Raw genomic sequence first — 72,089 nt, 5'->3', positions numbered from 1 at the left:
AATAAGTACGTATACTATATGCCAAGGGACTGTGTTATACTTAAGTACGTACACTATATACTAAGAGACTGTGTTAGGCATAGTGAGTACACTATATACTAAGGGAATGTGTTAGACATAATAAGCGATAATGTCTTCCTCCACCTCCCCCTGTTCCTAAGGCCATTATAAGTCCCCCTTCCTCCCATCCCAATCCCCCACACCCCTCATTGTCCTCCTCCCCCGCATCCCATTATTGTCCTCTTCCCCACCCCATCATTGCCCTCTTCACCACCTCCATCATTTTCTTCTCCCCCACCACTATCTTTGCTTTCTCCCCCACCACTCCCATCATTGCACATTCCACCACCTCCATCATTTCCTCCTCCTCCGCCATCCCCATTATTGCCGTTTCCACCACCACCATCATTGCATTCTCCTGCTCCACCCACATCATCATTTCTTTCTCCCCCACCATCCCATCATTGCCCTTTCTACCACCTCCATCATGGCCTTGTGGGGAGGTTGACCTGACAGAGGCACTGAGAAGAGAAAAGGGTGCCATATTGAGAGTGACCATTAGAGGGCAGTGGGGAGCTTGTAAAGGGTAGTTATATAACTGCCATGAGAGAGGTTATGTAACTGCCAGAGGTCGAGGTCACTCTCATTGGTCAGAGGTGACTGTCAGGTGACAGTGGGCGGGGCTACCTAGCCTGTGAGTATAAAGACTGAGGTAAGCTTCTAGAAGCTTCAGTCAGCCAGGGGAGCTCACTAGTAAGGAGGTCTGTTGCTCAGTGGAGAGCCCTCAGAGAGCACCAGACAGTAGAGACTGTTATGAGTTCATTTTCCCTTCACCATTGAGGTCTGATGAACTCCCTCTTCTGGTGAAGGAAGGTAGTGTGGCTGATTACCAAGCACCTGAGCTGGGAGAGGATGACTGGGCGACGGGGATCTCTGACTGGATATAAGGCAGCCGACGCCCTTCTGCCTCGCTGGTGATTTCTCTGTGGAATTCTAGGAGACCAGTCTGATTCCTGCTCCTCAAAAGCTTAGTTTTCTGCTTTGCCTTTTTGCATTTGTGTTTTGGTTTTATTTTGCCTTGCTTTTCTGGATTCTGCCATTCCCTGCTGGGGTGAGCTGAATTCCTTTTTTGTCGGTTTGCTCTGTCTTCAGAAAATACCTGAGTACTGACATAGTCTTTTTGAAGCCTAGCGTCTTCAGGGCCTTTTTCCCTGTCAGTCTGTTGGCTCTTATTTTGATAGGGTTTTTCACGGATTGCAGAAAGCAGCTTTCCTATCCTGTACAATCTAGTTACCTTTTGCCCCATCATTTGCTCAGTCTATCTTTCTATCTGTGTTAGTGTTTTTTTCATCTTGCTTCACCGTCATTATATGTTGGGGGCTGGCTATTGCTTAGGGGTCTGCTCTGGGGCAGTTTAGATTTCCCTTTCTGTCTTTAGGCTAGGCAGTTCTCCGGCTGTGATCGAGGGGTCTAGGGCATCGTAGGAACCCCCCACGGCTACTGCTAGTTGTTGTTGATAGGTTCAGGGGTCTGCAATCCGATAGCTGCCAACTTCTCTGGTTTTCTGGACTTAGCTAGCATTTCTGTTTTTGCCTCCTACGGTGACTCATTCATAACAGAATCACCAGCCATACCGCAGATCCTAGGGTACTCAATAGCAGGAAAGAATTGTAAAAAAAAAAAAAAATGTGTATATTTTTTCCTCTATATCTCTGAGGCTGTAGGGGGAATTTTTTTTTTCTCTCAATGGAGATAAAGCAATTGTCTGATCGTGTGGAGCAGCTCGCTGCGGAAGTGCGGGGAATTTCCGCCTACCTTGCTCATTCACATGCTGCTGAACCAAAGATCCCTACTCCTGATGTGTTTTTTGGGGATCGGTCTAAATTTTTGAATTTCAAAAATAATTGTAAATTATTTTTTGCCTTGAAGCCTAACTGGTCAGGGAGCTCCGCACAGCAGGTTAAAATTGTCATCTCTTTGCTGTGTGGCGATCCCCAGTATTGGGCATTTTCTTTGAAACCTGATGATCCTAGTCTGACTAATGTGAACGCATTTTTTCAAGCCTTGGGGTTGTTGTATGACGAACCTAATGCAATTGATCAGGCTGAAAAGACCCTGTTGGCATTGAGCCAGGGTCGAGATTCTGCAGAATTGTACTGTCAAAAATTCCGAAAGTGGGCGGTCCTTACTGCCTGGAATGATAATGCCTTGGCAGCTCTCTTTCGGAAGGGTTTGTCAGAAGCCGTAAAAGATAATATGGTGGGATTTCCTGTTCCCTCTGGTCTGGACGATTCTATGTCATTAGCCATTCAGGTTGATCGGCGTTTACGTGAACACAGGACTGCACGAGAGGTGTTGCCACCTGTTGAACAAGTGTCTGAACCTATGCAATGTGATAGAGTTTTGTCCAGGGAGCAACGTCAGGAGTTCAGAAAGCGTAATAAGCTGTGTTTTTTTTGTGGAGATGCCTCGCATATTATTTCTGTCTGTCCTAAACGAGAGAAACGTTTTGCACACACGTTTTCTGTGGGTGGTGTTCAACCTAAGTTTCTTCTGGCAATTACTCTGATCTGCTCCCTGTCCACATTTTCCGCCAAGGCTTTTGTGGATTCGGGAGCAGCCCTGAACCTAATGGACTTGGATTTTGCTAAACGTTGTGGATTTCCAATGACACCTCTGCGGACACCTATCCCTTTGAGGGGGATTGATGCTACTCTTTTGGCGAAAAATAAACCTCAGTTTTGGACCCAGGTGGTAATACGGGTCGCCCCAAACCATCAAGAAAATTGCAGATTTTTGGTGTTGCATAATTGGCATGATACCATTGTTCTGGGGTTTCCCTGGTTGCAAATTCATAATATAGTTTTGGACTGGAAATCTGTGTCTGTGGTGAGTTGGGGTTGTCGGTGTGCCCTTAGTGAGGCTCCCGTTTTTTCCACCTCTCCTCAGTCGCATGATGTTCCTGACTATTTGGCGGACTTTTATGATGTATTTAGTGAGAATGAGTCTGCGTCTTTGCCTCCTCATAGGAGTTATGACTGTGCAATTGAACTGAGCCCGGGGTGTAAATTTCCCAAGGGTCGGCTCTTCAATCTATCTGTTCCCGAGCACGAGGCTATGCGATCCTATATTAAGGAGGCGTTGGAGAAGGGTCATATTAGGACCATCCTCTTCACCATTAGGTGCTGGGTTTTTTTTCGTGGCCAAAAAGGATGGTTCATTAAGGCCTTGTATTGATTATCGTGCCCTCAACAAAATTACTATTAAATATCAGTATCTGTTACCCCTGATTTCGGATCTATTCTCCAGAGTTAAAGGTGCTTGCTGGTTTACCAAGCTTGACCTCAGGGGGGCGTATAATCTTATCCGCATTAAGCATGGGGATGAATGGAAGACGGCGTTTAATACTCCAGAGGGACATTTTGAGTACCTGGTGATGCCTTTTGGGCTCACTAATGCCCCTTCTGTCTTCCAGTGCTTCATGAACGACATTTTCCGAGACTTTGTGGATAAATTTTTGATTATCTATCTGGATGATATTTTGATCTTCTCCAAGGATTGGGATTCTCATGTGGAACATGTTCAGACGGTGTTCCAGATCTTGAGGGAGAATTCCCTGTATGTCAAAGGATCGAAATGCCTTTTTGGAGTACAGAGGATTTCATTTTTGGGATTTATTTTGTCTCCGTCAACTATTGAAATGGATCCGGCCAAGGTACAGGCCATTTATGATTGGGTTCAGCCCACTTCTTTGAAGGCCCTTCAGAAGTTTTTGGGTTTTGCTAATTTTTATCGGAAATTTATAGCAAAATTTTCTAGTATTGCCAAGCCATTGACTGATCTGACTAAGAAGGGTGCTGATGTGTTGAATTGGTCTCCGGAGGCTGTTTCTTCCTTTCAGGAGCTGAAGCGAAGATTCACTTCTGCCCCGGTTTTGCGGCAACCTGATGTCTCACTCCCGTTCCAGGTAGAGGTGGACGCTTCTGAGATTGGTGCAGGAGCTGTTTTGTCCCAAAAGGATCCTGTAACAGATAAAATGAATCCCTGTGCTTTCTTTTCCCGAAAGTTCTCCCCATCTGAACGTAACTATGATGTGGGGAATCGGGAACTGTTGGCCATGAAATGGGCATTTGAGGAGTGGAGACATTGGTTGGAGGGAGCTAAATATCAAGTCGTGGTCCTCACTGACCACAAGAATTTGATTTACCTGGAGTCGGCCAAACGCTTGAACCCTAGACAGGCTAGATGGGCCTTGTTTTTTACACGTTTTGATTTTGTGGTCTCTTTTCTTCCTGGCACTAAGAATGTCAAGGCTGACGCTCTTTCTAGGAGCTTCTTTGCTGATTCTCCTGTGGTGACCAAGCCTGCTACCATCTTAGGCGAAGGGGTAGTTCTTTCTGCCATCTCGCCCGATTTGAGACGTGCTCTGGAAGAGTTCCAGGAGGACAAACCTGAGCGTTGTCCCAGTGGAAAGTTGTATGTTACTGACCAGTGGAAGAAGAGAGTGATGTCTGAAGTTCATTGCTCTGCTTTGGCTGGTCATCCAGGTATTTTTGGTACTAGAGATCTGGTGAGTCGGTCTTTTTGGTGGCCCGCCTTGTCTCGTGATGTCCGGAATTTTGTGCAGTCCTGTGGGACTTGCTCCCGGTCTAAACCTTGTTCTCGCTCTAGTGGGTTGTTGATGCCTTTGCCGGTCCCCAGGAGGCCATGGACCCATATTTCAATGGATTTCATCTCTGATATGCCTGTCTCTCAGAGAATGACTGTTATTTGGGTGATTTGTGATAGATTCTCTACGATGGTTCATCTTGTACCACTCCCTAAGTTGCCATCTTCTTCTGAGTTGGTGCCCCTGTTTTTGCAACAGGTGGTTCGCTTGCACGGGATTCCTGAAAACATTGTATCTGACAGGGGAGTTCAGTTTGTGTCTAGATTTTGGAGGACGTTCTGTTCCAAGCTGGGAATTCAGTTGTCCTTCTCCTCTGCGTTTCACCCTCAGACCAATGGGCAAACGGAGAGAACAAACCAGACCTTGGAGTCGTATTTGAGATGTTTTATTTCCGCTGATCAGGATGATTGGGTTTCATTTTTGCCCTTGGCCGAATTTGCTTTAAATAATAGAGTTAGTTCTGCCACTTTGATGTCACCTTTTTTTTGTAACTTTGGGTTTCATCCTCGATTTTCTTCAGGGCAGGTGGAGCCTTCTGCCTGCCCAGGTGTTGACACTGTGGTGGAGAGAATGCACCAGATCTGGGACCAAGTGGTGGATAAGTTATCTCTCTCCCAGGAAAAGGCCCAGCGGTTTTCCAGCCGACATAGGACCGTTGGTCCCCAGTTTAAGGTGGGTGATATGGTTTGGTTATCATCAAAAAATATTGCTATGAAGGTAGCTTCTCCTAAGTTTAAGCCTAGATTTATTGGGCCTTACAAGATTTTGGAGATCATTAATCCGGTCTCTTTTCGGTTGGCTCTTCCTGTCACATTTAAAATCCATAATGTGTTTCATAAGTCCTTGTTGAAGAGGTTTGTTGAACCAGTAGTTCCTGGGGTGGCACCTCCGGACCCTGTATTGGTTGAAGGTAACATGGAATATGAGGTAGAGAAGATACTGGATTCCCGTCTGGCTAGACGGAGACTCCAGTATTTGGTTAAGTGGAAGGGTTATGGTCAGAAGGATAATTCCTGGGTCTCTGCCTCTGATATTCATGCCAAAAGATTGGTGCGTGCCTTTCATCGGGCTCACCCTGATCGCCCTGGTGGCGTGGATGAGGGTTCGGTGACCCCTCCTCAAGGGGGAGGTACTGTTATGAGTTCATTTTCCCCTTCACCATTGAGGTCTGATGAACTCCCTCTTCTGGTGAAGGAAGGTAGTAAGGCTGATTACCAAGCACTTGAGCTGGGAGAGGATGACTGGGCGACGGGGATCTCTGACTGGATATAAGGCAGCCGACGCCCTTCTGCCTCGCTGGTGATTTCTCTGTGGAATTCTAGGAGACCAGTCTGATTCCTGCTCCTCAAAAGCTAAGTTTTCTGCTTTGCCTTTTTGCATTTGTGTTTTGGTTTTATTTTGCCTTGCTTTTCTGGATTCTGCCATTCCCTGCTGGGGTGAGCTGAATTCCTTTTTTGTCGGTTTGCTCTGTCTTCAGAAAATACCTGAGTACTGACATAGTCTTTTTGAAGCCTAGCGTCTTCAGGGCCTTTTTCCGTCAGTCTGTTGGCTCTTATTTTGATAGGGTTTTTCGCGGATTGCAGACAGCAGCTTTCCTATCCTGTACTATCTAGTTTGCTTGGGCCCCATCATTTGCTCAGTCTATCTTTCTATCTGTGTTAGTGTTTTTTCATCTTGCTTCACCGTCATTATATGTTGGGGGCTGCTGCCTATTGCTTTGGGGTCTGCTCTGGGGCAGTTTAGATTTCCCTTTCTGTCTTTAGGCTAGGCAGTTCTCCGGCTGTGATCGAGGGGTCTAGGGCATCGTAGGAACCCCCCACGGCTACTGCTAGTTGTTGTTGATAGGTTCAGGGGTCTGCAATACGATAGCTGCCAACTTCTCTGGTTTTCTGGACTTAGCTAGCATTTCTGTTTTTGCCTCCTACGGTGACTCATTCATAACAAGAGATGGTCACGGGGGTTGACCCAGGCACACAAGAGCATCAGACGGAGACAGTCTGAGCAGCATAGGTACCGGTGTACTCTGATCGGGGAAACACTGTGGTGGAAGTGCCTAGGGCAGCCACAGTGAGGAGAACCGCAGAGGACACCACGACGGTGATACAGAACAAGTACAGGTACCCGGGTCCGTGTGAGAAGAAAATTGTCAAAGTCCTGTCATGAACTGTGGAGGTCGTCAGGAGGTTGTGAATAAACTACGGACCTGTTGAACACGCTTTCCTGTCTCAGTCTCCAGTCTGTCTGCGTCAAGAGGTGGGTCACCCCCCCCCAGCCTGTTGGATCAGCACCACCTAAGCACAGCACACCTTCCCCGCCTATCAGCATCATCACCACCTAATTTGCCTTCCCTGGGCCACACCGACCCCCCCCTACAGCCTTCTCCCCCACCACCCCATCATGGCCATCTCCCCATCAACCCATCATTGCCTTCTCCTCCATACATACATACATACATACATACATACAGTACATACTGTTACGGGCTGGCGGAACGCGCCAAATAATAAAGGTGGTAAAAGGTGCGTTCGCAGCCCGCGTTCCACCGTGCAGAGATGGAAACCTGCTGCTCAGTAATACTGGAGACTATACGGCAAATAATAAATGAACACACGCGGGTTAGCATCACTCGGTGTGTACAGGGGCGAGTTCTGTTGATAAACAGAACCGCAGTGCCGCACAATGTAAGTGCCGAAGCCTGTTAAACTCACAGGGCTTGGCCGGATGAGCGCTAGTATACAGACACAGGACTCCACCCCAAGGACACAGGGTTAGAGTCCCTCTAGTCCACTAGCGCTCGGCGCCGCTGCAGCGGAGCCAGCAAGAGAGAAACAAAGAAGTACCGCAATAGTGTGCACTGAACCGCTCTGGCGGAAGCCACTAACCACCCAGGCTAAGGAGGGAAGCGCTAGACCTGTGCACGGCGCCGTGCTGGCGGATGCTGTCACTAGGTGCCTTGTGCTGGATGGCACAATATGGCGCTGAGAGAGGTGCTGTGACTAGGAAACACTGGCACTAGGCTTAGCCACTACAAAGCGCTGACTTAAACTAAGATAACCCTACAACATGCGTATCAAAGGGAAGGGGTTTCATAATAAGTCATTCACGAGATCCATGCATCCATCATCACACACAAGTTATAACAACTGTCTATACTAGCGCATGGCCGCGCGGCCGTGCGAACCTTTTATAGCATCGTCCTTCCGGGACCTTCCTGATGGTCCAGTCCGAGCTGGAGAACGTCCTGAGCATGTGACCTCCGATCTCCAATGAGAGATCGTCCCACGGGCATGCTCAGTGGACCGAAAGGAGGACTTACTCCCTGGAGTAGCTCTGACCAGCATGCGTTGCTATAGCTGGACCAGAGGTGGCAGCAGCAACCAAACCCACAGTGCTGGTCTGAACAGAGTGCTGGGATTGACGAGTCTGCTGAGCAGCCTCCTCTGTGGCCGGAGAGGAATGGGAGACCGTCGCAGGCAAGGCTCGGGGTTTCTGCTGTGCAGCAACAGGAACCTGATGCCTTACACATATACACACACACCACCTCTCACCTGTCCGCAGCATCACCAGCGCCCGCGCTCTCTCGCTCTGGCACTCACCGTTCTAAAGAAGTGAATTTATTTTCAGATAAAAAGCATAGGCTCGGGAGAGATGTGTGAACTGTGGACAACTGCCGTTTCACGCCAACTGCGTTTCAACAGGTCCTGGAGTAAGGTAACAGGAAGGTTGAACTAAATACACTCACACCTCCTAGTTACTGACACCTACTCCCACTTAATAGAGTGAACAAAAATGTGAACATACATATATTACAATTAAAACACAATAACTAAATACAAAAAAACACCTAACACGGTTGATATCATTATAATTTTTACAAGAAAACAGACATATCAATTTTTTCATTTAGTCCTAGTGGTCCTGTGGCATTAGACCGCAGAATCCATCTGGCTTCTCTCTGTAAGAGAAGTCTGCGATGATTCCCTCCTTGCTGCGGTAAAAAAAACTCTCTGTTCCTGCAAACCGCATAACATATTTACGTAAAAGGGACCTATTTGTCCATAACCGTTTTATTAGTGGGAGTGAGAATTGGCTACGCTCAAATAGCCCTGTAGGTAACTATAAATGCAGGAATTGCCCTTTTTGTCCTTTTAAATTATATGTTCGATTTAGGGAGCATTTTTACTCCATGTCCTCTGGAAAAGGGGTTCCTCGCTTGATTGATCATATAAAAGAAGTGCATGGGGGCAACCCAGAATTTAACGGAAAGAAATAAAGAACAGAGATATACTGTAGAGATAAAGAAAGAAAGAACAGAGAGAAAAAAAGAAAGAGGGGAAAAAGAAAGAACAGAGAAAGAACAGAAAGAGAGAAAGATTCTATAAAGATACTATAGCAGCCCGGCTCCCATTGTAGTGCCCACCTGAGCCTCCTAATGCAGGACATATCATGATCCGCTCACATGGCCGACATCCCCCGAGTCCAAAATCGATCTCCCTGTCGGAGGATACGGTGATGGATCTGAAGCATTCCCTGAAGTACCTCCATGGTTCTGTCACACTCTCCTCCCAAAATTACCTAATTTCTGGTCAGCTTCTAGCACGTCACTTCCGGTGGAACGTCACATGCGAATTTTAAAGTGCTCCTCGGGGCTCCGCCGTGTACTCCTATGTCCGTGGGAAAAGTAAGCTCCTGGACGAGGCAGTGGAGCAGACTCTCAAAATCGGGACTGTCCTACTGGATCCGGGACGGTTGGGAGGTATGAATGCTCCCCACCATACACCTTGAACACGCATGGCTCTGCACACCTCATACACACACGGTTCCGCTTTGTATGCCTCATACACACACGGCTCCACTCTGTACACCTCGCACACACACTGCTCCACTCAGTACACACATGGCTCCACTCCGTACACCTCGTACACACACGGTTCCGCTGCATACACCCCTCCATTCCGTACACACGCGGCTCCGCTCCGTACACCTCATACACACGCGGTTCCGCTTCTTACACCTCATACACACGCGGCTCCGCTCCGTACACCTTGTACACATGTGGCTCTGCTCCGTACACCTTGTACACACGAGGCTCCGCTCCGTACACCTTGTACATGCGCGGCTCCGCTCCGTACACCTCGTACACATGCGGCTCCGCTCCGTACACCTCGTACACGCGCTGCTGCATACACCTTGTACAAGTGCAGCTCTGCTCCGTCCACCCTGTAAACCCCTACTGACCCCACACGTAAATTTCCCTCATCCAGCACCATGACAACCAGCACAGCAGAGTCCTGCATACACTGAGGGCTGTGCGCACAGGACCTATGATGAGGTCACAGGAGGGGAGGAGTCATGGAGCCGCGCCGGTTGAATCGGCAGTATGTCCACCCATGCTCGCTCTAAATCCTCTCGTAACCGGACGGCCAGGGAATTGGTGCCACTGCCAATTCCAGATAGACCGTGGACTCATCTGTCCAAGGATTTTATCACCGATCTTCCTCCCTCTAATGGCAAAACCGTGATCTGGGTGGTTGTTGATAGCTTCAGCAAACAGGTGCATTTTGTACCTTTGGCAGGCCTCCCTAATGCTGAGACTCTATCTAAACTGTTTATTGAGCATGTGGTCCAATTGCATGGTGTGCCTGTCAGTGTGGTGTCTAATAGAGGGGTGCAATTTGTGGCAAAATTCTGGAGGGCTTTTTGTAAAAGCCCAGGTATCAGTCTGACCTTTTCATCGTCCTACCATCCCGAGACCAAGTTAATCTCCTTCTGCACCCTATACAAACCTCCAATATTGGAATAAGCGATAATATGATAAAGGCTCGGGCTGAGCCGAAACGTCTTTTATTTATATCGCTTCCACTGTGTGCTATATTCCTGTTTGGCTCCCACATGTAATAAAATGAACACCTATTTGCATAAAGTCTGTTTGAGTGTGCGGTGAATTTAATTAACTTGTAATTAGGACCTACTGGTCCGTTGCACCTGCACCTCGTCTATATTTGACTAGAGTGCACGCTAACTACCCAGTTTACCATCCCGAGACCAACGGTCAGGCTATGTGCCCACATAGCGTTTTATTCCGGATACTAAAAACCGGACTCCTTCCGGATTTCAATCGATTTCACCTCGATTTTACGGCGATTATGATCGCGATTTTGCCGCGATTTTCGTGTGCGATATTCAAGCACTTTCCAAGCGATTTGAAGCATCGCTTGGAAAGTGATTGACAGGTTGGTCACTCGTCAAACATAGTGTTTGACAAGTGTGACCAGGTTTTTACTATTGAGGCTGCCTATGCGGCATCAATAGTAAAAGATAGAATGTTAAAATGCTAAAAAAAATAAAAAATTGGGGTATATTTACCTTCCGACGTCCCGCGCTGCCATCCCGGGCCACAGCGTTCCCAGTAATGCCTTGCGAGACCTGTGATGACGTTGGTCTCGCGTTGCTATAGCGATCTCGCGAGACCACGTCATCACAGGACCTTGCCGCAAGGCATTACTGGGAACGCTGAGGTCCGGGAATGCAGTGCGGGACGTCGGAAGGTAAATATAACCCGATTTTTTATTCTTTTTTTTTTACAGGGGTATGGTACCCAGGGCCTGGAGGACAGTCTCCTCTCCTCCACACCGTGGGTACCATCCGCACATGAGACGCTTAACTTCCCGCATGGTGGGCATAGCCACATGCGGGAAGTAAGCGATTCTCATGCATTCCTATGGGTGCGGAATTGCGGCAATTCTTTGCGATTCCGCACAAAAGAATGAGCGTGCTGCGATTTTTTCCGCGATGCGATTCCGCCCCGGAAAAAAGCGCAGCATTAGCACAGCATGTGCGGAATGCCATAGGAATGCATGGGGGGCATTCTGTACACGATTTTTAAACGTTTTCGTGCCGAAAATCGCAGCAAAAACGCTTAAAAATCGCTACGTGGGCACACAGCCTCAGACTGAAAGGACTAATCTCTTTTTGGAGCAGATATTGAGGTATCTTGCTACTTCCTGACAGGATGATTGGTGCTCTGCGGTACCCATGGCAGAGTTTGTGTTTAATAATCGTGTGAATCAGTCCACTGGTACTTCCCCGTTCTTCTGCAGCTATGGGTTTCACCCTCACTTTGGTGAGTTTTCCCGGCTGGATTCGGGGTGTCCAGGGGCTGATTCAGCCTTTTTGCAGTTGGAGGAGATCTGGTGGGAGGTTCAGAGAAACATTGGGGAGGCTCAGGGCAAGTATATATTTTTTGCGGATAAACAACGTTCTGTGGGAACGGCCTACCAGGTGGGAGATAAGGTATGGTTATCCACCAAGAATATTAGATTGAGGATTCCTTCTGCTAAGTTGGGTCCCAAGTTTATTGACCCTTATGAAATTTTAGAGGTGGTTAATCCTGTGGCCTTCCGCCTGTGCTTGCCTCCGTCGTTGTGGATCCCCAGTGTATTCCATAAGGCGCTTCTGAAGCCATCGCTGCCTTCCTCTGGTGAGTCTCCCTCGCTCCCGCCGCCTGTTGTGGTAGATGACCAGACGGAGTATGAGGTGGAACGGGTGGTGGATTCTCGTATGCTCTGCCGTTTACTTCAGTACTTGGTCCATTGGAAAGGTTACGGTCCTGAGGACCGGTCGTGGGTGCCGGCGTGTTCGGTCCATGCGGATCGGTTGGTCCGGGCCTTTCACGCTTATTGTCCAGGGAAGCCTGGGGGTCCTGTGGACCCCCATTGAGAGAGGGGTACTGTCATGATCCAGTCCAGAGTTTGTTTTCTGCTGTCTCCTCTTTGAACTGGTCATCCCCTCAGCCTCGTTCAGGAGCTGGCTGGGCTATTTCAGTCCTCTGCAGCCTGCGGGCCAGCGTCAGCTATACTGCAAGCTTCCAAGCTAGTGTCTCTGACCTATATTCCTTTAGTGTTCCTTCTGCCCCTGATTACCTTGACTTTTGTATGACTCGGCTTGAATTCTGGACGACTCTGCTTCTGTTTTTTCCATTTCTGATACCACGCTTTACGACTGGCTTTTGACCCTCTGGCTTGTACCCTGACAAGGGCTTACATCTTACATTTCTGATACCACATTCCTGGTACATCCTGACTTTTCGCTCATCCCTGACTACGCACTTGCTGTCTCCCTTTGTACTTCTTGCTGACTTCGGCTAGTCTGACCACTCTTTCGTTACCTATGACACCTGTGCTGTTGCTCTGGGTTACTATGCTGTGTGTGTGCAACCTCTCTTCCCTCACCAGCAGCCCCTGGTGGAGGTTGCGCTGTACTGCACTTCAACAGCACGTTACATTAGGGGTCTGTGACCAAATCCAGAAATCATCTCAGAGTGGTCTGTGACCTAATCCAGTAGTTACCTCAGACTGGTCAGTGACCGAACCCTAGAAATCACCTCAGAGGGTTCTGTGGCTGAACCCTAGAAATCACCTCAGATGGGTCTGTGATTGAATCCAGAAATCACCTTGGAGGGGTCTGTGACCGAATCCCAGAAATCATTTCCGAGCGATCTGTGATGGAATCCAGAAATCACCTTAGAGGGGTCTGTGACCGAACCTCAGAAATCATCTCAGAGGGGTCTGTGAGTAAACCGCAGAAATCACCTCGGAGGGGTCATTAACCAAATCCAGAAACCACCTCGGAGGGGTCTGTGACTGAATCCAGAAATCACCTCGGAGGAGTCTGTGACCTAATGCCAGAAATCAGCCCAGAGGGGTCAGTGATCGAACCCCAGAAATCACCTCAGAGGAGTCTGTGACTGAACCTCAGAAATCACCTCAGAGGGGTCAGAGACCGAACCCCAGAAATCACCTCAGAGGGGTCAGTGATTAAATTTAAAAATCACCTCAGAGGGGTCTTTGACTGAATCCAGAAATCACCTCAGATGGTTCAATAAACGAATCCAGAAATCACCTCAGATGGGTCAATGACCTGATCCAGAAATCACATCAGGAGTCTGTGACGTAATCCAGGAATCACCTCAGAGGACTCTGTGACGTTAATCCAGAAATCACCTCAGATGGGTCTGTTCTGCCTAAACTAAACTTGGGCTGCCAGCATTGCACTACCCTAAACAGAAATGCATCCATCTACATGCAGTGCAAAGAGCATTACAACTAGCTGGAAAATACATTGCACCATATACCTCTCTCATAAGACACTGAACAGTGGCTACGTAATGGCTAGCTAGCACAGATACTGTACATTGCACAAACGGAGAAAAAAGGATTTAGTTCAGCTCACCCCTCATTGATGCTGCAGCAAGGTCCGAGCAAGGACACGTCTCCACTTGGACATCTTGGAATACTTCATGGGAAAAGGAAAGTCCAGCGCAAGGAGTAAAATCCAGAATTTTCTTTATTTATTTCATTAAAATACAAGCATGGCTGCTATAGTCATCATTGCGGTTTTTAACCTGACATGGGATAGCCGTACAGAGAGTGCCCAGGAGGTTCTGTAAGCGTTTCGAGCGGTATACGCTCTTAGGCTATGTGCACACGCTGCGGTTTTTGCTGCGGTTTTGGCCCTGCGGAACCGCAGCAGTTCCGCAGACATGGTACAGTACCATGTAACCCTATGGGTTTTCAAAACCGCTGTGCTCACACTGCGTTTTTTTCTGCGCGATTTTGCTGCTGTTTTTTTCCGCAATTGTTTCTGCGGATTCCGCTGCGGTTTCACACCTTTAACATAGTAGAGATGTGAAACCACAGGACAAAACCGTAGGCCAAACCGCAGGCCAAACCGCAGCAAAACCGCAGGTCACTTTACCTGCGGTTCCGCGGGAAAAAACCCGCAGGTGAATCTGCAGCGTGTGCACATAGCCTTAGACTCAGAATAACCCCAAAGAGCTAACACAGCAGAATATCAAGAAAGTGCACAGGTGCACATAATTAATTATTTAAAATAGACACAGAGAAAGAAAAAAAACAGGAATGTATCCAAAAAGGACAAAAACACAAATATAAGTGAATGTAGTTTCCAAGAGAAAAAGGTCGCACTCTGCGGGATAATGATGAATGTTTATTGACACTGAATTACATGTCACGTCGGAGATGTGAAGGAGAGTGTGTCAAATGGCTGACTACGGCCGTTTCACGCTACTCGAGCGCTTCCACGGGACCCGTGGAAGCGCTCGAGTAGCGTGAAACGGCCGTAGTCAGCCATTTGACACACTCTCCTTCACATCTCCGACGTGACATGTAATTCAGTGTCAATAAACATTCATCATTATCCCGCAGAGTGCGACCTTTTTCTCTTGGAAACTACATTCGTCTTGCTACGAGGTCAAGCACCCGGGAGTCCTGGATGTGAGCTCTCCGCCTGCTGCCAGCCACGGACCTTAGCACGGTAACAGCGGTGCCGTCCGCTTTCTTGCATTGACTTCATTTACAAATATAAGTGAAGTATACATGACATTAAATTAATATATCACATCAACAATAAAACAAAAAAAAACTTTATATGAATATGATTAGTAATAAAGCATAAACTCTTTCCTCAAATTCATACCCATAGGCGTTCATGTATCAAGAAGGTAAATCCAAAATGCCTCTCTGTCTCTTAGTATTTTTTCTCTATTTCCACTTCTGGTTCTTTTTTTTAATTTGTTCTATAGCATAAATTTTAATGGAAGAAAGATCCCTATTGTGAACAGACACAAAATGCCTCGATACATTGGATATATTGTGGGTTGTGGGCTGAACAATGTCATACAGGTGCTCCCAAATCCTATCCTTTAATCTACGAATAGTCAAACCCACATATTTTAAGTTACAATATGTACATTCCACAATATAAACAACAAAGTTTGAATTACAGTTCAAAAATTTTTTTATTTTATTTTCTTTGTTGTTTGAGGAATCAAAAAAAGACAGGGTTTTGAATGAAAAGATGCACGTTTTGCAGGGAGACTGACCACATCTGTGGTAGCCCATTACCGATAACCAATTTTTATTTTTATTTTTGTTAGTACTGTATAAACTAGAAGATAAAAAATTCCCCAAAGTTGAGGCTCTCCTAGAAACAATCCTGATCCCATTTTTTCATAAATTATCCATAATATCGTCATTACCGAGTAAATGTAAATTATTATTAATTATTTTACTGATTTCTTTGAAGTGTGGACTGTAAGTAAGAATCAGTGTGGGACTATATCATTTTGTTGAGTTCTATTTTTATTATGACATTTCGGTTTGAGTAATGTTTCTCTTGTTTTGTTATTTACGATATTAGCTGCTCTATTTATAGTCCAATTTGGATAGCCACGTTTATTTAAACAATTTTTTATATAAAAAAATTCCCTGTCAAAAGACGAAGTTTCACTGCACTTTCTCTTTACTCTAATTAATTCACCCACAGGAATTGCCCTAATTGTGTGAGCAGGGTGGAAAAAATGTGCATGCAAGATTGTATTGCCAGCAACCTCTTTGCGATATGTGGAGGAGGAAATGCACTGTTGCGGTATCCCAATTAAACGAAGATCTAAAAAATAAATTGTAGACCTATCAAAACTATGTATGAATTTCAAATTAAATTGATTAACATTAATGTAATCAATAAAAAGAGGAATGAGGCAGACGTCACCCTTCCATATGATGAGCAGGTCATCTATGTATCTTATATACCAGTCGATGTTTTACAAGAAACGATTATTTACATAAAAAATAAACAGCTCCTCCCACCATGCCATCACCAAGTTAGCGCATATATATGTATATGTATATGTATATTTATGTATATATGTATATATATATATAGATGTATATGTCCATGCAAATGCATGCACAAGGAATCTTATACGGGTTTATAGTGTTTTTGCTTGCTTTCCATATACCATTTTCTATATTTTTTTCCCTTTTATATTCTATTTTTTATTTTTTATTTTTGTTTTCTAATTTTTATTTCTCATCTTTTATTCTTATTTTTATTTTTATCTTTATCTATTTTTCTATTTTTTATCCTGTATTTTTTACTTTTTATTTTTTCATTATCACTATTTTTACCTTTTTCATGTGTCTTGATACCTTGTTTATTGCACCCATGCAATCTTGATCTATTACCGCAACCTATTAATGTTATACCCTGTTATACCCTCTTAGTCTAGATCCTGCACATAATGTTAGCACTACCCCTCTTTGCATATCACCAGGGCAACCGCTGTGTGCATACAGCTCTAAGGTACAGTCCCTAGACATGCGCAGTGCTTGCATTTAGACAGCGCGACGTCACTTCCGGTTCAGAGGTTCCACTTCCGGTCGCGCGCTGCCACCGGGCTCACATATAAAAACCACCTAACCCTGATGGATTTAGCATGACGCCACTGCAGCAAGGCGTGGGAGCGCCGCTGTATAGCACCCTATCAACAGGTATTGTACACAGGTCCCCTTCCCCTCTTTTTGGTAGCGCTATGTAGGGACACTTTAGCAATCAGCAGCCAGATACATGGTATTTACAGCACATGTCTTTCCATGGGAGCAATACTACCATTTAAACATGTAGGTAGCAACGCTTATTTTCATAGGTGCTGTCTTATACTGCACTTTATATTACGTACTTAGGATTGTATTGACATCATGGACTACATATTATCTATTACAGGGATTAACTTATCACATCCCCTCTATAGCGCATTTGTATTATAGCAACACACTATACTCCCCTTGTGCTGATACCATGCGTGACTTTTTTAGAGACAGTGGGACATTTACACATTTGAGTCTATTAATCATGATTTTGACGATTCCTTTCAGCCATCTTTCTTGGGCTATTCTCTTGGGAGTTCTATTCCTCTTTATTCAAAGATCCGACTTTCAATTCAGGTAACCCCCTTTTTTTCTACTCTACCTTAGATGGTGCTAGTTTACTGAGCCTTATACATTCATGTTTTCCATGTACTATCGCAATATATGTTTGTATATATCTTGTATATATTTTTACCACTGTAATATATTGGGACTATTTTTGAGTTTGTATGTATTTTGTATGATATTGTTATCTCTTCTCTCTATGTTTGCATTCTCTGATGGATTTCTTTTTATTTTCAGCGATAAAAGTGATAAAGGCTCAGACTGAGCCGAAACGTCGTGTTATTATATCGCTTCTACTTCATGCTATATATTCTTGTTTGGCTCCCACATGTTTTGTATATAATAAAATAAGCACTTATTTGCATAAATCCCTTTGAGTGTGCGGTGAATTAGACTATTATTGGTAATAGGACCTACTGGTCCGTTACACCTGCACCTCGCCATTGGACTTGAGTGCACGCTATCCTCCTGGTTACGTTATCACCAAGTTAGCGACCGAAGGGGAAAACTTGTCCCCTATCGACACACCAGTGTTCTGTAAATAGAATTTCTCATTGAATAAGAAGTAATTGTGGGACAGCAAAAATTGTAACACCGCAACAATGTAGTTCTGTAGTTCCATACAATATGAACTATATTTGCATAAATGATAACATACTGCTGACATTGCAATGTTATGGGGAATACACGTGTATAGGGCTAAACCCTTCATCCACTCCCAGTAAAAAGACTGCATGGGTGCTTAAGTCTATGTTTATTGAGATGAGATGATGATGTGAACTTGGTACAGTGAAAAACAATGGTGGATGATAACGGGTAAAAACTACAAAGACATGAACAGTGTATCAGTACTGGCAGATAACAGACAACAGCGTGATACAGAGTGGTATTACATCAGTAACAGGCAATAATACAGGGTGCTATTACATCAGTAGCAGGAGTATTACAGAGGTTGCGCAGTACAACACATAATGCAGTTAAGAGGGATAACTAACGCAAACTTAGGCTGCCAGCATTGCACTACCCTAAACAGAAATGCATCCATCGACATGCAGTGCAAAGAGCATTACAACTAGCTGGAAAATACATTGCAATATATTCCTCTCTCATAAGACACTGCACGGTAGCTGCATAATGGCTAGCTAGCACAGATACATTGCACAAACACATAACTATATTAACCTTCACCGGAATCCACTTGACAGAAGCAGTGATTTGTAGGGAGAGCCAAGAACAAGTGTGTGAGTAACTCAGAGATCTGGGGAGAAAATGGCTACAAGTTCCTTAGCCCAGGAAAACTGAAGGGGTGGTTCTCATCAGAACAAGATATTAAAGGGAAAGGCTCCTAAATCAAGGAACAGGAAAAGAGAACAACTATGACATCTAATGGTCATAGCTGGTACAGCACTTATGAAATTACTTGCTGCACATTAGTGGGCAGAACAGGGTCAATGACCAAATCAAGAAATTATCTCAGATGGGTCAATGACCTAATCCAGAAATCACCTTAGAGGGGTTTGTGACGTAATCCAGAAATCACCTTAGAGGGGTCTGTGACCAAACCCCAGAAATCACCTCAGAGGGGTCTGTGACTGAACCCCAGAAATCACCTCAGATGGGTCTGTGACTAAACACCAGACATCACCTTAGAGGGGTCTGTAACTGATCCCCAGACATCACCCCAGCGGGGTCTGTGACTGAACCGCAGAAATTACCTCAAAGGGGTCCGTAACTGAACCCCAGAAATCACCTCAGAGGGGTCTGTGACTGAATCCAGAAATCACATGAGAGGGGTCTGTGACTTTGGTGGATTCGGTCATTGACCCATCTGAGGGGACTTCTGGATTCAGTCACAGACCCCTCTGAGGTGATTTCTGGATTCTGTTGGGCTGTGAGCACAACCCCCATCTGTGGACCTCGGGCACAGACAATCCTCATGGAGTCGGTTTCTAACCGTTTGTGCAGACACATGCATATTTTGGGCCTGCTGGAGGTCATTTTGCAGGGCTCTGGCAGTTGTTCCTCCTTGCACAAAGGCTGAGGTAGCGGTCCTGCTGCTGGGTTGTTGCCCTCCTACAGCCCCCTCCATGTCTCCTGGTGTACTGGTCTGTCTCCTGGTAGCGTCTCCAGCCTCTGGACACAGCAAACCTTCTTGCCACAGCTGACATTGATGTGCCATCCTGGATGAGCTGCACTACCTGAGCCACTTGTGTGGGTTGTAGAGTCCGTCTCTTGCTACCACGAGTGTGAAAGCACAACCAACATTCAAAAGTGACCAAAACATCAGCCAGAAAGCATTGGTATTGAGATGTGGTCTGTGATCCCCACCTGCAGAACCACTCCTTTATTGAGGGTGTCTTGATAATTGCCAATAATTTCCATCTGTTGTCTATTCCATTTGCACAACAGCATGTGAAATTGATTGTCAATCAGCGTTGCTTCCTAAGTGGACAGTTTGATTTCACAGAAGTTTGATTTACTTGGAGTTATATTCTGTTGTTTAAGTGTTCCCTTTATTTTTTTGAGCAGTGTATAAAAATATACTGTATATTTGTTACCTCAGGATTACCTCAGTGAATTCACCTGAACACCTCAGGTACAGACTGACAGAGGCGCCATGACATTGCGTCCTCACTTCAGGGGACGTCTGCGATTAATCTTGTTTACTAGAAATATATTATCTCAAAAATGTATGTTGTTTCTAAGTGAATCCTAATAATTATTTTCCACAAATTCCTCCACATTAGTGATTTTTTTTTCCCCTTCAAGTCACACGTGTGGTGAGACCAGAAATTTCATTGAAACATCCGAATTGAATTGATGAATTTGCACCCCCTATAAATAGAACACCACAACACAGACGGCGATAACCCTGGCACACCCTGCAAACACGTTTCCTGCAGCGGTGCTCCAGGTGCGCCGAACGTCTGTGGAGAAAATCCAGTCTACACGAAGATTTCATCCATTATAAGTTTATGCTTTGAACATACAACACTGCCCTTCACCTCTCCAAACAAACCTATTTCAATACCCTCATCACCTCACTGTCCAATAACCCGAAACGTCTCTGACACTTTTCATTCTCTACTCAACCCAAGAGTACAGGCCCCAACCACGGAGCTCCGAGCTGACGATCTGGCCAATTACTTCAAAGAAAAAATTGACCAGATTCGACAGGAAATTATCTCCCAATCACCTCATACCATGCATTGTCCTCCCTCCCCCACTGCATCTAGCTCACTCTCTGATTTTGAACCAGTCACAGAAGAAGAATTAAGCAGGCTCCTTGCATCTTCTCGCCCAACCATTTGCACCAGTGACCCATTTCTGTCACATCTCCTCCAGTCCCTTTCCCCTGCTGTCAACTCTTACCTAACTAAAATATTTAACCTCTCTCTCTCTTATGGTATCTTTCCCTCCTCATTTAAGCATGCCATCATACATCCACTACTTAAAAAACCATCCCTCGACCAAAACTCTGCCGCTAACTATAGACCTGTCTCTAATCTTCCCTTCATCTCTAAACTCCTGGAATGCCTGGTCCACTCCCGTCTTATCCGCTATCTCTTTGATAACTCTCTTCTCGACCCTCTCCAATCCGGTTTCCGCTCTTTACACTCTACTGAAACTGCCCTCACTAAAGTCTTTAATGATCTACTAACAGCTAAATCAAATGGTCATTACTCCATGCTAATTCTCTTGGATCTCTCTGCAGCATTCGACACTGTGGATCATCAGCTCCTCCTCACTATGCTCCGTTCCATTGGCCTCAAGGATACCGTTCTCTCCTGGTTCTCCTCCTATCTCTCTGACCGCTCCTTTACTGTATCTTTTGCCGGCTTCTCCTCCTCTCACCTTCCCCTTACTGTTGGGGTTCCTCAAGGATCGGTTCTAGGGCCCCTCCTCTTCTCCTTGTACACTGCATTGTATTGGTCAAACAATCAGTAGTTTTGGTTTCCATTACCATCTCTATGCTGATGACACCCAATTATACACTTCTTCTCCTGACATCACGCCAGCCTTTCTAGAAAACACCGGCGATTGTCTAAACGCTGTGTCTAACATCATGTCCTCACTATATCTGAAACTGAACCTGTCAAACACTGACTCCTTGTGTTTCCTCCCTCTACTAATGTACCTATACCCGACATTGCCATTTCTGTGTGTGGTTCCACTATTACTCCCCAGCAACATGCCCGCTGTCTTGGGGTCATACTTGACTCCGAGCTTTCCTTCGCCCCCCACATTCGATCACTGGCTCGCTCTTGTCATCTGCACCTCAAAAACATCTCTAGAATTCGACCTTTTCTTACTTTTGACTCTGCAAAAACTCTTACTGTTTCTCTTATTGTAACTCTCTTCTAATCGGTCTCCCTCTTACCAAACTCTCCCCTCTCCAGTCTGTCTTGAATGCTGCAGCCAGGATCATATTCCTCACCAATCGTTACACCGATGCCTATACCTTGTACCAGTCATTACACTGGCTACCCATTCACTCCAGAATTCAGTATAAACTTATTACCCTCACCCACAAAGCCCTCCATGGCTCAGCACCACCCTACATCTCCTCCCTTGTTTCAGTATACCACCCTACCCGCGCCCTCCATTCTGCTGATGACCTGAGGTTAGCATCCGCAATAATCAGAACTTCCCACTCCCGTCTCCAAGACTTTACACGTGCTGTGCCAATTCTTTGGAATGCACTTCCCAGGTCAATACGATTAGTCCCCAATCCCCACAATTTTAAGCGTGCCCTGAAAACGCATTTATTCAGACTGGCCTATCGCCTCAACACATAAACCTAATCTATCCCTGTGTGGCACAGCCAAAAGTTTTACCATAACCAGGATCCCCGCATCATGGTCCCACATGCTACAGTGGGGAAAAAAAGTATTTAGTCAGTCAGCAATAGTGCAAGTTCCACCACTTAAAAAGATGAGAGGCGTCTGTAATTTACATCATAGGTAGACCTCAACTATGGGAGACAAACTGAGAAAAAAAAATCCAGAAAATCACATTGTCTGTTTTTTTTTTCATTTTATTTGCATATTATGGTGGAAAATAAGTATTTGGTCAGAAACAAGCAACCAAGATTTCTGGCTCTCACAGACCTGTAACTTCTTCTTTAAGAGTCTCCTCTTTCCTCCACTCATTACCTGTAGTAATGGCACCTGTTTAAACTTGTTATCAGTATAAAAAGACACCTGTGCACACCCTCAAACAGTCTGACTCCAAACTCCACTATGGTGAAGACCAAAGAGCTGTCAAAGGACACCAGAAACAAAATTGTAGCCCTGCACCAGGCTGGGAAGACTGAATCTGCAATAGCCAACCAGCTTGGAATGAAGAAATCAACTGTGGGAGCAATAATTAGAAAATGGAAGACATACAAGACTACTGATAATCTCCCTCGATCTGGTGCTCCACGCAAAATCCCACCCCGTGGGGTCAGAATGATCACAAGAACGGTGAGCAAAAATCCCAGAACCACGCGGGGGGACCTAGTGAATGAACTGCAGAGAGCTGGGACCAATGTAACAAGGCCTACCATAAGTAACACACTAAGCCACCATGGACTCAGATCCTGCAGTGCCAGACGTGTCCCACTGCTTAAGCCTGTACATGTCCGGGCCCGTCTGAAGTTTGCTAGAGAGCATTTGGATGATCCAAAGGAGTTTTAGGAGAATGTCCTATGGTCTGATGAAACCAAACTGGAACTGTTTGGTAGAAACACAACTTGTCGTGTTTGGAGGAAAAAGAATACTGAGTTGCATCCATCAAACACCATACCTACTGTAAAGCATGGTGGAAACATCATGCTTTGGGGCTGTTTCTCTGCAAAGGGGCCAGGAAGACTGATCTGGGTACATGAAAGAATGAATGGGGCCATGTATCGTGAGATTTTGAGTGCAAACCTCCTTCCATCAGCAAGGGCATTGAAGATGAAACGTGGCTGGGTCTTTCAACATGACAATGATCCAAAGCACACCGCCAGGGCAACGAAGGAGTGGCTTCGTAAGAAGCATTTCAAGGTCCTGGAGTGGCCTAGCCAGTCTCCAGATCTCATCCCTATAGAAAACCTTTGGAGGGAGTTGAAAGTCCGTGTTGCCAAGCGAAAAGCCAAAAACATCACTGCTCTAGAGGAGATCTGCATGGAGGAATGGGCCAACATACCAACAACAGTGTGTGGCAACCTTGTGAAGACTTACAGAAAACGTTTGACCTCTGTCATTGCCAACAAAGGATATATCACAAAGTATTGAGATGAAATTTTGTTTCTGACCAAATACTTATTTTCCACCATAATATGCAAATAAAATGAAAAAAAAACCAGACAATGTGATTTTCTGGATATTTTTTTCTCAGTTTGTCTCCCATAGTTGAGGTCTACCTATGATGTAAATTTCAGACGCCTCTCATCTTTTTAAGTGGTGGAACTTGCACTGTTGCTGACTGACTAAATACTTTTTTTCCCCACTGTATATGCATCTATTAGCCCTCTGTGTCTGTACTGATACACACTTAACATTATGGCTGGTCCATACAATCAGGGCAATTGTTACCACCCACCTTTCGTGTCTACCTCTTTCCTCATAGACTGTAAGCTTGCGAGCAGGGCCCTCATTCCTCTTGATGTCTGTTATGATCTATGTGATTATTGTTATGCTGTAATGTCTAGTGTCTGTACAAATCCCCTCCGAAATGTAAAGTGCTGCGGAATATGTCGGCGCTATAGAAATACAATTTATTATTATAATTTATTATTATTAATTGAACGTGTAACAGAATACTTATAAATATATTCTGGAAATCACCTCAGAGGTGTCTGCGGCTGTGCCCCCATTACAGGGTGGGCCATTTATATGGATACACCTAAATAAAATGGGAATGGATGGTCATATCAACTTCCTATTTGTGGCACATTAGTATATGGGAGGGGGGAAACTTTTCAAGATTGATGATGACCATGGCGGCCATTTTGAAATGCTGACCCCCTTAGGGCCCCGTCACACATAGCGGCGCACCAGCGAACCCGACAACGATATGATCTTGTCAGAATCACTGTGCATCGCTACATGATCGCTGGTGAGCTGCCAAACAGGCAGCTTCACCAGCGATCAGCGCCAATGACACGCGGGTAACAAGCGATGCACGTTGCTTAGTTACCCGCTGTGTATGTTAGAAACCAGCGCGCTGGTGCAGGGAGCTGGTAACCAAGGTACACATCAGGTTTCTAAGTGCCGTGCGGCACTTAGAAACCCGATGTTTACCTTGGTTACCAGCTCCAGCGTCACTGATCGCTGGTCTCCCGCCTGCCACGCGATGCGTGCTGGCCAGCGGGAGACCAGCGATCAAAAAAATGTCCTGGCCATTCCAGGACGATCAGCGATACCCGGCAGGGTGGCCAGTCGCTGATAAGTGTCACACACAGCGATCTCGCTGGTGAGATCACTGTTGTGTCACAAAACTTGTGTGTGACGGGGGCTTTAGACCGCAGAAGAAATGCTAGTCTAAGGGGGTCAGATTTCTTGTAGGAATGCTCGGACCTGACACCCATAATGTGGTGGTGCACCATCTTGTTGGAAAAACTCAGGGAACGTGCCATCTTCAGTGCATAAAGAGGGCTGAACACATCATCATGTAGCAATTTCAGATATCCAGTGGCATTGAAGTTTCCATTTATGAAGAATGGCCTCACTATCTTTGTACCCCATATACCACACCATATCATCAATTATGGGTGTCAGGTCTGAGCATTCCTACATGAACAGTTTTCCGGAAAGTGGATTGGTCATCGTGGGCCAGTTGAATGGCCACCAAGGTCTCCTGATCTGACCCCCTTAGACTTATATCTCTGGGATGATCTGAAGGCAATTGTCTATGCTGTGAAGATACGAGATGTGCAGCATCTGAAACAATGGATACTGGAATCCTGTGCTAGCATTTCTTCTGTGGTGTTACTATCAATTTGCCAAGAGTGTGAGAAGAAGGTTGCATTGACAATCCAACACAATGGGCATCACTTTGAACACTTTTTATAAGTGGTCATAAACTTGTAAATAACTCATGAATTAATAAAGTTACTTTAAAACCAAGCACTTCGTTGTTTTTCTTGTGAAATTCTCAGTAAGTTTGATGTGTCACATGACCCTCTTCCCTTGGAAAAAATAAAGTTGGGTCCAAAATGGCCAACTTCAAAATGTTTTCCCCCTCCCATATACTAATGTGCCACAAACAGGAAGTTGATATCACCAACCATTACCATTTTATTTAGGTGTATCCATATAAATGGCCCACCCTGTACATTTTCCTGTATATTACTTGAGAATATGCATGAGTTACCTCAAAATTACCTCAAAGATAGTAATTTACCCCAACATTTCAGTCTGATATATGGGCGCCATAATGTTGTATCATCTCCTCAGTTGACGTCTGCAATTGAATCCAAGTATTAATTTTTAAAATAACTAATAATATTAGTGTGCGCTTGGAACACTCAAAGAAGAGGGAAATCTAAATCGGGTGGTTATAGAAACAAAAAAAAAAAAACCTCTTATAAGTGCTCTTTATGTAGCTGGATAATAGCAAGAAAATAGCAATTAGTAATAGTCAATTATAAGACCTCAGAAGAAGTGCTTAAGGGAAAAAGAATATATACAGTGGGGAAAAAAAGTATTTAGTCAGTCAGCAATAGTGCAAGTTCCACCACTTAAAAAGATGAGAGGCATCTGTAATTTACATCATAGGTAGACCTCAACTATGGGAGACAAACTGAGAAAAAAAAATCCAGAAAATCACATTGTCTGTTTTTTTTTTCATTTTATTTGCATATTATGGTGGAAAATAAGTATTTGGTCAGAAACAAAATTTCATCTCAATACTTTGTGATATATCCTTTGTTGGCAATGACAGAGGTCAAACGTTTTCTGTAAGTCTTCACAAGGTTGCCACACACTGTTGTTGGTATGTTGGCCCATTCCTCCATGCAGATCTCCTCTAGAGCAGTGATGTTTTTGGCTTTTCGCTTGGCAACACGGACTTTCAACTCCCTCCAAAGGTTTTCTATAGGGTTGAGATCTGTAGACTGGCTAGGCCACTCCAGGACCTTGAAATGCTTCTTACGAAGCCACTCCTTCGTTGCCCTGGCGGTGTGCTTTGGATCATTGTCATGTTGAAAGACCCAGCCACGTTTCATCTTCAATGCCCTTGCTGATGGAAGGAGGTTTGCACTCAAAATCTCACGATACATGGCCCCATTCATTCTTTCATGTAACCGGATCAGTCGTCCTGGCCCCTTTGCAGAGAAACAGCCCCAAAGCATGATGTTTCCACCACCATGCTTTACAGTAGGTATGGTGTTTGATGGATGCAACTCAGTATTCTTTTTCCTCCAAACACGACAAGTTGTGTTTCTACCAAACAGTTCCAGTTTGGTTTCATCAGACCATAGGACATTCTCCCGAAACTCCTCTGGATCATCCAAATGCTCTCTAGCAAACTTCAGACGGGCCCGGACATGTACAGGCTTAAGCAGTGGGACACGTCTGGCACTGCAGGATCTGAGTCCATGGTAGCATAGTGTGTTACTTATGGTAGGCCTTGTTACATTGGTCCCAGCTCTCTGCAGTTCATTCACTAGGTCCCCCCGCGTGGTTCTGGGATTTTTGCTCACCGTTCTTGTGATCATTCTGACCTCACGGGGTGGGATTTTGCGTGGAGCACCAGATCGAGGGAGATTATCAGTGGTCTTGTATGTCTTCCATTTTCTAATTATTGCTCCCACAGTTGATTTCTTCACTCCAAGCTGGTTGGCTATTGCAGATTCAGTCTTCCCAGCCTGGTGCAGGGCTACAATTTTGTTTCTGGTGTCCTTTGACAGCTCTTTGGTCTTCACCATAGTGGAGTTTGGAGTCAGACTGTTTGAGGGTGTGCACAGGTGTCTTTTTATACTGATAACAAGTTTAAACAGGTGCCATTACTACAGGTAATGAGTGGAGGAAAGAGGAGACTCTTAAAGAAGAAGTTACAGGTCTGTGAGAGCCAGAAATCTTGATTGCTTGTTTCTGACCAAATACTTATTTTCCACCATAATATGCAAATAAAATGAAAAAAAAACCAGACAATGTGATTTTCTGGATTTTTTTTTCTCAGTTTGTCTCCCATAGTTGAGGTCTACCTATGATGTAAATTACAGACGCCTCTCATCTTTTTAAGTGGTGGAACTTGCACTATTGCTGACTGACTAAATACTTTTTTTCCCCACTGTATAGATGCTGGTGGCAATCTTAGTTCCAACCTGAACAATCACAAACTAAAAAGGCATGAGTGAGGATAAAAACCTGAAATCACTGAACAGGTTATATACTGCAGGGTAATTCTCCCTGATAGTAGCTTAAAAAAAAAAAAAAAAAGTCAAAGTCAAATTGCAGCCTGTGAACGGCTGTGCAGAGTAGCCGCAATAGTAAATGCACAAGTCAGAGAGCGGTACCTGTAAAGATAATGCGATGCGAAGTCCTCACTCCAGTAAGCGGTGCAAGTTAAAATAGCGCTTTTTGCTCCAGCGCTTGGAAAAGGAGGGGGGGTTTGTACACTGGGGTATAGACGAGTTACAGGGGCTGCCCCGGCCGGTGGCAGCCTCCTGTCAGTGTACCTCCAGCTGTGGAGCAGACGTGAGCGGCCTCTCGTGCTCCCGGCGTCTGTGAGCTGCTCCAGGTATACAGGACCTTCGTGATGTGAGTCAGCACATGACCACGTCGGTTTCACTTGCTGGTGGTTGCGGCGGGGACCAATGGACTTTCCAACATGTTTCAAAGACTAACTGTCTTCTTCCTCAGGGATGGTCCCCCCCACCACAGGAGGATTATTTAAGCAGTCCCGCCGCTTAGGCAAGTTTAACCCAATTAACTTAATAGAAGCCAAAAAGTTCGATTTCACTATTTAACCCCTTCGGTATTAGGGTGTCCAATGCAAATATCCAGCGGCTCTCAGCGCGCGACATTAGCTTTATATGGTTGCCTTTACGCACTTGTGGCTTAACATGTTCAATTCCTGTGAAGATAAGGTTATTCACAGAGCCTCCATGACATTCTGAAAAATGTTTAGAGAGGGGATGACCCAGAAATTTTTTCTTTATATTTCTTATATGTTCCTTATTCCTTATCTGCAGGGATCTTTTCGTGCGTCCTACATATACCTTCTGGCATGGACATTTGATGGTATATATGACACTCTCCGTTTTACAAGTAATAAAATCTGATATTTCCAATTTATTAGAATTATTGCTCCCCATAGCCCATTGTTGTTTAGGGCTCATAGTTTGTTGGCAAGCCCTGCATTTTTTGCAGGGAAAAAAACCTTTCAAATTGCCTATAAAAGATGGAGTAGGTGCATTAACATGGTTATTTAATACAGTGGGGGCAATCATACTACCAATATTACGGGCTTTTTTGTAAACGAACTTTGGACCTGGTGGAATTGAGCATCCTATAATTTTATCCTCTTTCAAAATGTCCCAATGTTTTTTGACAATTCTAGTCAAAATATGACAGTTTGAGTTGTATTCGGTTATAATAGGGATAAAATTATCAAAGGGAGTATTTTTCTTATTAATATTGATTACACTGCTCAGTAGCTAACCTATGAATCCCACAATATGTTGCTAAGCTCCCAAAGGCCCCCCGAGGAAGCCCTTGTGTGCGAAACGCGTATAAGCGGTGGCGGGACCCCGGGACTCACCACTATTGGTAAGAAATAGATCTGTATATGATGTGTACTGACGGTTGAACTTTGGGAGCTTAGCAACATATTGTGGGATTCATAGGTTAGCTACTGAGCAGTGTAATGGCACATATAGGCATTTACCCCAGTCAGGGCATTATTTGTATTTATATTGACACACAGTCTTTGATTATGTGCCTATTTTAGGACTTGGGGCCACCCATTTTTCCTATAATCCCCTCTTGCTAGTCCCCATTCACCTGACTACCATATCTTACCGGGTGTTCTGGCCATGTTGTCTTTCACCAATGTACTGACTCATATTTTGTAATTACTGGTATTTTAATGCTTTAATAGTTTAATAAAATATTCATATTTTTTGCACAAGATATTATTCTGTGTGTACTTTATAATGTAGTTCTTACTTACTGGGCGTTTTCTGAACTCAATTGTGTCTCTGTTGTAAAGTCTTTGAAACATGTTGGAAAGTCCATTGGTCCCCGTCGCAACCACCAGCAAGTGAAACTGACGTGGTCATGTGCTGACTCACATCATGAAGGTCCTGTATACCTGGAGCAGCTCACAGACGCCGGGAGCACGAGAGGCCGCTCACGTCTGCTCCACAGCTGGAGGTACACTGACAGGAGGCTGCCACCGGCCGGGGCAGCCCCTGTAACTCGTCTATACCCCAGTGTACAAACCCCCCCCCTCCTTTTCCAAGCGCTGGAGCAAAAAGCGCTATTTTAACTTGCACCGCTTACTGGAGTGAGGACTTCGCATCGCATTATCTTTACAGGTACCGCTCTCTGACTTGTGCATTTACTATTGCGGCTACTCTGCACAGCCGTTCACAGGCTGTAATTTGACTTTGACTTTTTTTCTAAGCTACTATCAGGGAGAATTACCCTGCAGTATATAACCTGTTCAGTGATTTCAGGTTTTTATCCTCACTCATGCCTTTTTAGTTTGTGATTGTTCAGGTTGGAACTAAGATTGCCACCAGCATCTATATATATTCTTTTTCCCTTAAGCACTTCTTCTGAGGTCTTATAATTGACTATTACTAATTGCTATTTTCTCGCTATTATCCAGCTACATAAAGAGCACTTATAAGAGGTTTTTTTGTTTTTTTTTTTCTATAACCACTCAGTGCTCAGAGATTTTTTTTTTTATCTTGTGGCTAACAAAATCCAAAAACCACAATAAAAGGGTAGTTCCTTTGACCCCAAATGTTAAAACATAGCAAATCGTGCTTGTGAGGGATCTCACAGGGGAAGGGGGGCATCGACTTCGCTCACCTCAGGGGAGGGGAGAGAAGGACCTGCAGGGATCGGCTTTCTGGTGCCACCACTTGCTCCAGGTCAGTCAGGGGATTGCACCGAGGGCAAATAGTCACCGGAAAGGCTTCCCTTATAGGTATGAGTTAGTGAAGCACTCCCAGTGAGGGGGGAAATATATCACCTGTCGAGGCTGGATATATATATTTAAAGCTCTCGGCCATCACTGGCAGAGCTCCTCACTAAAATAATATTGTATTCTGCCACCAGTTTCTCGTTCGAAATAAGCCCCGTCCGACAACGGGCTTATATCGGGTCAGAAACCCATCCAGGTAGCGTACAATTGACCAACCGAGCGTGCGGATGTGGAGATTCATGAATCAAGATAAAAGAGCAGCCCGAGATTAATTTGATATTTAATCGCCAACAAGGCGTACTAGAAATATACAGGTATATATTTACAAGAACAATATACAGGTGTACAGTCACAAGTGTAGTACAAGGATGGGGTATAGATAGGTTGCAATTACCGTGTTATATAGCATGTGCCCACAGGGAGGCGCTGATGGATCACAGGTCCAAATCTTAGTTACGTAGTTCCTTTGGCTGTGTCTGATAACGGGTCCTCCTGCCAGTAGAAAACTAAGTCCAAAATGAGGGACTGCCTTATATCTCCTAGGTTTTGGGGAAAGGAATGCCAATTCGGATTATGTGCTCGGCTAGTCTCAGAGATATTGTATTCTGTTATTATAGGTCATTTTCCAGATTCAATACCTCAGAGCCAGCTGTGACTTGTTGTGCCGTGCTGTCGCCAGGTGATTCAGTCAAAGAAATGGAGCCAGCTGGCTGCAACTGCAAAAAAATTTTGCACCCTTGTGTTAACCCCTTCCTGACCTTTGACACCACATAGGCGTCATGAAAAGTTGTGCCAATATGACCCATGAGGCCTGGGTGGCGTCATCAATTAATTGCCCTCCTGCGGGTCGGGTGACCGGGGTCACTGAAAGGTCACCCGACCCGCACACACAGGACACTTGATAGTTAACCTCATGGGCTGTGGCTTAGCCCCCACGTGTCTACGATCGTTCTAACTCTAACCCAAGGGCTAGGGTTAGAATTAGGGTTAGGGTTAGAAATAGGGTTAGGGTTAGAAATAGGTTTAGGGTTAGAAATAGGGTTAGGGTTGGAATTAGGGTTAGGGTTAGAATTAGGGTTAGGGTTGAGATTAGGGTTAGGGTTGGAATTAGAATTGGGATTATGGTTAGGGGCGGGTTGGGGTTGAGATTATGGTTAGGCTTGTGGTTGGGGTTAGAGTTGGGATTAGGGTTAGGGGTGTGTTGGGGTTAGGGTTGTGGTTAGGGTTATGATTAGGGTTGAGATTAGGGTTAAGGGTGTGTTGGGGTTAGGGTTGGAGATAGAATTGAGGGGTTTCCACTGTTTAGGCACATCAGGTGCTCTCCAAACGCAACATGGCGCCACCATTTATTCCAGCCAATTTTGCGTTAAAAAAGTCAAACAATGCTCCCTCCATTTCGATTCTCGACATGTGCCCAAACAGTGGTTTACCCCCACATATGTGGTATCAGCATACTCAGGAAAAATTGCACAACAACATTGGGGGTCTAATTTCTCCTGTTACCCTTGGGAAAATAAAAAAATAGGGGCTAAAAATATTATTTATGTGGAAAAAAAATTATTTTTTATTTTCACGGCTCTGCGTTATAAACTTCTGTGAAGCACATGGGGGTTCAAAGTGCTCACCTCACATCTAGATTAGTTCCTTAGGGGGTCTAGTTTCCAAAATGGGGTCATTTGTTGGGGAGCTCCAAAGTTTAGGCACACAGGGGCTCTCCAAACACGACATGGTGTCCGCTAACGATTGGGGCTAATTTTCCATTCAAAAAGTCAAATGACTCTCCTTCCCTTCTGAGCCCTGCCGTGCGCCCAAACAGTGGTCCCCCCCCCACATATGGGGTACCAGCGTACTCAGGACAAACTCGACAACAACTTTTTGGGTCCAATTTATCCTATTACCCTTGGGAAAATAAAAAATAGCGGGTTAAAAAATCAATTTTGAGGAAGAAAAAAATAATTTTTTATTTTCATTGCTCTGCGTTTATAAACTTCTGTGAAGCAGAGTGCTCACTACACATCTAGATAAGCTCCTTGGGGGTTATAGTTTCCAAAATGGGGTCACTTGTGGGGGGTTTCTACTGTTTAGGCACATCGGGGGCTCTGCAAACGCAACATGATGCCCGCAGAACATTCCATCAAAGTCTGCATTCCAAAATGGCGCTCCTTCCCTTCTGAGCTCTCCCATGCGCCCAAACAGTGGTCCCCCCCACATATGGGGTATCGGTGTACTCAGGACAAATTGGACTACAACTTTTGTGGTCCAATTTCTCCTGTTAGCCTTGTGAAAATAAAAAATAGCGGGCTAAAAAATCATTTTTGAACAAAAAAAAATGATTTTTTATTTTCACTGCTCTGCGTTATAAACTTCTGTGAAGCACTTGGGAGTTCAAAGTGCTCACCACACATCTAGATAAGTTCCTTCGGGGGTCTAGTTTCCAAAATGGGGTCACTTGTGGGGGAGTTCCAATGTTTAGGCACACAGGGGCTCTCCAAACGCGACATGGTGTCAGCTATCGATTGGAGCTAATTTTCCAATCAAAGAGTCAAATGGCGCTCCTTCCCTTCCGGGCCCTGCCATGCGCCCAAACAGTGGTTTATGACCACATATGAGGTATCGGTGTACTCAGGAGAAATTGCCTAACAAATTTTAGGATCCATTTTATCCTGTTACTCATGTGAAAATTAAAAAATTGATGCTAAAAGAAATTTTTTGTTGGAATAATTAAAATGTCCATTTTTTCCTTTCATGTTGCTTTAGTTCCTGTGAAGCACCTGAAGGGTTAATAATCTTTTTGAATGTAGTTTTAAGTAGCTTGAGGGGTGCAGTTTTTAGAATGGTGTCACTTTTGGGTATTTTCTGCCATACAGACCTCTCAAAGTGACTTCAAATGTGAGGTGGTCCCTAAAAAAAATGGTTTTGTAAATTTTGTTGTAAAAATGAGAAATCGCTGGTCAACTTTTAACCCTTATAACTTCCTAACAAAAAAAAAATTTGTTTCCAAAATTGTGCTGATGTAAAGTAGGCATTTGGAAATGTTATTTATTAACTATTTTGTGTCATATAACTCTCTGGTTTAATAAAATAAAAATTAAAAATTTGAAAATTGCAAAATTTCCAAAATTTTCACCAAATTTCCGTTTTTTTCACAAATAAACGCAAAAATTATCGACCTAAATTTACCACTAACATTATGCCCAATATGTCACGAAAAAAACAATCTCGGAATCGCTAGGATGCGTTGAAGCGTTCCTGAGTTATTACCTCATAAAGGGAGAATTGCAAAAAATAGCCAGGTCATTAAGGTCAAAATAGGCTAGGTCATGAAGGGGTTAAGAGCTTCAAAGAGTTTCTTCCTAGCTCTTGTTAATTAAAAGAAAAGAATGATCCTGTGGAATCCCAAGGTTGGGGGCACATTTCAGGAGGGGAGAGACTTTTATGCGGCTGTGCCCCCATTACATATTTCTGTATATTATCTGAGAATATGCATGAGTTACCTCAAAATTACCTCAAAGATGGTAACTTACACCAACACCTCGGTCTGATATAGGGGCGCCATGATGTTGTATCATCTCCTCAGTTGACGTCTGCAGATGAACCTAATTATTAATTTTTACCTCAAAACATGTCGGTTAATGATGGTAAAAATGTAATATTCTGTCTGTTAGTGAACCCTAATAGTCCAATTCCCCACAAAATCACATGCAAATCAATTCTGTCTGTGCTCAGAGATTTTTCTTTTGTGGCTGAAAAAATCCAAAAACCATAATAAAGGGGTAGTTCCTTCAACCCCAAATGTTAAAACAAAGCAAATTGCGCTGTACACACCTTCCCGGGTACACAGTTTTTTTCCGACTGCCGTGATATCGATGTGACGACGGCACTGCAACCTAAGTCAGACACTGGTAACAGCGACGTGGATTTGCCGGTGGACTCGGGGAAGGTGTGTACTGTAGGGTGGTTTTCTGTTTTTAACATTTAGGGCTGAAGTTTATCTGAACAGGAACTACCCCGGTTAAAATAGCAATAAAAATTATGTATTTATGTGGATTTTGGAGCAGATTCCATTTCAAAATTCACATTAAACAACCTACGTGCCTTTTTTGCCTTATGGTATTTGTTGCTTTTTTTTGAGCCACGTTCTTCCAGATTGAGTTTTGTGCAAAATCTAAGATACTCATTTTTTTTCTTTTACCTGTCTTTGTGGGGGGTTTTTTCAGCAAAAACAATAGCATTATCCTTTAAAATGTTGCACATTCATCTTCAACTGCGCATAAATATGATTAGACAGATTTTATCCTCCATAAGGAGACAAGAATGGAAATGCACAAAAATTTAACAACGTTTTTGAACAGTGGCAAATGATAAATTAGAAAAAAAAAACTCCAATAATTAAAAAAATAAAAGAGAACAAACTGTTCATGGAACCTTCTTGAGACGGCCATTAGTCTCTTTAGTGATAGCAGCAAAGGATTGAGGTCCCGGGATTGCACCCCACAGTTGTGTCAAGGCTGGAGTGGTTCCACTACATTACTGTGCCAATTATACCGTAATAAAGCGTAGATTTAATTAAAAGCTCACATTATTTAATAGTTGTCATTTCATTGCAGATACACAATTGACCTCAAGATGGTGGTAGATCTACACGATTGAACATCAGGGACCTGTTGAGCATCATTTATGGTCCTGGATGTCACAAGTGACATTGACCAGCAAGATGAGAGTCCACACTTAGGCTGTGTGCCCACGTATCGATTTTTAAGCGTTTTTGCAGCGATTTTCGGTATGTCATTAGATAGCGACTCGGAATGTCATTAGATATATTGAAGTACAATTTTGCTTCTTTTTTTCTCCATTATCAAAAATTCAGCAGATTGTATAATACATGTGCCATGTTCATAAAGAAATGCCCCACTATAAATTCATGTGATAGCGTTCCATAGTCTTGAATCAAGGCCATCTGCATTTGTATGGAATATTTTGTTCTTCAGGGAAGGCCTAAAATGTGTACCAAAATTTGACAAAGGGTTAAAATTTGCTGCAAATAGGAATTAATACTGCAGATATTGAAAAACAAAATGTAAATGCTCTCAGATGCAGTAAGTGTGACTTGTTTTTTTCTTTTACAAATAGTGGTCAAAATGACTTATACCCAATGTGCATTTTTTAACAGCTCCTCCACAGAGTTAAGTGAGTGACTCCTCTAAGGATATTGTGCACAGGGGCAGACATACCACATGTGCAGCCGGTGCGGCTGCATCGGGGCCCAGAGGCTCCTGGGGGCCCCTGCAGGGCAGCTATTAATGAGGGCAATCTGGCCTATTTATCCTGCCCCGAGGTTCCGTGGCAGCCCTGGCCAGATTGCCCTCATGTGCAGCACGCAGAGAGAGATCCCTGCAGCTCCGCTGCCTACAAGAGAAAATGGCAGTGGAGCTGCAGCGATCCATCCTGCTTCCTGCCCGCGCTTCCTGTCTTACACAGAAGTTAGCGCCACGGCTGGATGGCATCATTCAGCGCCGCGGCTGCAGTGCCAGTGAGAGGAAGCTGCCGGCGACAGGGATGTTGTGGCTGCAGGAGAGCATGCAGAGAGGTGAGAGGTGCTGTCTGCTCTGAGTGTGTGTAGAGATGAGTGGTGGTGTATCTGCGTGCGTGCAGAGAGGTGGTGATGCTGTGTGTGTAGGTGGAGGAGAAGGCTATGATGGGGTGATGGGGAGAAGGCAATGATGGGGTGGTGGAAAGGGCAATAATGGGGGATGGGGGAGGAGGGAATGATGGATGTGGGGGAGAAGGCAATGATGGAGGTGGTGAAAAGGACAATGATGTTGGTGATCGAAAGAGCAATAATGGGGTGGTTTGGAGGAGGAAATGATGGAGGTTGTGGAATGGGCAATGATGGGGTGGTGGGGGGAAGGCAATGCTGGAGATGGTGGAGAAGAGGAAATGATGGAGGTTGTGGAATGGGCAATGATGGGTGGTGGGGGAGAAGGCAATGATGGTAGCAGTGGAAAGGACAATGATGGAGGTAATGGGGAAGGAGGCAATGATGGAGGTGGTGGGGAAGAAAGCAATGATGGGGTGGTGGGGGAGAAAGCATTGATAGAGGTGGTGGAAAGGACAATAGTGGGGGTGGTGGGGGACTAAGCAATGATGGAGGTGGTGGAAAGGACAGTGATAGGGAGAAAGCAATGATGGAGATGGTGGAATGGGCAATTATGGGGGGGGAGGCGATGGTGGTGGTGGAAAGGACAATGATGGCCGTGGTAGAAACGGCAATAATGGGGCTGCTGGGGGGAGGAGGAAATAATGGAGGTGGTGGAATGGGCAATGATGAAGGTGGTGGAGGAAAAGACAATGATGATGGTAGGGGAAAGGACAATGATGCTGGAAAGGGCAATGATGGGGGTGATAGGGGAGGAGGAAATGATGGAGGTGGTGGAATGAGCAATGATGGGGTTAGGAGGGAGAAGGCAATGATAGAGGTGGTGAAAAGGGCAATGATGGGGGTGCTGGGGAGAAGACAATGCGATGCGGGGGGAGGAGGACAATGAGGGGTGTGGGGGATTGGGAAGGGAGGAAGGGAGATTTATAATGTATTTAGGAACAGGGGAGGTGGAGGAAGACGTTATTATCGCTTATTATGTTTAACAACATCCTTTAGTATATAGTGTACTCACTTATTTTACATAGCACAGCCCCTTAGTATATAGTGTACTCATTTATTATGTATAGCACAGTCCCTTAGTATATAGTTTTCTCGCTTATTTTGTATAGCGCCATCTGTTATGAATGAGTCACCGAAGGAGGAAAAAGCAAAAATACAAGCTAAGTCCAGAAAACCGGAGAGGTTGGTAGCTATCGGATTGCAGACCCCTGATCCTATCCACAACAGCTAACAGTAGCTGTGGGGGGTTCCTACAATGCCCTAGACCCCTCGATCACAGCCGGAGAACTAAATAGGCCTAAAGAAAGAAAGGGGAAATCTAAACTGCCCCAGAGCAGACCCCAAAGCAATAGGCAGCCCCCAACATATAATGATGGTGAAGCAAGATGAAAACACTAACACAGATAGAAAGATAGGTAGAGCAAAAGATGGGGCCCAAGCTAACTAAAAAGGACAGGACAGAAAAGTTGCTGACTGCAATCCGTAAAAAACCCTACCAAAAAATGTCCCAACCGTCTGATAGGAAAAACAGGCCCTGAAGTCGATAGGACTTCAAAAAGACTATATCAGCACTCAGGTAAATTCTGAAGACAGAGCAAAGAGACAAACTGATCAGAGACAAAACTGGAACTCAGCACACCCCCGACCGGGGATGGCTGAACTCCAAAAAACAAGGAAAACAAAACAAAACTAATAAGTTCAATAGCAGAGCAAAAACTTATCTTTGGGAAGCAGGAATCAGACTGGTCTCCAAGAATCCAGCAGAGAAATCACCAGCGACTCAGAAGGGCGTCGGCTGCCTTATATCCAGTCAGAATTTCCTGTTACCCAGTCATCATCTACCAGATCAGGTGTTTGGTAATCAGCCTCACTACCTTCCTTCACCAGAAGAGGGAGTTCATCAGACATTGACGGTGAAGGGAAAAATGAACTCACAACAGTACCTCCCCCTTGAGGAGGGGTCACCGAACCCTCATCCACGCCACCAGGGCAATCAGGATGGGCCCGATTAAAGGCACGAACCAATCTTTCGGCATGAATATCGGATGCAGGGACCCAAGAATTATCCTCCTGGCCATAACCCTTCCATTTAACCAAATACTGGAGTCTCCGTCTAGTCAGGCGAGAATCCAGTATCTTCTCAACCTCATATTCCACATTACCTTCAACCAATACCGGGTCAGGAGGTGCCACCACAGGAATTACTGGCTCAACAAATCTCTTTAACAGAGAATTATGAAACACGTTATGGATCTTAAATGTAACAGGAAGAGCCAATCGAAAAGAGACTGGATTAAGAATCTCCAAAATCTTGTAAGGTCCAATAAATCTAGGTTTAAACTTTGGAGAAGCCACCTTCATAGCGATATTCTTTGATGACAACCAAACCATATCACCCACCTTAAACTGGGGACCAATGGTCCTATGCCGGTTGGAAAACTGCTGGGCCTTTTCCTGGGAGAGAGACAACTTATCCACCATTTGGTCCCAGATCTGGTGCATTCTCTCCACCACAGTGTAAACACCTGGGCAGGCTGAAGGCTCCACCTGCCCTGAAGAGAATCGAGGATGAAACCCAAAGTTACAAAAAAAAGTGACATCAAAGTGGCAGAACTAGCTCTATTATTTAAAGCAAATTCAGCCAAGGGCAGAAATAAAACATCTCAAATACGACTCCAAAGTCTGGCTTGTTCTCTCCGTCTGCCCATTGGTCTGAGGGTGAAACGCAGAGGAGAAGGACAACTGAATTCCCAGCTTGGAACAGAAAGTCCTCCAAAATCTAGACACAAACTGAACTCCTCTGTCAGATACAATGTTCTCAGGAATCCCGTGCAAGCGAACCACCTGTTGCAAAAACAAGGGCACCAACTCTGAGGAAGATGGCAACTTAGGGAGTGGTACAAGATGGACCATCTTAGAGAATCTATCACAAATCACCCAAATAACAGTCATTCTCTGAGAGACAGGCATATCAGAGATAAAAGCCATTGAAATATGCGTCCATGGCCTCCTGGGCACCGGCAAAGGCATCAACAACCCACTAGAGCGAGAACAAGGTTTAGACCGAGAGCAAGTCCCACAGGACTGCACAAAATTCCTGACATCACGAGACAAGGCGGGCCACCAAAAAGACCGACTCACCAAATCTCTAGTACCAAAAATACCTGGATGACCAGCCAATGCAGAGCAATGAACTTCAGACATCACTCTCTTCCTCCACTGGTCAGGAACATACAATTTTCCAATGGGACAACGCTCAGGTTTGTCCTCCTGAAACTCTTCCAGAGCACGTCTCAAATCGGGCGAGAAGGCAGAAAGAACTACCCCCTCACCTAAGATGGTAGCAGGCTTGGTCACAACAGGAGAATCAGCAAAGAAACTCCTAGAGAGGGCGTCTGCCTTGACATTCTTAGTGCCCGGAAGAAAAGAGACCACAAAATCAAAATGTGTGAAAAACAAGGCCCACCTAGCCTGTCTAGGATTCAAGCGTTTGGCCGACTCCAGGTAAATCAAATTCTTGTGGTCAGTAAGGACCACGACTTGATGTTTAGCTCCCTCCAACCAATGTCTCCACTCCTCAAATGCCCATTTCATGGCTAACAGTTCCCGTTTCCCCACATCATAGTTACGTTCGGATGGGGAGAACTTTCGGGAAAAGAAAGCACAGGGATTCATTTTAGATGTTACAGGATCTTTTTGGGACAAAACAGCTCCTGCACCAATCTCAGAAGCGTCCACCTCTACCTGAAACGGGAGTGAGACATCAGGTTGCCGCAAAATCGGAGCAGAAGTGAACCTTCGCTTCAGCTCCTGAAAGGAAGAAACAGCCTCCGGAGACCAATTCAGCACATCAGCACCCTTCTTAGTCAAGTCAGTCAATGGTTTGGCAATACCAGAAAAATTAGCTATAAATTTACGATAAAAATTAGCAAAACCCAAAAATTTCTGGAGGGCCTTCAAAGAAGTGGGCTGAACCCAATCATAAATGGCCTGTACCTTGGCCGGGTCCATTTCAATAGTTGACGGAGACAAAATAAATCCCAAAAATGAAATCCTCTGTACACCAAAAAGGCATTTCGATCCCTTGAAATACAGGGAATTCTCCGGAACACAGTCCGAACATGTTCCACATGAGAGTCCCAATCCTTGGAAAAGATCAAAATATCATCCAGATAGATGATCAAAAATTTATCCACCAAGTCTCGGAAAATATCATTCATGAAGCACTGGAAGACAGAAGGGGCATTAGTGAGCCCAAAAGGCATCACCAGGTACTTAAAATGTCCCTCCGGAGTATTAAACGCCGTCTTCCATTCATCCCCATGCTTAATGCGAATAAGATTACACTGTGTTCCAAATTATTATGCAAATGATATTTTTCTCTGATTTTCCTAAATAGTCGGTACAAATGACAGTCAGTCTAATAAAAGTCATCACCGGTTAGAGTATACATCAAATTTTATTGAAGAAACCTCCCAATAATAACAGTATAATCTCAAAAATGAATAAAAACTCAAATTGCACTGTTCCAAATTATTATGCACAGTAGAATTTCTAAACATTTGATATGTTTTAAAGAACTGAAAATGCTCATTTGTGGAATTTGCAGCATTAGGAGGTCACATTCACTGAACAAAAAGGATATTTTGGAGTTAAATAGCTTAACAGGCCAAGTTACATGTTAACATAGGAACCCTTCTTTGATATCACCTTCACAATTCTTGCATCCATTGAACTTGTGAGTTTTTGGGGAGTTTCTGCTTGTATTTCTTTGCATGAAGTCAGAATAGCCTCCCAGAGCTGCTGTTTTGATGTGAACTGCCTCCCACCCTCATAGATCTTTTGCTTGATGATACTCCAAAGGTTCTCTATAGGGTTGAGGTCAGGGGAAGATGGTGGCCTCACCAGGAGTTTATCTCCGTTTATGCCTATAGCAGTCAATGACTCAGAGGTATTCTTTGCAGCATGAGATGGTGCATTGTCATGCATGAAGATGATTTTGCTCCTGAAGGCACGTTTCTGCTTTTTATACCATGGAAGACAGCTGTCAGTCAGAAACTCTATATACTTTGCAGAGGTCATTTTCACACCTTCAGGAACCTTAAAGAGCCCTACCAGCTGTTTCCCCATGATTCCGGCCCAAAACATGACTCCTCCACCTCCTTGCTGACGTCGCAGCCTTGTTGGGACATAGTGGCCATCCCCCAACCATCCACTACTCCATCCATCTGGACCATCCAGGGTTGCTCGACACTCATCAGTAAACAAGACTGTTTGAAAATTAGTCTTCATTTATGTCTGGGCCCACTGCAACCATTTCTGCTTGTGAACACTGTTTAGGGGTGGCCGAATAGTAGATTTATGCACCACAGCAAGCCTTTGAAGGATCCTACACCTTGAGGTTCGAGGGACTCCAGAGGCACCAGCAGCTTTAAATATCTGTTTGCTGGTTTGTAATGGCTTTTTAGCAGCCACTCTCTTAATCCAATGAACTTGCCTGGCAGAAACCTTCCTCATTCTGCCTTTATCAGCACAAACATGTCTGCTCAGAATCAACCACAAATCTCTTAACAGTTCAATGACCAAGTTTAAATTTTTGGGAAATATCTAATGTTTTCATCTCTTGACCAAGGCATTGCACTATTTGATGCTTTTCAGCAGCAGATAGATCCTTTTTATTTCCTAAATTCCTTGAAACCTGTGCCCTGCTTAATAATGTGGAACATCATTCTTAAGTAGTTTTCCTTTAATTGAGCTCACCTGGTAAACTAATTATCACAGGCATTTGAGATTGATTTCAGTGATCCAAAGAGCTCTGATACACAATACCATCTATGAGTTTATTTGAAAAACAAAAAATATCTTTATGACACTTAAATCCAATTTGCATAATAATTTGGAACACAGTGTATACACCCCCCTGAGGTCAAGCTTTGTAAACCGGCAAGCACCTTTAACTCTGGAGAATAGATCAGAAATCAGGGGTAACGGATACTGATATTTAACAGTAATTTTGTTGAAGGAACGATAGTCAATACAAGGCCTTAATGACCCATCTTTCTTAGCCACGAAAAAAAACCCAGCACCTAAGGGTGAAGAGGATGGTCTAATATGACCCTTCTCCAACGACTCCTTAATATAGGATCGCATAGCCTCGTGTTCGGGTACAGATAAATTGAAAAGTCGACCCTTGGGAAATTTACACCCAGGGCTCAGCTCAATTGCACAGTCATAACTCCTATGAGGAGGCAAAGACGCAGACTCATTCTCACTAAATACATCATAATAATCAGCCAAATAGTCAGGAACATCATGCGACTGGGGAGAGGTGGAGAAAACAGGAGCATCACTAAGGGCACACCGACAACCCCAACTCACCACAGACACAGATTTCCAATCCAAAACTGGATTATGGATTTGCAACCAGGCAAACCCCAGAATGATGGTATCATGCAAATTATGCAACACCAAAAATCTGCAATTTTCTTGATGGTCTGGGGCGACCCGCATTACCACCTGGGTCCAAAACTGAGGTTTATTCTTCGCCAAAGGAGTAGCATCAATACCCCTCAAAGGGATAGGCATCCGCAGAGGTGTCATAGGAAACCCACAACGTTTAGCAAAATCCAAGTCCATCAGGTTCAGAGCTGCTCCCGAATCCACAAAAGCCTTAGCGGAAAATGTGGACAGGGAGCAGATCAGAGTAATTGCCAGAAGAAACTTAGGTTGAACACCACCCACAGCAAATGTGTGTGCAAAATGTTTCTCTCATTTAGGGCAGACAGAAATAATATGCGAGACATCACCACAGAAGAAACACAGCTTATTACGCCTTCTGAACTCCTGACGTTGCGCCCTAGACAAAACTGAATCACATTGCATAGGTTCAGACATTTGTTCAACAGGTGGCAACACCTCTCGTGTGGTTTTGCGTTCACGCAAACGCCGATCAACCTGAATGGCTAATGACATAGAATCGTCAAGACCAGAGGGAACAGGAAATCCCACCATAGTATCTTTTACGGTTTCTGACAAACCCTTCCGAAAGAGCGCTGCCAAGGCACCACCATTACAGGTAGTAAGGACCGCCCACTTTCGGAATTTTTGACAGTACAACTCTGCAGAATCCTGACACCTGGCTCAATGCCAACAGGGCCTTTTCAGCCTGATCAATAGCATTAGGTTCGTCATACAACAACCCCAAGGCCTGAAAAAATGCATTCACATCAGTCAGAATAGGATCATCAGGTTTCAAAGAAAACGCCCAATCCTGGGGATCGCCGCGCAGCAAAGAGATGACAATTTTAACCTGCTGCGCGGAGCTCCCCGATGAGTTAGGCTTCAAGGCAAAAAATAATTTACAATTCTTAAAATTCAAAAATTTAGACCGATCCCCAAAAAACACATCAGGAGTAGGAATCTTTGGTTCAGCAGTATGTGAATGAGCAAGATAGGTGGAAATTCCCCGCACTTCAGCAGTGAGCTGCTTCACATGATCAGACAATTGCTTAATCTCCATTGAGAAAAAACTCCTCCTACGGCCTCAGAGAAATAGAGGAAAAAATATACACAAAAAAAAAAATTCTGACACTTTTTTTTTTATTTACAATTCTTTCCTGCTATTGAGTACCCTAGAATCTGCGGTATGGCTGGTGATTCTGTTATGAATGAGTCACCGAAGGAGGAAAAAACAAAAATACAAGCTAAGTCCAGAAAACCGGAGAGGTTGGTAGCTATCGGATTGCAGACCCCTGATCCTATCCACAACAACTAACAGTAGCCGTGGGGGGTTCCTACGATGCCCTAGACCCCTCGATCACAGCCGGAGAACTAAATAGGCCTAAAGAAAGAAAGGGGAAATCTAAACTGCCCCAGAGCAGACCCCAAAGCAATAGCCAGCCCCCAACATATAATGACGGTGAAGCGAGATGAAAACACTAACACAGATAGAAAGATAGGTTGAGCAAAAGATGGGGCCCAAGCTAACTAAAAAGGACAGGACAGAAAAGCTGCTGTCTGCAATCTGTAAAAAACCCTTCCAAAAAATGTCTCAACCGTTTGATAGGAAAAACAGGCCCTGAAGTCGCTAGGACTTCAAAAAGACTATATCAGCACTCAGGTAAATCCTGAAGACAGAGCAAAGAGACAAACTGATCAGAGACAAAACTGGAACTCAGCACACCCCCGACCGGGGATGGCTGAACTCCAAAAAACAAGGAAAACAAAACTAATAAGTTCAATAGCAGAGCAAAAACGTATCTTTGGGAAGCAGGAATCAGACTGGTCTCCAAGAATCCAGCAGAGAAATTACCAGCGACTCAGAAGGGCGTCGGCTGCCTTATATCCAGTCAGAATTTCCTGTTACCCAGTCATCATCTACCAGATCAGGTGTTTGGTAATCAGCCTCACTACCTTCCTTCACCAGAAGAGGGAGTTCATCAGACATCGACGGTGAAGGGGAAAATTGACTCACAACAGCCATCCCTCAGTATATAATGTAGTCACTTTTTATGTATAGCACAGTCCTTTAGTACAGGGGTCCCCAACCGCCGGTCCGCGGCCCAGCACCGGGCCGCTGCAGTGCCCTTGCCGGTCCGTGGACACAAGGGGAACCAGGGGCGGTGCAGCAGCTGATTCTCCTAGCCGCGGTCAGTGGCGTAGCGTGGGGGGGCATTCCACCCCAGGCGGCACGTGTGTGGGGGCGGCGCGCAGCAATTCCTAGATTGCCCTCGTGTAGCGGCGGCCAGGGAGCGATCCAAGGAGCTCCGCTGCCTGCAAGAGGGAATAGCAGGAGCGGAGCTGCAAGGACCCGTCCAGCTTCCTGCCCGCCGCCCGCGCTTCCTGTCTCTGACCGACACAGAGAGGAGCGCGCCGCTGAATGACGTCATCATTCAGCGGCCGCTGCTGTGTCAGAGCGAGGAAGCGCGGGCAATGCTGCGGACAGGTGAGAGGAGAGAGGTGGTGTCTGTGTATGTGTATATATAATGTGTGTATGTATGTCTGTGTGTGTGTATGTCTGTCTGTGTGTGTATATGTATGTGTGTGTGTGTGTGTGTGTGTGTATGTATGTCTGTGTGTGTATGTATGTATGTGTGTTTGTCTGTGTTTGTGTAGGTTAGCCTGGCCCTGGAGGAGATGGGGACATGAGGAGAAGACCGTGATGGGGAGAGAAGGCCATGATGCCTAAGGTGATGGGAGAAGGCCTTGAGGGAGTGATGGGAGAAGGTCATGAGGGGGTAATGGGAGAAGGCCATGATGGGGGGTGATGGAGAGAAGGCATTGATGGGATCATGGGAGTGATGGGGAGAAGGCAATGATGGGAGTGATGGAGAGACAGCAGTGATGGGGTGATGGAGAAGGCAATGATGGGCAGAAGGGAGTGATGGGGTGAAGGCAATGATGGAGTGATGGAGCAGGCAAGGATGGGAGTGATGGGGAGAAGGCAATGATGGGATTGATGGGGTGATGGAGCAGGCAATGATGGGAGTGATGGGGAGAAGGCAGTGATGGGGTGATGGAGCAGGCAGTGATGGGGAGAAGGCAGTGATGGGGTGATGGAGCAGGCAATGATGGGAGTAATGGGGTGACGGAGCAGGCAATGATGGGTGCTCTTCGGATGCTTCCGGATTATCAATGACCAAAGGGGCAGCAAATTTTTCGACCGCCCCGGGCACCACAAACAGTTGCTACGCCACTGGCCGCGGTCCCTGTCGGCGGCGGCTTCATCCAGCGCTGAGCGGTCACGTGCTACCGCTCTTTTAAGGTTGTGAATATTGACGCCACTCATCTCCCATAGGCGTGGCGTCCATATTCATGGACCTTAATGAGCGGTAGCACATGACCACTCCGCACAGGAAGAAGCTGAAGCGCCACGACATGCAGGGACGTGCAGGGCCGGGAAGGAAGTTCAGCGACGTGAGGGGTAAGTATGATGGGGGAGGATGGGGGAGCCGAGCGGAGCCATATATACATGGGATGGAGAGTGGGAGCGGAGCCATAAATAAGGGAGGGAGAGTGGGAGCGGAGCCATAAATACATGGGATAGAGAGTGAGAGCGGAGCCATAAATAAGGGAGGGAGAGTGGGAGCGGAGCCATAAATACATGGAAGGGAGAGTGGGAGTGGAGCCATAAATACATGGGATGGAGAGTGGGAGCGGAGCCATAAATACATGGGATGGAGAGTGGGAGCGGAGTCATAAATAAGGGAGGGAGAGTGGGAGCGGAGCCATAAATACATGGGATGGAGAGTGGGAGCGGAGCCATGTATACAGGATGGGAGAGTGGAGCCATGTATAAAGGATGGGAGAGTGGAGCCATGTATACAGGATGGGAGGGTGGGAGCGGAGCCATGTATACAGGATGGGAGGGTGGGAGCGGAGCCATGTATACAAGGATGGGAGCATGTGAGCAGAGCCATGTATACAAGGATGGGACAGGGGAGCCATGCATACAACAGGGGAAGCCACACAGAGCTGGACAGGACGGGGGGAACCACATATACATTTTCTGATGATTAGAAAATAATCAGCATGTACAGTACTCCAGTACAATTTTTTCTAAGTGCTCAATGCTCCATTTCCTTGTAGGTTCCAATCATCTTTAGCAGTGACGGTCATCAGTAGAAGTAGCCCAGTGCTCCCACTGAAGCAGAGAAACAAACAAGCCAGGTGCTCCCACTCATTCAAAACCTATGGTGAGTTGAGTCACATTATAAATGTTATAATTAAATGATAAGTATGCACTGCTAAACTACAACCGCGTCCATAGCCCCACCCCTGCCACACCTCCATCCCCGCCCTGCCGGGCCATGGAAGAATGGTCTTGCTTGAAACCGGTCCCTGGTGCAAAAAAGGTTGGGGACCACTGCCTTAGTATATAGCAGGGGACCCCAACCTGTAGCTCGGGAGCCACATGTGGCTCGTGGTCCCATGAATTGTGGCTCGCGACTGTCTGCCAGCTTGGTGCATTAGGTCCAGGTCTAGCAAACAGGTATGAAGAGTACATATCAAAATGGTGAATTTTGTGAGTAGCCCTGTACAGAAGTGCAGATCTGGATGCACATTTACTGGTCTTAGGGGTTTAGAGATGTTTTTGGTATGGTACACTGTAGGATGATACTACCTGTTAGAGGAGGTGCTCAAAACTGGATGAGACAGTGTGTTGGGAGTCCTTGATGGGAGAATTCTGAATGGGGGTATTGTGGGAGCTCTTGGATATTGGTGTACTTCTTTTTAGTGATTTATGGAGGCTTTGATTGACACTACTTTGAATGGGGTGGGAGCTGGATGTGGCTCGCGACCCTCTCTCAGTGCTGAATGTGGCTCGCGACCATCTCTCTGAGCTGAATGTGGCTCTCAATGTAAGAAAGGTTGGGCACCACTGGTATATAGTGTACTCACTTATTATGTCTAACACAGTCCCTTAGTATATAGTATACTCACTTATTATGTATAACACCATCCTTACTTATAGTTTCCTCTTTTATCATGTATAACACCGTCCCTTATTACATAACATCCTCTCTAGTTATATATGTTGCCGTCCCTTATTATATAGCTTCCTCTGCTGTTAAGTACAGTGCTGTCTCTTACATAGTGTATTCTTGATATTTTTGCTATTCATGGCACCCTCTTTTATTACATAGTCCGCTCTCTTGTTAGATATAAAATGACTGCTGATGGAGAAGCCGGTGACCAGATTACCAGTCTATTATCTCCTCTATTATAAAAGAAGCTTTCCCATGCTCCATCAGCCATCTTTGCATTATATATCTAACAAGAGAGGACGGTATGTAATAAAAAACAGGGCTCTGTATAATCCAATATGTAAGAGACAATGCTGTACATAGCAAGAGAGGGCACTGTATAAGGGACAGCAACATGCATAATAAAGGAGACTGTTATATATACATGTATGTGTGTGGAGATATATATACACACGCATATTTTATATATACAGTGCCTTGCGAAAGTATTCAGCTCTCTGGAACTTTTCAACCTTTTCCCACATATCATGCTTCAAACATAAAGATACCAAATGTAAATTTTTGGTGAAGATTCAACAACAAGTGGGACACAATTGTGAAGTTGAACGAAATTTTTGTGGAAAGTCAAAAACTGAAAAGTGGGGCGTGCAATATTATTCGGCCCCTTTACTTTCAGTGCAGAAAACTCACTCCAGAAGTTCATTGTGGATCTCTGAATGATCCAATGTTGTCCTAAATGACTAATGATGATAAATATAATCCACCTGTGTGTAATCAAGTCTCCGTATAAATGCACCTGCTCTGTGATAGTTTCAGGGTTCTGTTTGGAGCACAGAGAGCATCATGAAGACCAAGGAACACAACAGACAGGTTCGTGATACTGTTGTGGAGAAGTTTAAAGCCGGATTTGGATACAAAATGATTTTCAAAACTTTTAAACATCCCAAGGAGCACTGTGCAAGCGATCATATTGAAATGGAAGGAGTATCATACCACTGCAAATCTACCAAGACCCGGCCGTCCCTCTAAACTTTCATCTCAAACAAGGAGAAGACTGATCAGAGATGCAGCCAAGAGGCCCATGATCACTCTGGATAAACTGCAGAGATCTACAGCTGAGGTGGGACAGTCTGTCCATAGGACAACAATTAGTCGTACACTGCACAAATCTGGCCTTTATGGAAGAGTGGCAAGAAGAAAGCCATTTCTCAAAGATATCCATAAAAAGTGTTGTTTAAAGTTTGCAACAAGCCACCTGGAAGACACACCAAACATGTGGAAGAAGGTGCTCTGGTCAGATGAAACCAAAATCGAACTTTTTGGCAACAATGCCAAACGATATGTTTGACGTAAAGGCAACACAGCTCATCACCCTGAACACACCATCCCCACTGTCAAACATGGTGGTGGCAGCATCATGGTTTGGGCCTGCTTTTCTTCAGCAGGGACAAGGAAAAGATGGTTAAAATTGATGGGAAGATGGATGGAGCCAAATACAGGACCATTCTTGAAGAAAACCTGTTGGAGTCTGCAAAAGACCTGAGACTGGGACGGAGATTTGTCTTCCAACAAAACAATGATCCCAAACATAAAGCAAAATCTACAATGGAATGGTTCACAAATAAAAGTATCCAGGTGTTAGAATGGCCATGTCAAAGTCCAGACCTGAATCCAATCGAGAATCTGTGGAAAGAGCTGAAAACTGCTGTTCACAAATGATCTCCATCCAACCTCACTGAGCTCAAGCTGTTTGCCAAGGAAGAATGGGCAAGAATTTCAGTCTCTCGGTGTACAAAACTGATAGAGACATACCCCAAGTGACTTGCAGCTGTAATCGCAGCAAAAGGTGGGGCTACAAAGTATTAAGTTATAGGGGCCGAATAATATTGCACGCCCCACTTTTCAGTTTTTCTATTTCCACAAAAATTTAAAATAACCAATAAATTTCATTCAACTTCACAATTGTGTCCCACTTGTTGTTGATTCTTCACCAGAAATTTACATTTGGTATCTTTATGTTTGAAGCATGATATGTGGGAAAAGGTTGAAAAGTTCCAGGGGGCCGAATACTTTTGCAAGGCACTGTATGTAGCTTTGTTGCTATAAAAGAAAGGGGCACAGACACATTTCTTGAACAGGGGCCCCAAGCTGTCAGTGTCCGCCCCTGATTGTACAATATATCACATCGCTAAAGGAAGAGCCTGAATTACATGGCAGACTAGAGCCGTTGCTGACGTCGGTGCCCTTCAGTAACGTCACCCTTTAAGTAGCTGTTAAACAAACCACTGGAACTATTTCCAAGCGGCTAATGCAGATTTGACTGTTCATGTAATAACGCCTCTGGTATCACAAGCATTTGGCACTGCGACCATTGTTGATAGCCGTTGTCTAAATAGAATTATTTCTGAGTCTGGCAGCAGAGCAGGTTTGGTTACATAAATTGTAGATTAATCACATGCAGAGCATAATGGCCCATTTATATCAGAACAGGGAGGTCTGTTTACCTACTCAATGCCTAACAAATTGCTCTTCAAATGTTGGATATTCTACATGGAAAGAATATATACCCGCAGATATAGGAATGTCTCTGTTTATCGACTGTTTATTTCGTCTATCCGTGTGTGAATTAAACCAAATGCCACCTATGTTACCTTACAGGTTGCATATAGAACTAATATTCTTAAAGATATTAGTCACTGATTACTGATCCGGTTCTGAGTTACATCCTGTATTATACCGCAGAGCTGCGCTCACTATTCTGCTGGTGCAGCAACTGTGTACATACATTATAATACTGATCCTGTATTATATTCCAGAGCTGCACTCACTATTCTGCTGGAGTAGTCACTGTGTACATACATTACATTACTGATAGAATCATAGAATGTTAAGATTTGGAAGGGACCTCCAGGGTCATTGTATCCATCCCCCTGCTCAATGCAGGATTCTCTAAACCATATCAGACAGATGTCTATCCAACCTCTGTTTGAAAACTTCCATTGAAGGAAAACTCACCACCTCTCGTGGCAGCCTGTTCCACTCATTGATCACCCTCATTGTCAAAAAGTTTTTTCTATATCTTCTCCCTTTCAGTTACATACCATTGCTTCTCGTTTTTCCATGTGCAAATGAGAATAAGGATGATCGCTCTACATTGTGACATACCTTCAGATATTTGTAGACAGCTATTAAGTTTTCTCTTAGCCTTCTTTTTTGCAAGATCAACATTCCTAGATCCTTTAACCGTTCCTCGTAGGACATACTTTGTAGTCCGCTCGCCATCCTTGTAGCTCTTTGAACTTGATCCAGTTTTTCAATGTCTTTTATAAAAGTATTCCAGATGCGGCCTGACCAAAGAAGAGTAGAGGGGAATGCTGCTGCATCACCCTGTTGACTCATGTGCAGTCTGTGATCTATTAGTATACCCAAGTCTTTTTCACACATGCTGTTGCTTAGTTCTATTCCTCCCATTTTGTAGATGTAATTTTAATTTTTCTTGCCCAGATGTAGAATCTTGCATTTCTTCCTGTTAAATACTATTCTATTAGTTGTTGCCTATTGTTCAAGCTTCTCTAGATCCTTCTGAATCCTTCCTAGGTCTTCTTTAGTGTTAGATATCCTCCTAGCTTTGCATTGTCTGCAAATTTGGTCAGTTTACCTTCAGTTCCCTTATCTAGATCATTTATAAAAATGTTGAACAACACTGGGGCCAGGACAGAGCCTTGTGGTACTCCACTTGAAACACTCATCCAGTTGGATGTGCAGCCATTTATTACCACTCTTTGAGTGCGATCGATTAGCCAGTTATGTATCCACCTAACTGTAGCCTTGTCAATCCTATACTTGGTCATTTTTTCAATAAGGATAGTATGAGATACTTTATCAAATGCTTTGCCAAAGTCGTGATATAGTATATCTACTGCATTTCCCTGAGCCACCCAGTCAGTGATTCCATCATATAAGGAAATTATAGTCTGGCATGACTTGTTTGCTACAAACCCATGCTGGCTCTGGTTAATTACTGTATTCTTATCCAAAGTACTTACATAAATATTGTTTAATAACTAATTCAAAGATCTTTCCTGGTATAGAGGTAAGGCTCACTTGCCTGTAGTTTCCTGGCTCCTTCTTTCGTTATTTGAATATGAGGACAACATGTCACAATGTTACCGCAACAGAGAGGAGCCAGAAGACGACAGCGTCTGATTGCCCCTACCCTTATGCTGAAAAGAAGCACTTCTTTTTTTTTAAATGGTGTTTATTTTGGCAGAACAGGGGTTAATCAGGGATGTTGGAAACTCTGGGAGTATGAGCTCTCAGCTGAGCTGGGTTAGCCACTCCCATCCCCTTTCTAATCTGGATCCTGATTCAAACCCATGTCAGAGCTAGCTTTTGCTGCATTTCTTGGAGGAGATGTGTTTATATGAGAAGGAGTTTTGGAGGAGTTATCTGTGACTGTTGCATGGTTTGTAAGTGTGATAATTCCCTTTCCTCCTTTTACTTTGGTTTTTCCCCCATCCTCCACTCCCCGGTGCATTCCTCTGTTATATGTGAGTGAATATTTGTATGCTTGGTATTTTCAGTTTACCCTTGTTTGTATTGCCTTGTTTGTCAGGTTGGTGTACTGCTGTGCACAGTAGTGCCCCTCTTTCCTGGGTGGGAGAAGAGAACAGATGGAGGGCTAATTCAGGAGATAAGGCTAGGGTGGCAGCCCTGGCATCTTCACCTTCAGAATTATCCTGGGAATAGAGCAAGCTATGGTGCCCTCTGTTGGTAGGGACAAGGAAGGAGTCCCTGGTCCTGGGTCACCTGACAGCTGAGTCGTGACATTAGCTCTGACCATAATATTTTTTCTGATCCATTATGGATCCTATTACTGCGCTGACAGGGCAATTGCAGCAGCTCAGTCTGGAGGTGGCAGATTTATGCACGATTGTTTTTCAGCACCCTACAACATATGTTATGGGAATCACTTATAACAGGCAAACTGTAGTGGAGCCCAAGATCGCTTTGCCTGACAGGTTCTCTGGTTGACATGACAAGTTTGTTCTTTTCAAAGAAGCCTGTAAACTCTACTTCAGGCTACGTCCTGGTTCTTCAGGTATAGAGGAACAATGTATGGGGATAATAATCTTGCTTCTACAGGGGGACCCCCAAGCTTGAGCGTCTTCTCTATCTGACTCCCAGTCGTTTCAGACGGTGGAGGAATTTTTTCAGACTCTGGGTCTTATATACAATGACCCCGACCGCGTCTCCTTGGCTGAGTCCACACTGTGCCAACTTCAGCAAGAAGACCAGCTAGCGGAGGAGTATTGCTTTGAGTTTCGGAGGTGGGCCGCGGACATTAAGTTGAATGATCCCACACTCCATAGCCAGTTATGTGAGGGCTTACAGTAAGGGTGAAGCATGCTTTAGCCCTGTATGAGACTCCTGTCTTCCTTGAGGCAACCATGTCTCTGGCGATCCGTGTTGATTGCCATCTTCACCAGAGACATAGGCAGACATCCCTGTATGCGGGAGGTCTGGAGCCAAGGAAGATCGGGACTGAGTCATCTTAGGAACCCATGCAGGTGGGTGTGGCAACTCACTCTGGTAAACTGTCTGTTGTTTGGCGAAAATGGCAAGCGTGTTTTTACTGTGGTAAAAAGGGCCATTTCGTGGGCACGTGTCCTTCCCGACCTCAAAGTAAACAGCCACCTGGAAAACTGGGAGGCCCGGGTTGCGGAGATGTTTGCAACTCGGGTGTACTCATCACCTCCGTGGATAGGACACAATTTTTTCTACCAGCTGAAATTCGCCTGGGTAAAATTAAGGTAGACATTTCTGAACAATGGGGCGGGGTTTAATTTGATCGACGCTAGGTTTGTCCAGGTCGGAGGGTTCATTCCACATACTATATCCAGACCCATACCCATAATTGCCATCGATTCCGCCTCTTTGAGACAGGAGTATATTACTCAAGTCGTCCGAGGTTTACATCTTCAGGTAGGGGCCATGCACTCTGAGGTAATAGACTGTTATATGCTAGAGGGTCTGCCCTTACCTGTGTGTCTTGGACTTCCTTGGCTCGCTCTGCACAATCCTGTAGTAGATTGGCAGACTTAGGAAGTGGTAACGTGAGTGGGTATTGTGAAGTATACTGCTTGGGTACCCGGCTTTCTAAGGTGGATAACCAGTCTGAGCCAAAATACCTGTCTGATTTTGAGGATGTGTTATCAGAGCAGGGGGGCCAAGAACTTCCTCCCCATCGTCCATACGACTGCGACGTTAATCTTGTTCCTGGTGCCAAGCTGCCTAAGGGCAGACTATATAATATCTCTGGTCCAGAAAGGCAGGTCATGAAGGACTATATTGTGGAAAGTTTAGCAAAGGGTTTTATGAGGCCATCCTTATCTCCCATTGCCACAGGGTTCTTTTTGTAAAGAATAAAGATGGTGGGTTACACCCATATATTTCCGCTAACTCAATATGATCATGGTCTGTGATCCATATCCGCTCCCTCTCATCCTGGACCTCTTTAATCAGATTTTAGGAGCAAAATGGTTTTCAAAACTGGACCTCGGAAAGCGTATAATCTCATTTGCATTAAAGAGGGGGATGAGTGGAAAACTACATTCAATACACCCGAGGGACACTATGGGAACCTGGTGATGCCTTTTGGGTTGACAAATGCGTCTGCCATCTTTCAGCACTTTGTAAATGACATCTTTAATCACCTGGTAGGCAGATTTGTGGTTATCTACCTGGATGACATATTAATTTATTCACCTGACCATGATTCACACCAGGTACATGTCAGGCAGGTCTTACATATACTCTGAGACAATAAATTATATGCCAAACCCGAGAAGTGTATGTTATCAATTGATGAGATCCCTTTCCTAGAATATTGTATGTGTTACCTTCTTTCAGTTTTCACCTGGATCCGGAAAAAGTCCAGAAGGTATTGGATTGGGATTGTCTTGAGGATTTGAAGGCGTTATAAAGATTTTTAGGTTTCGCCAACTACTACCTTAATTTCATCAAAAACTTTTCGCTAGTAACCAAACCTCTGACAGATATGACTAAGAAGATGATGGACTTTTCCAAGTGGTCCAGTCCTGCCAGGGAGGCATTCCATATTTTGAAGAGTTGGTGTTCATCTGCACCGATCCTCATACAGCCTGACGCCTTTCAACCTTTTATCGTTGAGGTTGATGCGTCTGAGGTGGGAGTGGGGGCTGTGTTGTGGCAGGGTGCGTCTCCTGGTAAATGGCATCCATGTGCTTATTTTTAGAAAAATCTGCAGAGAAAAACTATGACATCGCTAACAGGGAACTATTTGCAATCAAGTGGGCTTTTGAAAAATGGTGTCATATTTTGGAGGAAGCTGTTCATCCAGTTATGATGATCACAGATCATAAGAACCTGGTATATTTGGAATCGGCAAAATGTCTAACTCCTCGACATGCAAGATGGGCATTGTTCTTTACCAGGTTTAACTTTTTTGTCACATATCGGCCGGGGAACAAAAACTTTAAGGCAGATGCTTTATCTCGTTTTTTCCCTGGGGGAGGAAATACATATTCTACAAAAAGGGGTGGCTATAGCGTCTATATACTCCGATCTTGAAAGAGAGGCTGTTGATGCTCAGGGAGACGCCCCTGCTGCCTGTCCACTAGGTAAACTGCTTGTTCCTGTTAATCTTTATCTAAGAGTCCTTAGTGAACATCACGATTCGGTCTTGGCCAGCCATTATAGTAATAAAGCCACCACTGATCTTCTTTCTCAGCGTTTTTGTTGGCTAGGGGTTTATCAGGATGTCTGGGAGTATGTAGCTGCCTGCAGTGTTTGTGTGCGTTCTAAGACCTCTCATACTCGTTCGTCGGGGACTCTCCAACCATTGGAGATTCCTAGCAGGCCTTGGACTCACTTGTCGATCAATTTTATCACGGATTTATCTGCGTCGGCGGTGAATACTGTAATTCTGGTGGTGGTAGACAGATTCAGTAAGTTGTCTCATTTTATTGCTTTACAAGCTTTACCGAACTCCAAGTCCTTGATGCAGATTTTCTTCAGGGAAATTGTAAAATTACATGGGATCCCAACCGATATTGTTTCTAACTGGGCAGTACAGTTTGTTTCCAAGTTTTGGAGGGCATTTTGCACCCATCTTGGGATCCATCTGTCATTTTCTTCTACATTTCACCCACAGTCTAATGGGCAGACTAACCAAATTAACCAGAATCTGGAGACATCCATCGGCGCTGGGGCCCGGAGCCTTTTTGGAGCTGTCCACAGCCATCTTACCTAGTGGGCTGCGCAGCTCCTTCTCAGCTGTAGCTAGAATGTATGGGCTCCCAGCAGGTCCTGACTACAGCCCATACTGTTATGAATAGGTCACCGAGGAGGATGGCAGGAATAGGCTAGGCCACCAGGAAACCAGAAAGGTTGGTAACGTAGTGGATTGCAGACCCCTAATACTAACAACACAACTAGCAGTAGCCGTGGGGCGTACATACGATGCCCTAGACGCCTCGGCCCAGCCGGAGAACTATCTAAGTTTAAAGCAAAAAAGGTGAAATCTAAACTGCCTCGGAGTAGAACCCCAAAGAAATAGATAGCCCCCAAACATATATTGTCGGTGAAACAAGATGAGACACAAATGCAGGCAGAAAATAGACTGAGCAAATGATGGGGCCCAAACTGACTAGGTAGCATAGGAAAGGAAAGACGCTGTCTGCAATCACTCAAAAACCCTAAAAATTCCAACACGTCTGATGTACAAAAAACACTGAGGTCTCACGAACTCTCCCCCACTATATCAGCATTCTGGTGTGAACTGGCAGCAAAGCAAAAGAGAATAATATAACAGGGGACTGAACAAACTGACACAAGCTGTAACATATGGAGCGGGGTCCAGCACTGCCCAGCAGGGAGCACGCTGAACTCTCACAGCAAAGCAGGTAGAGGCAAAACCAGATCAGATGTAAAGGATTAGCAAATGAACAACTTATCTGAAAAATGCAGGATCAGGCAGGAGACAGCAGACCTCAAAATGCACAGGAAGAAACTAATCACCAGCAGCAACTGAGGGAAGCCTGATCACTTATATCCTCCCAGTCAGTAACCCCTGATTTCCAATCATCGTCGTCAGGTGGCAGACTTCTGTCAACCCGGCCAGCTCCACTACCCGCAGTAAACACCAGAGGGAGCGCCGACTCAGAAGTCAGATCAAGAGAATTTGGAGAAAGTATGGTCATTTTTTTCATACATGCTGCTTCGCTCTTGCCTCCATATTATGTCATTGTTGCCACTGAAGATGCTTGAGCTTTTAATCACATGAACTAATTAAAGTAATGTGACTCATATTTGCACTGGTGTAAATAGTTTCCAGTCTTCCTTCCCTGTATTAAAAATTTCATTACTTTGGAGACATTGCTAAAGAAAGTACATAGATTTCAGAGGAGTGGCTGAAAACGCTCCAGCCAGAATGCCTGAGCAGATTGTAAACAAGACATAGCAGCAACTCCACTCAAGCTGCTATCCATCGTTTCAATTCACGCAAAAAGAAAAAGTTTTGTTCATGACTGTTATGCAGAGTTTTTTCTTCATTTGCTCCCTAAATGCAAAATTCAACATCTTCCTAATTAAAAAATGTCTAAGTGTGAGGAGGTTCAACACAGCAGCCCAGAGTGCTGAGAGGGAGGAAAATATGGAAGTTTTCAGGTAGAGCAGATAATACTGGCTGTATGGTATCACTGTGCGGATAGGGAGGGAAGCACCGAGGGCAGATACTGCAGAGGGAGGAATGAGTAATCCTCACACTCATGGGCGTACCCAGGATCAAAACTAAGGGGGGGGCAAGCCATGGTCGTTCAAGTTGTAAAATTTTAAAATGAAAAAAGGTGAATGAAACTGCTTCATACAGTATAATGAGCCCCATACCTGTATATACATCATCACCAGCCCACTGAGCCCAGCACCTGTATATACATCATCACCAGCCCACTAAGCCCAGCACCTGTATATGCATAATCTCCAGCCCCAAACCACTGAGCCCGGCACCACCTGTATATATCAACACCAGCCCCAGCCCACTGAGCCCAGTACCACCTGTATATATATCATCACCAGGTCCAGCCCACTGAGCCCAGCACCACCTGAATATACATCAGCCCAGCCACAGCCAGCCCTCAGCCCCTGTATATACATCAGCCCAGCCACAGCCAGCCCCTGTATATACATCAGCCACAGTCAGCCCCCAGACCCTGTATATACATCAGCCCAGCTAGCCCCTGTATATACAGCAGCCCAGCCAGCCCCTGTATATACATCAGCCCAGCTATCACTCACTCACCCAGGCCCGGCGTGATGTCACTGACTAAATAGAATAACAGCGATTGCCTCAGTAGTGCGCGGGTTCTAGGAGCTCCTCCGGATGCTTGACCTGATATGTTCAGCGGCGCGCTGCAGCCAGGGGCGGGAAATGGGGAGAGCCGAGTACTCTCTGCCCACAAAGAACGTCCTGACGTTCAGTGTCAGGTGTTCCTAACAACTATGTGGAGGGCACCTGGCCACTGACTCACTGATGCTTGCGCGAGCGCGTGCACCTGTAATGCCACAGTGCCCGAAGATTAAAAGGGCCGGCGGCAGGAAAAACAGATGGCCTCATCATGATATGTGCGCGCCCCTGCTTCTAGGGGGGGGGGGGCATGCTCACACTCCTTAAGGCCCCGTCTCACATAACGAGATCGATAGCGAGATTGCTGATACGTCACAGCTTTTGTGATGCAACAGCGACCTCGCCAGCAATCTCGCAACGTGTGACACATAGCGGCGACCGCCCCGCCCACTGGATATCGCTGATCGTGCTCGAATGTCTTAGGCCATTTTTTGATCGTTGGCGTTCCGCTGGCCAGCATGCATCTTGACACCGACGAGCGACCTCGTTGGCGACGCAGAAATCGGGGACGCAGGCGTGAGTCGTCAGAAAAGCTGCTGTGTGACAAGGTATCAACGACCGCCGAGGTCATTATACGGATCGCTGGATCGTTGCCGTGTCGTGGAATAGATCTGCCTGCTTGACAGCTTACTAGCGACCACATAGTGATGTACCAGCGATCCTTACCAGGTCGTATCGTTGTCGCGATCGCTGGAGCTTTGCTATGTGTAACGGGACCCTTAGTAACAGCGTCTGTCCACACAAGAGAAAGGAGGTCCCTCATGGGCTGTAGAATAAGAAAGCAGAGGTCAAGCATGCGCACCTCACCTCCATTGCTTGTGAGACTGCTGGAGATAGCTGAGTAGAGCGGGTGGACTTCCACCTATTGTGGAAAATGCCCAAAAGATGGATGATAAACTGCAGATTAATGGGGGGGGGGGTCAGACCCTGGGATCCCCAGTGATCCAGAAAATATGTCTGTAAATTGCCCAGCTGCTCACTCTCCACCTCTACTCTCATTCTTTATAGGTCTGTCGCAAATAGTCAAGTCCAAGAGCCCCACAGACAATGAATAGAGCTCTGATGAGGGCATTTATGAGTCCTCTTCTACTGGGGCTCCAAAGGATGGCCCAATTAGGGTATATTTCCACGCTGTGTACTTGCAGCGCTTTGGATGTAGCGGAAACCCCGCTCCGCCCAAAGCACTGCCCTCTGTTATACGCACGGTGATACCACATGTGTTCATTGAACACATGCGGAATCACCGCATCCTATCCATAGACTGGGTTATCTTGCGGAGACTGAGCGTCTCCGCAAGATAAATAGACATGCTGTGGCCTATAAAGACGCGCCTCATGTCCGTAATTTCGGGAGTGTCACCCGCGTCCCTGCAAGCATAGTGGAGACAAGAATTCATAAAATCCCCTCCACTATGCTGTAACATCTGGATGCTGCGGATTGAACGCTGCGGCTGTACGCAGCGTTCAATCCACAGCAAATCCTGAAAACATACGCTATGTGGAAACATAACCTTACAGTGGGAAAAAAATGTACAATAAAAGAAAAAAAATGTTCTCCAGAAATCCTTCATGATCTCTTGGGGCAAATATTATGTAAACATTCAAAACATGTATAAAACATCTGCATAACCAAAAAGGAATATAAAGTCCTCATGACAAAAAAGTAAATAATACATAATAATACATATACATAATCCATAATACATGGAGAATACATACGGTACATATATATATATAGGGCGGCACGGTGGCTCAGTGGTTAGCACTGCATCCCTGCAGCGCTAGAGTCCTGAGTTCAAAACCAACCAAGGACAATATCTGCAAGGAGTTTGTGTGTTCTCCCTGTGTTTGCGTGGGTTTCCTCCGGGTACTCCTGTTTACGCCAACATACTGATAGGGAATTGTGAGCCCCCACAGGGACAGTGCCAATAATGTCTGTAAAAGCGCTGTGGAATTAATGGCACTATATAAATAATTAAAATAAATATATAACTGGATATTTGTTGTAAAATGTGAACTGAAAGAAATATTATTATAAAACAAACTAAAAATGTATTTTCCTATATTTGCCTCACAAGGAAAAATTATCTAAATTATATAAATATATCCCCAAAACAGCGCTAAAAAATAATACAATTTGTCCTGTTTTATAACATAGCATCATGCAGCCACATCAATAAATAAAAGAAAATTATGCCTGCTGAAAAGAGAAAAAGGGAAAAATGGGGGGGAATAGTCCGGTGATTAAAACCACACATGGAATAATACCTTCCCTAGTAGAGGTAATACTAGGTGGGATCTCCTGGGTAAGCAATTAGGCTATGTGCACACGCTGCAGATACACCTGCTTGTTTTTCCGCACGGATCCGCAGGTAAAACAGCAGGTAAAGTGGCCTGCGGTTTTGCCCTGCGATTTCACACCTCTACTATGTTAAAGGTGTGAAACCGCTGCGGAATCCACCCAAACAATTGACATGCTGTGCTTTGTAAACCGCAGCAAAACCGCGCCGAAAAACCGCAGCGTGAGCACAGCGGTTTTGAAATTGCATGGCCTTACATGGTACTGTACCATGTCTGCGGAACTGCTGCGTTTCTGCAGGGCCAAAACCGCTGCGGAAACGCAGCAGAATCCGCAACGTGTGCACATAGCCTTAGATGGCTGCACTGGTGTATGCACTAGGGCGCAGCAAGGAGCAGTAGTCATACAGAGATGCCCATGAATGGTAGAGCTACAAACCACCAAAAATAAAAGGGATGTGTGCGGATAAGTCCCAGGTACAATCCCCCACACTGATTGCAGCACAACAATCCTAAGACCTGCAGTTACGTAGGTAAAATTTATGTTGTTTGGGCAGCACATCTGCAGATCTTACTGCCTTCTTTTACCATTGCAATAGATATTCATAGCCAAGTCATTAAAAATACTTCCCTTTCTGTTTATTATGGGTTGCAGAACATGGGGGGAGGGGTTTCTTTTTATGCTAAGGAAAGTGCTCTCTCCATGCAGTTGTGTGGTGAGAATTGTGACCTGCAAGAATTGGTTATAAGTCTCCACAGTGCAATACTTCTTAGGGAGGGGCCTGTTTTCAGAATATCTTCCAAGCAAAAAATGTTTATTCTTTTTAATAGAGATCAACGTTACTGTAATTTCTTAATGTTTCCTCTTCAAGTCACATAAAGCCCAGGTTGGCAAAGTACGAAGATGTTGAAAGGGCACAGGGAGCCCCTGGCATTGGCACAGAGTCATTTATAAGGTATAGTGCAGTTAATCAGTCTCTTGGCTCTCACTGTCACTGAGCAGGAACTCCCGGGTACATAGAAGTGTTTAGTGCAATATACAACTGTTACATCATATGACAATGGTCTCATTTCACAAATGACTACAAGTCGTATGCTGCTCGCTCTAGGTTTCCTGTGGACGATCTGTGTCATCTGGAGTGACGAGATGCAGAACCATGATGATCTTCATCTTTATGAAATGTAATAACTCTACACTCTCATATCATGATCGTCACTTTCATATCTGTTCATCCTGAGCTGCCTTAAACAATGATGCATGAGATTGCATTGTAGATGTAAATGCTGTTCAGGGTCCATAGAAAGTTTGGAGACAATGGCCTTGATTTATCAAATCTTACATTTTACACGCCATTCTTAATGAAGAGTGCGCTGGAGTAAAATGCAATATAAATGCTTGTTACATAATTTTTTACACCTTTCAGCTGCAACACCGCCAAAAATAATAATAATAATAATCTTTATTTATATAGCGCCAACATATTCTGCAGCGCTTTACAGTTTAACAGTTTCAAACACAACAGTCATATGTAACAACGTTAACAATACAATAATTAAAGCAAAATAAGAGGACCCTGCTCGTGAGAGCTTACAATCTACAATGAGGTGGGGGAGATACAAAGTACAGGTGTGTATTTACAATGATGGTTGAGCCATCTTGAGGGAGTAGGGGATAGATAGAGATAGTGAATGGGCTACACACACTTACACATAAAATAACTGATTCGGGCTGCTTTGAACAAATGTGTTTTGAGGGAGCGCCTAAAACTGTGCAAGTTGTGGCTGGTCCTAATTTCTTCAGGTAGAGCATTCCAGAGGATTGGCGTAACACAAGAGAAATCTTGGAGTCAGGAGTGGGAGGTACGGATTAGTGCAGAGGTTAGTCGGAAGTCGTTTGCAGAGCGCAGCGATCGGCTAGGCCGATAGACAGAAATGAAGGAGATGTAAGTGGCTGCCACACCGTGGAGAGCTTTGTGGGTGAGAACAAGTACTTTTAATTGGATCCTATAATGAATTGGCAGCCAGTGTAATGACTGGCAAGGAGCGGACGCATCCGAGTACTGACTAGCCAGTGTGACCCAGTGTGACACGACCCACCAATCGATCGGTCACTAAACGGCAAAACAAAAAACACACCCCGCGGCCACCAGGGAAACTTTAACAACGGTGGGCCCTGCGATAGGAAATGGGGGAATGGACACCTCCTGCACTCATCTGAGGATGTGCCCTGCTCTCGGGTTTTTTCAACCCGTCATGAGCAGGATACCTAAATCCTCACTTGCCATGCTCCTATCCCTAAGTAGGGAATTGGCAAGTGAAGACACTGGTACCACTGCTGTACTAAGACAACTCAAGGTAAGGTAAGACAAACACCACAGGGAAAAGGAAACACAAAAACAACACTTAGCTTTCTCTGCTGCAATGCACCGCACAGCAGAGTAAGGCACCAGATTACAGCATACAGCTGAAGCACCACTGCACCAGCAACCTCCTGTCATCAGCATGGTTGGTATCCAAAAGGACCTGTATCACCAACAGTCAACTGATGCATCAGGTGACCTATTAAAGGAAGGTGGGAGTGGCCATCACCTGCATCAGCAAACTCAGCAGCAATGTAATTACACCAGCGGACACCGGGGGGACTGACATTAACCCCCAATGGCCTGAAAGAAAAAAGCTCTAATATGAAAATGCCAAATTTGCCACATATCCAAAAATGGATTGTGACAGCCAGATGGACGACCCTGGCTGCTGCATTAAGGATGGTGTCATGATCCCAGTGCAGGTTTTTGAGCTGCACACCTGGGGTTAATGTCTGGAGCTCGGTGAAGGTTTTGACCTGCACACCTGGGATTAATGATTGTGGCCTCTTTCTGGTTCTGGGAGAGCTTCTTAAACCCCTGGAAAGCTTCAATCCCTGCCAGTTACACTTTGGCCTAGTGTGCTGACCCCTGTGTGCCTGTTTGTTGCTATAGCTTGTTTATATGGTTCTGACACGGTTCTGTTTCCCGTTGTGAGTTTGCCTGTTGATTTTGTACTGCGTTATTATCTCTGTGTATGACTCATTGCCTGTGACCTGACTACTCTCTGCTTGTCCCTCTTGTACCCTTGCAGCTATCTCTGTGTGTGACTCATTGGCTACATCCTGACTATTCCCCTGTCTATGCCCCCTGGTAACTTTGTCTCGCAGTTACCCTGCTAGGAGTTATCTTGCAGCTCCTAGCTCTGTGGAGTTTAGGCCACACCCCTAGCAGTCACGTGCTTCAGGTCCTGCGGCTCTGAAGTACGCATCTACTCAGCTGCTGCCCACTCTGCAGGTATCTTTGAGCACTGTTCGCTTTACTCAGGACATGCGCACTGGCTCAGTGAGCAAGTTCAGTGCGGTGTTCCTGACAGATGGACTGGAAAGGGGTAAGTTGAGTAGGAGTGGATCAGGTTGACAGTGAGGGTTTTTGTTGTCTCCATGGTGAGAAAAGGGCAGATTCTAGAGATGTTCACTAGGTGTAAGTGGCAAGAGTGGGAAAGAGATTGGTGTCAAACATAACACCCAGACAGTGCGCCTGCTGCCGGGGTGTAATTATGGTGCCACCCACAGAGAGGGAAATGTCAGATTCAGGGAGGTTAGTAGACGGTGGGAGCAGAAGAAGTTCAGTTTTGGAAAGGTTGAGTTTTAGATAGAGAGCGAACATGATGTTCAAGTCTGCGGATAGACAGTCACTGGCATTCTGTAGTACAGCGGGGGTAAGGTCAGGGGATGACGTGTATAGTTGTGTGTCATCAGCATAAAGATGGTACTGAAAGCCAAATCTGCTGATGGTCTGTCCAGTTGGGGCCGTGTAGAGCGAAAAGAGAAGGGGGCCAAGGACGAGCCCTGAGGTACCCCAACAGTGAGAGGAAGAGGATATGAAGTGGAGCTGGCGAACAAAACACAGATAGGAAGAGAACCAGGAGAGAGCAGTGTCCTTAATGCCTAGTGACTGGAGCCTAGAGAGTAGGAGATGGTGATCAACAGTGTCGAAAGCTGCAGAAAGGTTGAGAAGAATGAGCAGAGAGTGGTCACCGTTACATTTTGCTGTCAGAAGGTCACTGGTCACTTTGATGAGTGCAGTTTCTGTTGAATGTAGGGGGCGGAAGCCAGACTGTGAATGGTCTATAAATGAGAAAGTGGATAGGTAGCTGGTAAGGCGGGAGTAGACTAGGCGCTCCAGGAGTTTAGAGATGAAGGGGAGATTAGAGACTGGTCTGTAGTTGTTTGTGCAGGATGGGTCGAGAGCAGGTTTCTTTAATTATGGAGTAACAATAGAGTGTTTGAAGGAGAAGGGGAAAATGCCCGAGGAGAGCGAGACATTAAAGATAGGTGAGTTGTGACGACTGAAGAGAGAGACTGGAGGAGATGTGAGGGAATGGAGTCAGTGGTGCATGTATTCGGACGTGAAGAAGAAAGGAGCCTGGAGACTTCTGTGATGGGAACAAATTTGGAGAGTGAGCCAGGGGAAAGGCACAGAGGGATGGGAGTCAAGGCACCTGTTGGCTGGGAGCGGATGTCCTGACGGATATTATCTATGTTCTATATAAAGTGGGAAGCCAGGTCATCAGCGCAAATGTCTGTGATAGGGGCTTGTGCTTTCGGCCTGAGGAGGGAGTGAAAGGTGTCAAAAAGTTTCTTGGGGTTGTTAGATAGTGAGGAGATCAGGGTGGGAGTGAATCAAGTTGACAGTGAGGGTTTTTGTTGTCTGCATGGTGAGAAAAGGGCAGATTCTAGAGAGGTCTGTTTGGCAAAGTGAAGGGCAGAGTTATAGGTTCTTAACATAAATTTGAAGTGGATGAAGTCTTCTGATGTGCGAGTTTTCCTTCATAAGCGTTCAGCACTCCTAGAGCATCGCTGGAGAAATCAAGTTTGCGATGTGAGCAAGGGCTGTTTTACTCTGTGGTTGGAGGTTCCGAGGGTGTGGGGAGGTACTTGGACAAGGGTTCTTCTAAGGCTATGTTCACACGTGGCGTTTTTTTCGTATTTTCGCGGCGGTTTTAACCGTGCGATTTTGCCGCAAAAAATAAGCATCCCATGCATTCCTATGGGTTTCCGCAATGGTGTGCTAATGCTGCGGTTTTTATCGCGGCGGAATCGCTTCGCGGTAAAAAACGCAGCATGCTCATTAATTTAGCGGAATCGCGGCGATCCCGCACCCATAGGAATGCATTGTTCTGCTTACTTTCCGCATGTGGCTGTGCACACCATGCAAAAAGTAAGCAGAACATTTGCGGATAGTACCCATGGTCCGGAGGAGAGGAGACTGTCCTCCGGGCTTTGGGTACCATATCCCTGTAAAAAATAGAATTTAAAATAAAAAATATTGTTATTCTCACCTTCCGACGTCCCGCGCAGCCTTCCCGCCTCTCTCCACGCTCCCGGTCCCAGTAATCCTTTGCGAGCGATGACGTCTGTTCTAGCGGAATCGCGAAGTCTCGCGGTCATTCGCGCGACATCGTCGCGATCCCGTGAGAACGGACGTCATTGCGGTAATTCTCGCAAAGGATTACTGGGACCTGGAGCGTGGAGAGAGGCGGGAAGGCTGCGCGGGACGCCGGAAGGTAACAATATTTTTTTTTTTTAATTATTTTTTACATCCTATCTTTTACTACTGATTCTGCATAGGCAGCCTCAATAGTAAAAAGTTGGTCACACTCGTCAAACACTATGTTTGTCGAGTGTGACCAACCGGTCAATCAGTTCTCCTAGCGATGCTACAGATCGCTTGGAAAACGCTAGTATTCAAGCTAATTACACTTGCAAACGCTAGTTTTTCCATGGGAAAATTGAGGGAATTTAAAATGCGATTTTCCCGCTGAATGGAATTCCGGAATTCTCGCAGTAACTTCTGCGGGAATTCCGCTACGTGTGAACCCAGCCTTACTCTGAGGGAGAGGCGATGGAAAAGCCTGATGGTGTGGACCTTAAAAGAAGGGAATAAGAATGATGGAACTGGGGGCGATAACCTGGAAAATGTATTGTGGGGACAGGAGTATGCTGACTCAACCACCAAGTCTGTTTGTTGGTCTTGTGGAATGGGAGAATTGTAAGTCACCATGGGAAATGGCAGCAGGGGAGACAGTGTCAGAATCCTAAATCCAAGTTTCAGTGAGGGCAAAGAGGTTAAGAGAGTTGTTTGGAAAGTAGAAATGTTTTTCCCGTTCATTTTTGTGGTGTTGATAACAATGAATTTGCTCTGCCCTGCCTCCTTTCGGAAAAGATCTTTCCATTTTTCAAAAAGTTGCCTATACTGGCCAAGACTGGTGTATAAACTCCTTATTTTCATACAAATCTGTTTGATGAATCAGGGCTAATGTGTAATGGTACTGTATTGATGATTATTAACAGTTGTAGGCACCAGGATAGAGCAAAAATATTTAATTGGCTGGGTTCTCACACATGATACCCTGAGGATCTGCTGAATGCGGTCCCTCCAGCTCAATATATTGCAGCTCAGCTCCTAGTGAGGTGAATGTGATTAGAGCTGCAGTGCCTTGTAGTGACCACTACACAGTGTGTAGTGCTGTGCTGTTCCAGTCCTACATCCACCACTGGCGTACACACAGAAAAGGGTCCCTGTGCAAGAACAATATTTCGGCCCTTTGCAGAACAAAAGCTCCGAAAAATTCAAAATTGCACATGCTTTGGAGGTATAAATGGACCCCTTACCTCTTGGACCCAATTGCGGCCACACAAGTTGTACCAGCGCTATGTCCGCCACTGATACAGTAGCCAATAAAGTATTGCATATTGTTTACATCATTGAGGTGTTCCCGTATATATGGGCATGATCTTTTCTCTTTTGTTGCTATGTCAGTTTTCAAGCCCATGGTTAGCCCTCTTACTTAATTTAAGCAGCGGTGCCCTCCAGCTAAATGGTCGCTGCTGAAGCTGCAAACAGCGGATCCACGGTGATGCTGGGTGTCAGATCCCCAACCATCTGATAGACTGGGACAACCCATTTAATAACATTATATGTCCTTATTGAGGGGTGTTTTTTCTGGGAGAAATTCTCTAATACTATACAGGAAACCACAGCTGAGAGCCAAGGAGACTTGTAATCTCTGTGGTTGGCACAGGGCAACTGAGGGCAGCCATTGTTCCTTTGTGTTTCCTCTGAGTTACCGTATTTGCAGTCCTGTTCACGAAACAATGAAGTAAAATATGGAGATTGTACAGGACAGTGAGCACAATACCACGCTCACACTTCTGTACAATTCACTTTCTGGCCTCCCATGAAGGAAGCAGGTACCGAGCCAATTAATGATTAATGGTGATTCTTTCCACAATCGGAAACCTGTTTATATATCTCACCAGATTTTGTACAGATACTATAGGGCAGCTGATGTTTGCACTGATTCCTTTTGGCTACTGGGCAGAGTCATAATTATGAGGTAATTGCTTAGGTAGAAAATCCCTAATGTTTATATAGGTATTGCTCTCTGTAGCTGCAAGAACCATCTAACAGCAACATGTAAATCAGGATTTATAATTAACACAAAAAAAGAATATTATGTGGTCAGGGAGATACTCTTTGTACTGGTGCTCTGGTTAACTGAGGATGACCCCGATCAGGATGCCATCTCTGTCACCTCCAGGAATTGCAACCCACATGGTAGCCATCAACTAACACCCCCACTATACATATATATATTTAGATCATAAAGCTCAAACAGTGCTCACCCCCGGCCGCCATGTACAAGGAAGCAACGCATTCTCGTTTTCTGTGCATCAGTGCCAAGACAAACACGGGGCAGATAGGGAGCACAGATCCCACTGGACAGGAGGTCATTTGGCACCTGGAAAGGAGAATAAACACCAGGAAAAGACCTGGTCTCTTATCATCCTGTACATAAAAGCGCAGGTTTGTTGTTCAGGAAGATTAAACAGTGAACTCACCATTTTCTTTTATTTTTGCAATTAGTTTCCTGTATCCAAGTCAATATTTCTGTATTTTTTTATATGTTTCTGTGTGCAAATATGACATCAGCAATTTGCAAACCCACAAAAAATTGCAGAAGTGGCTCAGCATGCTGATTAAAGCCATCTACATTCATGAATGCCAGAGCATAGTCAGTGAAAAACTGTAACTCCTAGTTCTGACAGTCTGCTAGTGTTGAATACTTGGTGCTGTACTTTTGCCACAGTTTGGAGACCGCTGGTGTAGCCTAATGTGCCAGCAGATCTGTTGGTGCTGTCATGCAAGAATGGGAATGGAACTTTCCACTAAAATCAAAAGTAAATTGATGTGTCAAGAAGTTACAGAAGAATATCAGCAAATGTCAGCAGCAATAGATCTTAATAATGTTTCAGATGGACACATGGCATATATTTGCAGGGTAAGAGAAGCATCCTAGGAGCAAAATGACGAGCACAGTTTGGAAGGTAGTTGTATGGTCGAAGTCAGTCCTGAATCTCCTCCTGTGTCCTGGTAAAAAGGCTTTTTAATCGCTTTTGTTCTTAGATTTCTGTGACCTTTTGCAGAGCTTGTAAATGTATGAAGTTAAAACACTTCGGTCCCGCTGCCTCCGTCACTGAGGATTAGGCTTTATTGCAGGTAGTGGGTTCATTGTGACAGTGTTAATAAATAAGTAAATAATAAAGTTTATTCAGCTTTAAGTTGTAGGTAAATATAAATTGTTTCTGTACAAAACCTCAAAATAAGACACTGAGAAGAATAAAGTGGTATTGTGCGACTGTCCATAGCCAACAAACAGAGCAACTGCAATGTAGAGAGATGAGCGATGCAGCTGATCTCTCGAGAAGTCGTACTCAACATGGATACTCTGCGATGTATATACATAATAATACAGATATTGAGAATTACACCTAGGAGACAGGACAGTGGTACTGTGTAGTGTATATATATAGGACAGGAGGAGTGGTACTGTGCAGTGTGTGTATATATATAGGCCAGGAGGAGTGGTACTGTGCAGTGTGTGTATATACAGGACAGGAGGAGTGGTACTGTGCAGTGTAAGGCAGCGGTAGCACCGTACGCAGTGAAGAGGCAGTGATCCACAAAATTCAAACACAAAAGTCTCTTTAATGTGTTTCCTCACAGCATTAAAGTCCAATCCACACAAGTGCATATAACGTCAGTGCATATAACTAGTATCCATTTCACCATTTGCAGAATATATATTATACGGCATCCTTCATTTTACAGACGCTAAACACGCCAGTCTTCCTCTGACTAGTTCCTGTGGGTGTCTATGCGCTGTATCTAAGACTCTACTCACAGAGCATTACATGTTGCAGGCACTACACACGCTAGTCCTCCTCTGACTAGTTCCCGTGGGTGTCTACAGTCTCTTTACTCACACAACCGTACACAGTCCAGGATATCCTCCGGATCATAGCCGGGCACCATATACACCTGTTTTGCAAAAGATACACACGCCAGTCTTGTTTCGGGCACAGGACATCCACCTCCAATTCACCTCCGGGCACAGGACTGTCCACATCTGAGACTAGTCACCATGGACGACTTGCATCTCTGTGTACACTGCGGGTTGTCAGGCCTCACTCTGGCCCTGACACACCAGGGACTCACTAAGCACTCACTCAGACCTCACTAACCCTTTCCTGACGGGTTTTTATCACAGAAACCTGTGGCTTTCAGCCAAATGGAAAACCTGGATCCGGAATGGAACAGACTGCAACACTATCATACTGCAATCTGTTTCAAACACAACATCCAGAGCAGGTTTTCCCTACCTCTGTCTTGGACACTAACATGTCCAAGACTAACACTTTTATTATCAGTCTGCATTGCAGTCACAGCTACGCGCGTGACTGCCATGCACAACTATGGCCTTCATACACCTCCATGCATATCCTGGGGAGACTACACAGTGACCCCTTCCTGTGACATCGGTCACTGCTTCACCATTGCAATCCCAGCTACGCCTGTGACTGCAATGCATTCCCATAGCCTCAATACGCCTCCGTGCGTATCCTGGGGAGAACGCACAGTGCCCCCTAGCTGTAACAGGGGTCACTGCCTCACAGCAGATATATACAGGACAGGAGGAGCGGTACTGTGCAGTGTATATATACAGGACAGGAGAAGTGGTACTGTGCAGTGTATATAGACAGAAGTGGTACTGTGCAGTTGTTATACTGTTAGAGTGTTAGCGACTCCTGGAGTGGACCCTCTGGGTCGCGGCACCAACCCTCCCAGGGCGAGCTAGCCTAGTGAGGACCACCCCCTATACAGGGAGTGTCAGGAGCAAGCCCCAGGGGATACGATACCACGACTGCTGGCACCAGGCGGCCGGCTCACAGGAGATACGAGACTGTGTGACTGGAGGGTGCAGGATACTAGGGAACACAGGAGAGTACACGGGAGTGCGCTGAGTACAGGGTAGTGCTAGACGGGTACACGTGGGCACATAAGGCGTGTAGCAAGTAACAGAACACAGGAATAGAGTGAATGCCAGGAGGCACGGCGGAGCAAGAAACAAGGGACAGGATACGAGAGGATGTGCCAGGAGGCACAACTGAGCATGAAGCAACAAGGGTTCAGAGCAAGTGCTAGGAGCACCACAGAATAGCAGACAGAGCAGAGGACCTGAGAACAGCGCACAGCCAGGCTGGGACACAGCTGACCCAGCCAGGAAGCACAACAATAATCAGGCACCTCCCCTAGGGGGAGGTCGTCTGATATAGCACATGACTACTACTGGTTCCGGGTCAGGACCTGGCCCGAAAGCACATGACCACTAGTGGTTCCGGGTCAGGTCCTCCAATACCATAGAGAGGACCGAGCCCTATACAGCACTGACAGGAACGCGCAAGCGCAAACGTGACATGGAGGAGGAGACCCGGGGACGAGAGTTGCGCGTGCGCACCCGACGGGGACCGCCGTACCGGAGGGAGTGACGTCGGGGCCGAAGCCCCGCCTCCTGGTGAGCGCGGCATAACAGTACCCCCTCCTTTAAGCCCCCTCTCTCTAGAACTGGAAAATAGCACCTTGACACTAGGAGCGGGATCCAGACACTTCCTAACTGCATGAGGACCAATGAGATCCAGAGTCTCAATATGAGAAAATTCGGTCTCCTGCCATACCCTGGAGAACTCCACGGACAGAGAGTCGGAGGCAGGTATCCCCGAGACAGGTCGAACCGGCAGAGGCACACAGACATGCTTGGAGGCCGAAGTGGTGGTGCAGTCATTGGAAGTCAATTCATCCTTAGGAGGCGAGCTGTCGGAGGATGGTTGCTTGGGAAGTCTCTTCTTGGCACACGATGGGCAAGCAGCCACGAAGTCTTTGACGTCCTGAGCAATAGACAGCCACCAGTAATCGTGGGATAAACGGGAGAGTGTCCTCTTGGCACCAACATTACCGGCAGCCGGAGAAGAATGTCCCCAGGATAACACACCTTTACGGTTACCTTTAGACACAAAGGTCTCCCCTGGACGCTGGGGCGTCAACTTGACGGAAGCCATGGTAATTACCTTGGGACGGTCACTTGACGGAGATGGGGACTGACTCTCAGCCCCCCTGTTGATAATGTCACAAGTCACAGACCGGTTGCTTGAAGGATGTGGAGACTGACTCTCAGCCTCCTTCTCG

The sequence above is a fragment of the Dendrobates tinctorius genome, unplaced genomic scaffold, assembly GCF_039654945.1.
Source record: "Dendrobates tinctorius isolate UK_male_01 unplaced genomic scaffold, ASM3965494v1 ptg000058l, whole genome shotgun sequence".
Classification (NCBI taxonomy): domain Eukaryota; kingdom Metazoa; phylum Chordata; class Amphibia; order Anura; family Dendrobatidae; genus Dendrobates; species Dendrobates tinctorius.
The sequence above is the reverse complement of the archived record's forward strand: the minus strand, read 5'-3'. Positions refer to the sequence as shown.